Raw genomic sequence first — 72089 nt, forward strand, 5'->3', positions numbered from 1 at the left:
AAACTTTTGACTGGTAGTGTACGTATGTAAAACATTTTTTTTTTATTAACCTCTCCAATGCGAGAAATGGTAACAGCGATCCTAAGGAATCAAGGGCATTAAAAAAAAATCCTTGACATCTCCATTGGCCGATGGCCACTAATGGTTTTGGCTGACTATAGCACCTGTGTGTCACAGATTGGCATTTATTGTCATGAATCTTGACCTGGAGGCAGTTCTGCAGATAAAGAAAATAAAGAACAAAAAGCAAATTTTTGTTTTCATTCATTTTTACGACATAGGCAATTTTGGTTATGCAGCTGGCCCATCTAGTGCAGGTCTACCTCCAGGAAAGATTCATGACAATAAACGTCAACCTGCCTGTGGGTCTGGCCCTTGAGGATTAGGAAATTGTCAGTGACAACTTGTAACTTTTTTACTCTGGACAAGTCCCCCACTTTATCACCACAAAGGTAAAGATTTTTGTTCGGTGAGTGTTGCAGGTAAGCTGACTGATTAATTGAATTCGTGAGTGACTGAGCGATTGAGAAAACATCGCCCCTGGGCAAGCATATCAGTATGTTCCGGTCTGTACACCCCTGAGACAACATCAATATTATCAAGTTTTAATTATCTTTAAGCTCTGTCCTACAGGGAGAATAATTACAAATCTAAATCTATTAAATCAAGTGAACATGAACTCAGTTGGAATGACATCAGTTCAACCAGGCTGGTATTAGCTTTTAATCCTTAAAAAGTGAAGCTTTTGTGAAAAGATAAGAATCATGGCAAATGATACCTAATCAATTGCATTCAAAGTACAGAGAAATTGCGTCAACATCGATACGCATTTGAAATGCATCAACAAGTTTTTGGTTTTAATGACACTGAATAGTTTTTCACACTGGTTTGGAGGAAATATTTCCCTTTCAGCCACAATTGGTATCTGTTTTCTAGCAGAGGAGAAAATTAAGTTTCATTCCAAAACGCTATATATCCATTTTCAGAAATGTTGGTCAATTAGCTTTTATTGTTTAATGAAATTATGAAAGAAGTGTGTTTTTTCACTATCTAATCATGGCATGGGGATGTTCAATGGCAGACTTGATGGTTTAATTTCAGTCTGCTAGTTTTTACACAGTCAAATGTAACAAATAAATACATCTTTTATATGCTGGGCTCATATCTATGGCCAGATCCTACTTTTACGCGTGGCGGAGCAGGTGAACCCAAGTGCAGACTCAGACGAGGATAAGGTAACTAAGGTATTTATTGAAAAGCAGGGGGGAGATGGGGTGCAGGCCAGGGGAAGTTTGGGCTAGTAGTAGGGAACCAGGAACTGAGACTCAGGCAAGGACAGTAAGGGCAGGGTAATCAAGTCCAGAGCCGAATCCAAGGAAGCAGTAGTGGGCAGGGAACCAGGACTGACAAGACGAGGGACCAGAGACAGGGACCTGAGTCAGAGTGGACGGAACTGTAGCTGAGAGAAAAACAGGCACAAAAGGATAACAAGCTCTATGTCAGAACAAACAGCTTGAACCGCAGACTGACTGAGCAGAAGCTACGATCTGGCAGAGTGGAAGTGGCAGGGCTGAGTATTTGTAGAGGTCTTGATTATGGAACAGGTTGCAGCTGATGGGGGTCTGCTCTGCCTCTAGCACACCTGTCTCCACTCACACAATCACATACACCCACACAGAGAGAGAGAGGGAGAGAGCACTGGGGGAGTGGCGGCAGGTTAGGGAGACACAGGATGAGAAGTAGAGGGCGTGGCAGGAGCAGATGTAACACTTACAGTCAGTGCATTCATTTTACGATAGCTAGGTGAGACAAAGAATATTCCATTCCAGCTAAATAATAGATACAGTTGAAGTCGGAAGTTTACATACAGTGGGGGGAAAAAGTATTTGATCCCCTGCTGATTTTGTACGTTTGCCCACTTACAAAGAAATGATCAGTCTATAATTATAATGGTAGGTTTATTTGAACAGTGAGAGACAGAATAACAACAACAAAAAACAGAAAAACGCATGTCAAAAATGTTATAAAATGATTTGCATTTTAATGAGGGAAATAAGTATTTGACCCCTCTGCAAAACATGACTTAGTACTTGGTGGCAAAACCCTTGTTGGCAATCACAGAGGTCAGACTTTTCTTGTAGTTGGCCACCAGGTTTGCACATATCTCAGGAGGGATTTTGTCCCACTCCTCTTTGCAGATCTTCTCCAAGTCATTAAGGTTTCGAGGCTGACGTTTGACAACTCGAACCTTCAGCTCCCTCCACAGATTTTCTATGGGATTAAGGTCTGGAGACTGTCTAGTCCACTCCAGGACCTTAATGTGCTTCGTCTTGAGCCAGTCCTTTGTTGCCTTGGCCGTGTGTTTTGGGTTATTGTCATGCTGGAATACCCATCCACGACCCATTTTCAATGCCCTGGCTGAAGGAAGGAGGTTCTCACCCAAGATTTGACAGTACATGGCCCCGTCAAATGATGCAGTGAAGTTGTCCTGTCCCCTTAACAGAAAAACACCCCCAAAGCATAATGTTTCCACCTCCATGTTTGACGGTGGAGATGGTGTTCAACTGTACATAGCGTTTTACAAAAAAAAATCTGAAATGTATGAATACGAAATCTGAGAAAAGTAATATTTTACAAACACATGAAGGTCCCTTTAAGCAATAATTTCTGATAAGAAAACACGAATGTGAAAAATGTGTGGATATAGTGTTTAGGAAATAATAAACTCTGTAAATATACTACACTGTAAGTCCTACTGGTCCAGTGATAAATTACCTGTATCATGTATCAGCCATGCAAATAGATCTCCAGTGATCTGTAGTGGCCTTGTAAACAGTGCAGCAGATGCAGATGCGGGCCAGAGGACAGCGACAGCCCCAGGTATGTAAGCCACATGGACATGTAAATCCAAAATCCTCTAAATCCCTTTATAGGGAGTGACTTCCACAGCAGGGTGGGACTCAAGCACGATCTGTCTTATTCTGTTTCCAAGGATAATAAAAAAATACTAAGCCTTGCCGAGGTACAAGGATAAGCATACTATAAACATGCATAAGGCCGATCTGCAACAGATAAGACTACTACTGGGGTGAAAATGTTTTTTTCAGATTAAGCCTTTTTTTATATGCTTAATCTGGGTCTGGTAAACTCCTAACCAACATTGTTTTCCTGGTGTTTCTGGTACCATTGGAGCTGTTTTGAGAATGATGATAGCCCCTGACAGGAGAGCTACATTTATGTCATTATATTAATACCATAAAATCATGCATGTGGGTCAGGGTTGTCATCTGGGGACTATGAAGTCTAATCATCAAGTTATCGCTACATTTACTGTAAAGCACTTTTTTTATGACAATAAACCTTTGCTTAAAGGAGTCTTCATGGTTTCATGGTCATTATGTTGGCATGGCCAGATGACTCTTGGCTTCTGGAATAATCTACCTTTAACAACATTTTTGTAATGACATTTTGATGACATCTGCAGCAACATGGGTCATTGTTCTAGTTGTGGATCATTAAGATAATATCACTATCATGATGCCATTACAGGCATACACATCTACAGATCTTCGACTGGTTTTGTACAGGCGAGAGGTATCTGATAACATACTCAGATTGTATGTTATCCTTTAACAAATACCAATCTATAATCTGAGATCTTGAATTTGAAGTGCGCACTGGAACGCTTCCAAAGTCTGTGTTCAGCCCCACCAACACTTGCTTTAAAGTTAAAACTGTAGACACATAAACTAATGGCTTATGTCTGAGAGCACAGTTGTACCCTTGGTATTCTAACATTAACTACGTAGACGAACTAAGTAGACTTTCCCTTTACACAATGCAATCTGCTCAAATGTTCCTGTGAAGTTGCAGAGCAGGTGAGGTGGAATGTTGAGAGTTATGGGGATAGCTTGGCTTCTCTGTGACATTCGCTAATGTAACTGGCGTCCCCTGGGTTTTACATCCAATCTGCAGGTACCAGCCTGAGGCAATAAAGTCCATTTACTTGACTAAAAGTAGGCTAAAGTTATTTGGACTGAAATTTCAAATTAATAAAACATTAATGACAGTATGATTTATCCAAGGTTGGATGTTCAGACTTTAATCAGATAGCAGGTCTTTCAAAGGGTCATATTACATATTATTAATAGATTGTCAATTGAATGGCATGTGTAATGATGATATCGGGGATCTGACCTGCCATTATATGATATCCATACCTAGCATGGAATCAGGCTATTTGACCTCTATTATAAAGGTTTCTCTATATTTAAAATGAATAGAACGCTTGGGCAGTGAATGTCTTTGCCACACGTCCATCAACAGGTTCCCTGCACATCTCCAGTATTTGGAGAAACTGTTAAGAGGGCCTAGTTATTGGTTGTACCGTCTCATGTATAACCAACCCATTGGCACATCATGCCTGGCTGTGTTTAAACAAAGGCAACCAAACTGATTGATCAACCGTCCAAATGGGATAATACTGTCTGCTGCTGCTGCTGGGCAGGGTAGTGGGCAGCTGGGTACTGGAGCTGTCTCATGCCCAGAGCAGATGATCACTCATGGACAGCACCAGATAATTTCCCCCCTCGCATCAACAGACAGATTTTTAGGAACCCAGCCATATTTCACATTACAGCAATGAAATAGTGAAATAGAAATTGTAATCTGACATAGACATGTACGGGAAGCACACAAACACACACCTAAAGCTAATACCCCCACACACACATTTGTTTGAGGACACACTCTTGGTGTTGCTGGAAAGCTGTATCCTGCCCTCCCCTGGGCATCCCCTTCCATCATGCTCTCTCAGTCCTTGGATAAACAGACATCCCGCCAGGACCGCCTGAAATTGATTGTGCGTTTGCTGAGATTAAAGTGCTGTCTGGGAACAAGACTTGGGGAGGCTATTGAAAAATGGTAATGAAATTAAGTGAAGCATGAACATGCACTGTGAGAGAAAACTGTAGTTTAAGGTATTATCAACAGTAAAAAACTCTTAAATGTTTTTATACTACGGCATACTGTCAGTTATGTTGCATTGTGGGGAAATTGCTGTATTTCGAATGGTACTGTCATTCCACCCCACAGAATACAGTACGGTATATGTAAAGGGCCGAAAACCTTTTGACCACTAGTGAGTGCATGGTATTGTTGTTTCTGTCTCATTAACATATTTTGAGGTATACCTTGTAAGAGGCTATATTTGTTGCACCTGCGAGTGAGAATGCTGTAACAATTTAACTCATGTGGTTATAGTGCCCGATTGTCAAATAATAGTTCTGCAGGAACTATTATTCGAGGCCGGCGTCCCGCAGCGCGCCGACGCCGGCCTCGAGGACGACCTGGAGAGCGAGGCGCAGGGCGATCTGGATGGAGGCTGTGGAACTCCTGCAACATTGCAGGATCCAAGATGTCCTCCACCGGTACCCAGCACCTCTCCTCCGGACCGTACCCCTCCCAGTCCATGAGGTACTGCAGACCCCCTACCCGATGCCTGGAGTCCAAGATGGACCGGACTGTGTACGCCGGGCCCCCCCCCCCCCCCCCCCCCCCCCGATGTCCAGGGGGGGCGGAGGGATCTCCCGCACCTCAGCGTCCTGCATTGGACCAGCTACCACCGGCCTGAGGAGAGACACATGAAACGAGGGGTTAATACGGTAATACGAAGGAAGCTGCAACCTATAACACACCTCGTTTATTCTCCTCAGGACTTTGAACAGCCCCACAAATCGCGGACCCAACTTCCGGCAGGGCAGGCGGAGGGGCAGGTTCCGAGTCGAGAGCCAGACCCTGTCCCCCGGAGTAAACACGGGGGGCCTCACTGCGGCGGCGGTCAGCGCTCTCCTTGTGCTGCCCCCCAGCCCGTTTAAGGGATTCCTGGACGGCACTCCAGGTCTCCTTAGAGCGCTGTACCCAGTCTTCCACTGCAGGAGCTTCAGTCTGGCTCTGATGCCAGGGCACCAGGACCGGCTGGAAACCCAACACCACCTGAAAGGGCGACAGGTTAGTGGAGGAGTGGCGAAGAGAGTTCTGCGCCAACTCGGCCCACGGTACAAACATCGCCCACTCTCCCGGCCGGTCCTGGCAATAGGACCGCAGAAACCTGCCCACATCCTGGTTAATTCTCTCCACCTGCCCATTACTTTCGGGGTGAAAACCCGAGGTCAAACGAACCGAAACCCCCAGTCGCTCCATAAACGCCCTCCACACTCGGGACGTGAACTGGGGACCTCGATCAGAGACGATGTCCTCAGGCACCCCGTAGTGCAAAGGATTGGAAGACGGCTGGAGCATTCTTTAACCCATATGGCATGATGAGGTACTCATAATGGCCAGATGTAGTACTAAATGCGGTTTTCCACTCATCCCCATCTCGGATACGCACCAAATTGTACACGCTCCTGAGATCCAACTTTGTGAAGAAGCACGCCCCGTGAAATGACTCCACCGCCGTAGCGATGAGAGGTAATGGGTAACTGAAACCCACCGTGATGGCATTTAGACCTCTATAATCAATGCACGGACGCAAACCTCCATCCTTCTTCTTCACAAAAAAGAAGCTTGAGGAGACAGGTGATTTGGATGGCCGAATGTATCCCTGCCTCAAGGACTCAGTGACGTATGTCTCCATAGCCACTGTCTCCTCCTGAGACAGAGGATACCCGTGACTCCTGGGATATGCAGCGTTAACCTGGAGGTTTATCGCACAACCTCCTCGTCAATGAGGTGGTAATTGAGTCGCCTTCGTTTTAGTGAAGGCGATAGCCAAATCGGCATACTCTGTGGGAATGTGCACGGTAGAGACTTGGTCTGGACTCTCCACCGTAGTAGCACCTGCCCGAGCACTCCCTCGACCACCCCTTAAGAGCCCTCTGTCTCCACAACATTTTGGGATTGTGAGTGGCTAGCCAGGGAATACCCAGTACCATCGGAAATGTTGGGGAGTCAATGAGGAAGAGGCTGATACGCTCCTCATGACCCCCCCTGCATCACCATAACCAGTGGCGCAGTAACCTCCCTAACCAGGCCCGACCCAAGTGGTAGACTGTCTAGGGCGTGCACAGGGAAGGGTTGGTCCAACTGGATAAGGGGAATCCCTAAGTTATGGGCGACCCCACGGTCCACAAAACTCCCAGCTGCGCCTGAATCGACTAGCGCCTTATACTGGGAGTGCGGGGAAAACTCAGGAAAAGACACTAAGACATGCATGTGGCCAACAGGGGGCTCTGGGTGAGAATGGTGCTGACTCACCTGGGGTGTCGACGTGGTACTCTGCCTGCCCTCTGAACTCCCGGGTGAGCCTCTCCAGCACCTCGAGGGCAGTGTGCCCTCTGCGACGACAGTGGGCACAGGAGAGACCCCCCCCCCTCCGGTCCTCCTAGCTGCAGCCCCCCCTATCTCCATGGGCGTTGGATCAGGAAGACTGGAAGGTGGAACGAAAAGGGCCTGAGGAGAACGCCCACGGGCAGCCAGCAGGTTGTCCAGTCTGATGGACAGATCAATAAGCTGGTCCAGGGTGTTTGTAGTGTCCCGACATGCCAGCTCCCGGCGGATGTCCTCCCTCAGGCTACAACGATAATGGTCAATATGGGCCCTCTCGTTCCACCCCGCTCCAGCGGCTAGGGTCCGGAACTCCAACGCGAAGTCCTGTGCGCTCCTCGTCTCCTGTCTCAGGTGGAACAGTCGCACACCCGCCGCTTTGCCCTCAGGGGGATGATCGAATACAGTGAACTCCGGGTAGTCCCTGGCTGAATCTGGGCCCTCCCAGACGGCGTTGGCCCACTCCAGGGCTCTACCCGTGAGACAAGAGACGAGGACACTCACCCTCTCCTCTGGGGTGAACGGTCGCCAGGTACAGCTCCAGTTGGAGTAGGAACCCCTTACACCCAGCGGCCATCCCATCAAACTCCCTCGGGAGCGCGAGCTTAATCCCACTCGGGCTGGATTCCGTCGGTGCTGAGGGGGGAACAGGGTGGTGGACAGTAGCTGGGTCAGGTGGAAGAGCACATCTCTCCCAATTCTCCAGGCGTGCTAACACCTGATCCATCGCAGCCCCCAAGCGATGAAGGACGTTGGCGTGTTGGCTAACCTGTTCCTCCACAGACGGGGCTGGTGCTTCAGCTCCTGCTGACTCCATTGAGGTGCGGGATTCTGTCAAATAATAGTTCTGCAGGAGGGATGAAGTCAGGCGCAGGAGACTCAGGTACGTGAAACATGTAGTTACTTTAATGAAGAAAAACAAGTCCAAAATATAAAGTCTACAAGGCAAGGGAAAACATATTCCAACAAAGGAAGACTAACACAGTCTTGGGAATATATCGGGACGCAGCCCAGCAGCCCTAAAGCCAAAACGCTAAATATAAAAGGACCAGAAAATAAATCCCCCCAACCTACGATAACAGACACGAAACAATCCCGCACAACCCCAAACACAAAACAGACAGACTAAATACCCCACTAATTACTAAACACAAAACAGGTTCTACCCTAACCAGACATTACCAAACGAAACAGAAAAGGAAATCGGTGGCAGCTAGTAGGCCGGCGACGACGACCGCCGGGCGCCGCCCGAACGGGGAGAGGCGCCACCTGTGGACGTTGTGACACCCATCAATTTAAAATGTATAGTGGACAGATTGGAGTGGCAGCAAGTGATTAAATGGTTGAGCATTGTAATGTGTATGCTGGGAGTCAGGAAGCAAGTACAGGGAGTGCAAATTTAATAATAAATAGAACATAGTACAAAATGAGAAACACAAAAAGGGTACAGACATGAAAGAGAAACAGAGTCGATAGCACCTCAGGAAAGAACCAAGGGGAGTGACAGATATAGTGGAGGTAATCAGGAAGGTGATGGAGTCCAGGTGAGTGTCATGAGGTACAGGTGCGCGTACTGGTGGTGGTAGGTGTGTGTAATGATGAGACAACGGGCGACAACAAGTGCCGGAGAGGGGGAGCGGGAGTAAATGTGACAGTAGCCCCTCCCTGACTCGCGGCTCAAGCCGCCGGGCGACTGCGACCAGAGGGACGGTCCCGAGGACCAGGAGCGGGCCAGTCGCTTCTGCTGAGGCACAGGAACCTGTAGAGCCGGCTGAGGCGCGGGAGCCTGACGAGCCAGCTGAGGCAACCGCGGTAGCGTCGCCAGTGGCACTTGGACCTGACGTCACCAGTAAAAAAAAATGTTTATCGGTTTTGCTTCCCCTTGGTGAGGCGTTATTCTCTAACTTGTACGCTTGGAGTCGGGAAGCAAGTACAGGGAGTGCAGATGTAATAATAAATAGAACATAGTACAAAACAACAAACACAAAAAGGGTACAGACATGAAAGAGAAACAGTCAATAACACCTCAGAAAAGAACCAAGTGACAGATATGGTGGCGGTAATCAGGAAGGTGATGGAGTCCAGGTGTCATGAGGCGTAGATGTGGGTAACGATGGTGGCAGGTGTCGGGTAATGATGAGACAACTGGCAACGTTGAGTGCCGGAGAAGGCTTCCAAACTGGCAAACAGATCAAAAGGACATGGCAAAATGCTTGTCACGTTTAGACAAGCATTTTGCCATGACCTTTTGGTCTGTTTTGCCCAGTAGCCGCTGCCAGTTTGGAAGCCTTTTTTAAGGCCTCTAGAAGTGCAAGTGATTTAAAACACCAAATATGCATTAATATGCTGTAATGTGTAAACACTATACCTTGTAGCCATCTTGCTTGCACCAATCCCTTATAATTACAGTAAAATACTGTGAAATATTATGGCAGCATTTACTTTTTTACGGTATAATAAAGTCAATTTTACAGTTATGCAGAGTGTGTCATTACACAGTACTTTCTTTGGTACCATATTTATATTACTGTCACGACTTACGCCGAGGTCGGTCCCTCTCCTTGTTCGGGCGGCGTTCGGTGGTCGACGTCACCGGCTTTCTAGCCACCGCCGATCCACTTTTCATTTTCCATTTGTTCTGTCTTTGTCTTACACACCTGGCTTCACTCAACCAATTACTTGTTTATTATTTAAACCTCGGTTTCCCATGTTGTGTTTGTGAGTGATTGTTTATTGTAATTCGGTCCGTCTTTGTGGGCTCGTTATGTTACGTTGTATATTTGTCTTTTTGAGTAAAAAAACGTTGATTACTCATATCTGCTGTCCTGCGCCTGACTATCTACACCAGCTCCACACAGAACCCTTACAATTACAGAAGGTGTACTGTAATATGAAATACAGAATTTTACTTGCCACCAAGCTGCCTGTAAATTACATGTCAATCCCTTTACAGTGTGGGTTCAGCTTTTGTCACTAGAGAACATTAGAAATGAATGCTTTGGACTAAAGCAATTCTTAGTCAGAGAAACACATGGTCTGGCTCTACTGAGACTATGACGTCTAATATATCAGCAAGTGTCGACTCTAATTCACTCAGTAAAGTCATGTTATATCAGTAACAAAATAGATGTAGATTGGAAATGAAGATGTGGAGCTACGTGTTGATAAACTATTTCTGACAGACTCCCATGAAATACTTTTTATGGACAGACAAATAAATAGGCCAATAGTCAATGGTTTCATGTATTGATCCGTTGAACCATACATGGACCTCTATAGACGGTTATTGCTATAAGAATAACAATCATCCTTTTCGGGGAGTCTTTCTTTAGTAACCTGTAATGTTGGACCTGGGCTTGCAGTAAATGCTTCACATAGGTTTATTCTGCTCTCCTTGAGATCTGTGTAAGGAGAGAAGGAATGAGATGTAGCAGAAGGATTCATTTCTCCGATCATCATTTATACCGTATGAAGCATGGGTAGGATCCAGGGCCCTGAGGCAAGGGCAGAACACAGCTGATATGAGGAAGGAGGTGGGGAATTCAAGCTGACATTAGAGGCCTTGGGAGAATGGAGGAGTGGAGGATGGAGGCTCTCCTCTTGTTCAGCGGCTGAGCCGATTTACTGAATGACTATTGACTTCCACAGGACCAATGATATTTTGAAAGATAAAGCAAAGTCCTTTAAGCATTGGTTTTCATTTCAGTCTCCTCCAGCTCCTCTAACCGAAGCTAATTGTATAGATTTTTTTTCTATTAATAATGTAAAATTAACAGCCGTACAGAAAGACTAATGTGAAAAGGAAATTACAGAGAAGGAACTTCTTGATGCAGTTAAAGCCTTTAAGTTCGGGAAAACTCCAGGGTTGGATGGCATACCAGTTGAGGTTTACCAAACCTTTCTTGATATACTCAGAGGACTGTTATTAGCATGTTTTAACCACTCATATGTAAATGGTAGATTATCAGACAAGGTCTGATTCCATTATTACTTAAACCGGATACTAGTGGGAAATATAAAGATCCAGTCCATTTAAAAAAAAATGGAGGCCCCTTACACTTCAGTGTTGTGATGCAAAAATGATAGCAAAAATATATAGGGCATAGAATTAAAAAGGTATTGTCGGACATTATTCATTCTAATCAGACAGATTTTTTACATGGAAGATACGTTGGAGATAATATAAAGCAAGTACTGGAAACAATAGAACACTATGAAAAATCTGGGAAACCAGGCCTGCTATTCATAGCAGACTTTAGAAAAGGCTTTTGATAAAGTACGACTGGAGTTTATATATAAATGCCTGGAACATTTCAATTTAGGAGAATCTCTTGTAAAATGGGTTAAAATAATGAAAAGTAATCCTAGGTGTAAAATAGTATATAATGGCTACTTCTCAGAAAGTTTTTAAACTGTCAAGAAGAGTACATTTACATTTACATTTACGTCATTTAGCAGACGCTCTTATCCAGAGCGACTTACAAATTGGTGCATTCACCTTATGATATCCAGTGGAACAACCAGTTTACAATAGTACATCTATATCTTTTTTGGGGGGGGAGGGTAGGTAGAACAAGGTTGTCCACTACTATTTATTATGGCCATCTAAATTTTAGCTATTAAAATCAGATCCAACAATAATATCAAGGGATTAGAAATACAGGGTTTAAAAACAAAGGTGTCATTGTATGCTGATGATTGTTTTCTTTTAAATCCACAACTTGGATCCCTCCACAGCCTCATAGAGGAGCTAGATAATTTTTCTAGCCTCTCTGGATTACAACCAAATTATGATAACTGTACTATATTACGTATTGGATCACAAAAAAAGACTACTTTTACTTTACCATGTATCTTACCAATAAAATGGTCTGATGGTGATGTGGATATACTCGGTATACATATCCTGAAATCAATAAATAATCTCACTCCAATACATTTTAATAGAAAGTTAGCAAAAATAGAAAGATCTTGCTACCATGGAAAGGTAAATAATTTTCTATTAGTGGAAAAATCACCCAGATTAACTCTTTAGTCATATCCCACCTATTTGTTTATGGTCTTGCCTACACCTAGTGAACAGTTTTTTAAATTACATGAGAAAAAAAGTATCAATTTTATTTGGAAAGGCAAGCCAGACAAAATTAAATGGGACTATTTATTTAATGAATATGAATTCGGAGGGCAGAAATGATAAAATATTAAAGCATTAGACATCTCACTAAAGACTTCTGTCACATCTGCTCCTGCCACACCCCTAGTGGTCGTCCGATGTCTGCTTGACTTGCAGCCATTCCCCCAGTACACTCTCTCTCTCTCCCCCTCCCTTTCTATTTGTGTGTGTTTGTGTGGTTGGAGACAGGTGTGCTGGAGTCAGAGCAGATCCCTACCAGCTGCAACTCGTTCCATTATCAAGACCTCTACAAATACTCAGTTCTGCCACTTCCACTCTGCCAGATCGTAATCTCTGCTCATTTTGCCGCCTTGACTCTGGCTCCTGTTCCACATCTCACCACCCTGCTACCCTGTTCTGGACTCACCACATCACCACTCCCTTGGATTCCCCTCTGGACCTGTTTACCCTGTCCCAACCCAGCACACTCCAGCCTCCACATCTGGTTTCCTACAACTCATCCAAGCTTCCCCGGATCTGCACTCCGTATCTCCCTGTGTTAAAATAAATACCTTGGTCCATTCATCTCTGTTTCCTCGTCTAAGTCCGCTCTTGGGTTCCCCTGTGCCGCTCCGCGTAACAGTACAATCTGGCCAAGATATGAACCCAGCAGACTTGGATACTCTCCACCAAATGCTCATTGGTCAAGGCACCCTGCTCAATCAACATGTCCAAGCTCTTAAAACCCTTCTGGAGACTATCAATGAGTTTTCATGGAACCTGTCTGTCCAACAGAGTCAAACCTTCACCCAAAGCTCACACCCTGTCCCAAGTCCCTCCTCTCCGCCCCAGGAGCCATTTGTTCCTGTTCCAAAGCGCTACTCTGGTAATCTCAGAATCTGCAGAGCCTTTTTGGTACAATGTTCACTAGTATTTGAGCAACAGCCCTACTCTTATGCTAGTGAACGAGCCAAGATTTTGTTTTTGATTGGTTGCCTCTGTGGAGCAGCGCTTTCCTGGGCCACTGCTGTGTGGGAGAGACAGTCACGCATTTGCTTCTGCTATAGTAGATTCACGGAGGAGATGAGGAAGGTTTTCGACCACCCGGTTTGTGGAAAGGATGCTGCTAAACGACTCCTGTCCTCCGTCAAGGCTCCCAGAGTGTTGCTGAAATAGCATGGGAGTTCCGCACCCTCGCCGCAGAAAGCGGCTGGGATGAGGAGGCTCTTCAGGGAGCATTTCTGGAACTCACTCACTGAGACCCTAAAGGACGAGTTGGTGTCCAGGGAGGAGCCTGATGATCTTGATGAACTCATTTATCTCACTATTCGCATTGATAACCGTCTCTGGGAGCGGCAGAGGGAGAGGGTAGTTAAGGTTGCAAATTCCTTAACATCTGCTTCAGTGCCTTGTTATTTTCCTCTGACAACCCCAGGCATGTTCTGAACCTGAACCCATGCAGCTTGGCCGGACCTGTCTATCTCCAAAGGAGAGGCAGCGGAGTGTCGATACTAGGAGCTGTCTATACTGTGACCAGGTTGGTCACCTGGTTTCCACTTGTTCCCTGCGACCAGTAAGAAGAGGCTTGGGCGATATGGGGAAAATACTATTGGGTCAAATCGCCTGCCCATCTTCCCCCAGACCCCTGTTTGAGGCCAACCTTGTGTGGCAGAGTCAGGCTTTTCCTCTAGCTGCTCTTATAGATTCAGGTGCCGATGAGAGCTTTTTGGACCGAGGTGTTGTCATCCAGTTGGGCCTGGACACTGTTCCACTTAATACAGGATGCCTATGCTCTCAATGGTAAGCTTCTCTCCTGTGTCTGTGAGAAAACCATTCCAGTCATCCTGCGTCTCTCTGGTAATCACCAAGAAAAGATCAGTTTCCACATAATCGTCAGTCCCTATTCTCCTCTGGTTCTGTGCCATCCATGGTTAAAACTACACAACCCACAGATTGACTGGTCCACCGGGAGGGTTACTACTTGTAGTACATTTTGTCATTCCTATTGTCTACATTCTGTCCTTCCACCTGCCTTGTCTATACCCCAGTCCATTCCAGAACCCCCGGACCTGTCTTCTGTTCCTCCAGAGTATCACAGTTAGGTCCTGTGTTGAGTAAGCACCACATCCTGTCTCTGCTGCCTCATCGCTTGTACGACTGTGCTATTAACCTCCAGCCTGGAGCTCCCCTCCCCAGTAGCAGGTTGTATTACCTTTCTCGCCCCAGATCTAAGAATACCAAGCCTGACACCTTCTCCCGTCAGTTCACCGCAGACAACACAGGTACCGAGCCAGAAACCATTATGCCATCCTCCTGCATCATTGATGCGGTGTCCTGGGAGATTGAGTCCCGTGTTTGTCAGGCTCAGCTGAACCAGTCTGATCCAGGAAACGGTCCTTGTAAGGCTCTGTTTTTGTCAGATTCAGTTTGCTCTGAAGTTCTTCAGTGGGCCCATGCTACTCACCTCACCTCTCAACCTGGCATGAACCAGACTGTCGCCTTACTGCGGCAGCGATTTTCGTGGCCCACCATGGTGAGAGACGCTCGGGAATTCATCTCAGCCTGCTCAGTCTGTGCCCGGAACAAAACCTCCATCAAACCTACATCCGGTCGGCTTGTTCTGGACTCACCACACCACCAATCCCTTGGATTCCCCCCTGGACCTGTTTACCCTGTCCCAACCCAGCACACTCCAACCTCAGCCTCCACATCTGGTTTCCTACAACTCATCCAAGCTTCCCTGGATCTGCACTCCATATCTCCCTGTGTTAAAATAAATACCTTGGCTTCAGTCATACAGAAGTTATACTTAAATCCAAACTGGTTCTCTAACAAATTAGTAAGAATGTCTTACCCTATGTTCAAGAAAGGCCTTTTCCCCTTTATTCAGATTACATCCTCTCACTTTCAATTATTTGAAAGGGAAATAATCTCCCAAATATTGCTATTTTTAATAAAACATGCCATGGAAAGTTGGTTGCAATTTCAATTTAATCCACCAGAAAAGATGTAACAAATAATACAACAACTAGTGTGGTTAAACTCAAATATACTAATTGATAAAATTATATATTTTTTTATTTAAATGTTTATAAAAGGTATAGTCTTCATAAATACGACTAGTGGAGTTTTGTCATACATGCAGCTAATTAAAACTTATGGAAAGGTCTGTTCTACCCAAAATTCCAACCAACTAATTGCAGCCTTACTGCAAAAATGGAAGAGGAAAGTGGAAGGGGGAAAAAGTAAGGAACTTGTCTGTCGGCCCTGCATTAAAGACCATCATTGGTTAAAGAAAATTGTGATGAATAAAAAAGTATACCAGTTTCATTAAAGGACCAAAAATTTGACCGCCGTTCAATATAGATTGCAAAATAGTTGGGAAGATATTTTTGACGTACCGATTCCATGGCACATGGTTTATGAACTGATACGCAGAACTTAAAATTTTACAATTTAAATTATTATACAGAATTCTTGCAACCAACAGAATGTTATATACAGTTGAAGTCGGAAGTTTACATACACCTTAGACAAATACATTTAAACTCAGTTTTTCACAATTCTTGACATTTAATCCTAATAAAAATTCCCTGTTTTAGGTCGTTAGGATCACCAGTTTATTTAAAAAATGTGAAATGCCAGAATAATACTGATTTATTTCAGCTTTTATTTATTTCATCACATTCCCAGTGGGTCAGAAGTTTATATGCTACCAAATACTAATTGCGTGTATTGCCTTTAAATTGTTTAACTTGGGTCAAACGTTTCGGGTAGCCTTCCACAAGTTGGGTAAATTTTGGCCCATTTCTCCTGACAGAGCTGGTGTAACTGAGTCAGGTTTGTAGGCCTCCTTGCTCGCAAACGCTTTTTCAGTTCTGCCCACAACTTTTCTATTGGATTGAGGTCAAGGCGTTGTGAAGGTCACTCCAATACCTTGACTTTGTTGTCCTTAAGCCATTTTGCCACAACTTTGGAAATATGCTTGGGGTCATTGTCCATTCGGAAGACCCATTTGCGACCAAGCTTTAACTTCCTGACTAATGTCTTGAGATGTTGCTTCAACATATGCACTTAATTTTCCTTCCTCATGATGCCATCTGTTTTGTGAAGTGCACCAGTCCCTCCTGCAGCAAAGCACCCCCACAACATGATGCTGCCACCCTTGTGCGGTTGGGATGGTGTTCTTCGGCTTGCAAGCCTCCCCCTTTTTCCTCCAAACATAACGATGGTCATTATGGCCAAACAGTTCTATTTTTGTTTCATCAGACCCGAAGAAAATAGAACAATCTTTGTCCCCATGTGCAGTTGCAAACCGCAGTCTGGCTTTTTTATGGCGGTTTTGGAGCAGTGGTTCCTCCTTGCTGAGCGGCCTTTCAGGTTATGTTGATATAGGACTCGTTTTACAGTGGATATAGATACTTTTTTACCTGTTTCCTCCAGCATCTTCACAAGGTCCTTTGCTGTTGTTCTGGGATTGATTTGCACTTTTCGCACCAAAGTACGTTCATCTCTAGGAGACAGAAAGTGTCTCCTTCCTGAGGGGTATGATGGCTGCATGGTCCCATGGTGTTTATACTTGCGCACTATTGTTTGTACAGTGGAACGTGGTACCTTCAGGCGTTTGAAAATTGCTCCCAAGGTTGAATCAGACATGTGGAGGTCGACAATTATTTTTCTGAGGTCTTGGCTGATTTCTTTTGATTTTCCCATGATGTCAAGCAAAGAGGCACTGAGTTTGAAGGTTGGCCTTGAAATACATCCACAGGTACACCTCCAATTGACTCAAATTATGTCAATTAGCCTATCAGAAGCTTCTAAAGCCATGACCACATTTCTGGAATTTTCCAAGTTGGTTAAAGGCACAGTCAATTTAGTGTATGTAAACTTCTGACCTACAGGAATTGTGATACAGTGAATTATAAGTGAAATAATCTGTCTTGGGTCAAGCACAATGTAGATGTGTTTGTTGAGTTTTAATTACTCCAACCATAAGTATATGTAAACTTCTGACGTCACCTGTATATTCTGTATATTTTTTTGCAAAATAAATTATAGGGGATTGGAAGTGATGCAGACAATTACATTGATGGAAGCTACAATCTATCTGCAATATTAAAGTTGATCTACCCCCCAATTCTTTTTTTTAAAGTGACAAAAAAAATGAGCCTCTTGTCAGGCTCCAAGTAGTCTTTGGAACCCTGAATCAAACAGTCAGTCACGAGAGACTTGGCTCCCACAAACATGCATCTGTAACCTAACTGTACTGCCCTACTGTTGACACTACACTGATAAACCTTTAAAATATCCTGTTTATTTCAAGTTAAAGTCTACAGTACTGCAGGTTTAGAAGTTCGGAGAGTGTTCCTTCAGAGTGGCCAGATGGACATTACTGCTGCAGTAATTTTCGTTCTAGTGAGGGGGGTCACCACCCGAGATAGTTTCTGAACCTTGACTGAAAGGGAATGACACAATAGATTAATTCATTAATCTTTCCTGCCCTCTCCACCCTCCTTCCACTCTTCTGTCTTGCCTTCAGCTTTCCTGATACCCAGATGTCAACAGTGTTGGAGGCTCGACGGGAGGGGACAGGGGCCTGTCACAGTTGGGGCTGAGAGATGAGATGACACTGAGGGTGAGATCACAAAGATGGCAATTCATCACTCTTCCAAACCGATAGATACCTATCATGTTTCATGTAAGACCCAGATGCAGACAGTGTCGAAGTAACAAAAGTGTATTACTAGTACAGGTGGAGGCAAAACGACAGGTCAAGGGCAGAGGGTCAGAGCAGGCAGGGGGTCAATAATAAGTGTGGTGTGGCAAGTTACAGAACGGCAGGCAGGCTCAGGGTCAGGGCAGGCAGAATGTTCAAAACCGGAAAAAACAAAAAAAACAGGAACTAGAATACACAGGAGCCAGGGGAAAACCGCTGGCAGGTTTCACGAAACAAAACGAACTGGCAACCGACAAACAGAGAACACAGGTATAAATACCCTGGGGATAATGGGGAAGATTGGCGACACCTGGAGGGGGGTGGAGACAAGCACAAAGACAGGTGAAACAGATCAGGGTGTGACAGATACCTTCCCCCCCGGACACTGTCTGTCTGAGTGGAGGGAGACGGAGGCAGATATCTGTGCAGGGTCTAAGTACTCTCTGCCTTTCTTAATTAAGGAATTCCAGACCATTGCTGCACGAGGACGATATGCGCAAGTTGGTGGCAGAACAGTGGGGAGTTCTTATAGAACGCCAGCAAAAAAAGCCTCTATTTACATGTTGCTTATGAGTGCATTTCACACTACTTTTGGATTATAATTGGATATTAAGGCTCGTATGAATGTCCTGCTTAATATAATGTTTATGTCTTCATCGAAAATCAACTGCATTACACTTAATGGCTCTTTGGCTAGCTTTTGCTACAGTAAATGTTGTTACAGTACTGCTGAATCCAAAATAGTTATTTTGCAAACACCACACCAAAATATAATCTTAGCGACTGTTCAATCAATAATCCAAATGTTATTGTAAGCATATGAGAACCCCCAAAAGTTATTTTGTAATCAAAACATACGGGAGGAGATGTCGATGGCTTTCTTACTGCAACCAAATCGCCACTCTCATCTGAGCATGACTTCAATGTGCTGTGTACTGAAAAGGGACCTATAGGTCATTGTACCCCTTCTATGGGTTTAATTTACAAAATAGCCTGGAGATTGCGGAGACACTCAGAGTGTAGGACAATGTGCTAATCAGGAAGTGAGGTGCTTGATTTATCTTTAATCCCAAACCATTGTTTAAATGACAGCCAGAGACACATTGACACATTGATAAATGAGCACATCTAAATAGCAAATGAGGTGCAGGACACATATCTAAATGAACGTCATTTGTTGAGGCAGCATAAGACGTAAGCAATAATTGCTTCTGTGCACCAATGTTTAACATGAATATTAAGGTGGGACCTTACCTAACTTCAAGCATAGTCGTCCCTGGTTATATATAAGATTAAACTCTAAACTCTATGCAAATGGGGAATGTAACATTTTGATTAAAATAAACAATCTGATTGATAGGCATGAACCTTAAAACAATTACATTCCAATACTCTCAGTTCAGTCTTTTCTTTGAGCGAAAGGGTCAGCGAAAATTGTTTACAAGAATAATGTATTTGGTTTGAATATTTTGCACAGTATGGCAGTTTCCAAAAACAGTGAATTGCTGTTGGTGCTATTTAGTAGAGGCACTTATAAACATTCTTACTGTATATACTGTACAAATTGCTTTTTCATTTAAGAAGCCTGATCTACAGGAGGAACATGATCTTGTAATGGCTGGAGCACACTGAGACACAATGTCTGTCCTCAGAAAGGGATTTATTGGCCAGGGTCACAGTCCTACTGTCGCCATGTCCGCTCCACTGGTCTCTCACGACATCTGAAACTTATTTGTATCATCCTCAGAGATTTGGATGTACATGCACTATGGACCCTCTGGGACAAAATGCATTCTTCATAACAGAACTAACGAAGATGCATTACGGAACAGACCACCTTACTGGAAAATGGATTCATTCTTGGAGAGTCAAGTGTCAATGCTATCCTCCCATTTCTTGCAAGTGATTATTGACCACTGTTTCAGTAAATTCTTAAATAGGGCATCATGATTCATGATCAAAAATGATTAAATGATTAATCCAACAAAAACTAAGCTCAGGGAAGGTGATACAAGCTCTTAATCTTCACGTGCATAACAGTACAACAATAATCAATAATGAACGTTGGGGCCGCAGAGGTTTACTTTTCAGACATCCGATATCTTTTCAGATTGCAGCTGGACAACTCCCTCTGTCTCTTAGGTAGGTATGCTTTGATTTGTTAGAAGACACAGGTGAAAGGTTTGAAATGAGAAATGCCGTGGCCCTCAGACACGGGTGAATGGAAAAGTACGTTATCTTACCACGCTAAACTGGTTTTAAACAAGTGAGTTTAGTACTATTTTTATACAAGCTCACTAACAGTGTTAGTAATCACTTAGTAATCACCTCAATGGTGTGACTGTGTTGATTTGACTACGTTGCAAGGCATTCAAAGACAGTCCAGAGACAGAAACATCAGTTTATTCGCCTAATTCTAATATTTTTCCGGATCAGGTTCTTTTAGCCGGAATTATTGTCCATCATTTATCCAGCGCCGCCACAAAGTACAGTCTGACTGTGGCCTCTTTGTAAGGTTGTCTAATTGTTCAGATCTGATGACGTCTCGGCTTCATCGTCATATTGATGTATTGAATGCGACTCTATGTTTGGCTGCTGTGAAACCACAGACAGTATTTGCTCCCCATAGTTAGCCTGACCAACTTCATGTTCAATAAAGCAGCAGCACCTCAGACTCTAATTGTGCCGTGGCCTTACCAGAAGAATATCAAGAGAATATTGAGATCTAAAATGAGGCATTTACAGGATGCCTGAGCTCAGCACAAATTCTGTCCCGGCATTCTTGTGTTTCATGTTCCATTACTGGCTTACTGAATTTGAACAACATTTAAACCTAAAATGAAGTTTAAAAATGTAATGTTTGTCATTTTGAGAGTTATTTGTATTTTATACGGAGGGTTTAAAAATAAGGTTTTTGGGGTATGAACGAAAACGTGTTCATGGCATGTCTTATAATGCATAATAACTGCCTCACAATGCATTACATGCAGGAAATAAGTAATGTTACTACATGTTCATAATACATGATTTATGATAACCTTCCCCTTAATCCTTTAGCTGAACTGTTCAGATGCATCAAAGGATAACAGCCATAAAACCAGCTATAAGCTGACGTAACATGACCATATAGATAAGATGTAATGTGGAATGGCTTTCCGCTTCAGCCCAGTTCACATTTCTCCAAGCTATTACTGAGCAATGTTGTCTCTCAGTTGCCTCAATCTTGAGCAATCAGGCACCAGAAGGGTACAAGTCTAGCTGATGATGGCTAGCTACATTTCTAATGACAAAGAAAATGAACAGAGAGAGACAGAGGATGCGTGCCAAATGGCACCCTATTCCCTATATAGTGCACTACTTTTGATCATAGCCCTATTGGCCCTGGTCAAAAGCTTTTTTTCTGAACCATATACATAGTGTCCTGCGAAAGTATTCCCTTGGTATTTTTCCTATTTTGTTGCCTTACACACTGGAATTAAAATATATTTTTGGGGGGTTTGTATCATTTGATTTACACAACATGCCTACCACTTTGAAGATATTTTTTATTGTGAAAAAAACAAGAAATAAGACAAAAAAACTGAACTTGAGCATGCATAACTATTCACTCCCCCAAAGTCAATACTTTGTAGAGCCACCTTTTGCAGCAATTACGGCTGCTAGTCTCATGGGGTATGTCTCTATAATTTATAAATCTTCTTAGGGCTAGGCCCAATTTTTCTCAATTTCCACCTGAATGACGTGCCCAAAGTAAATTGCCTGTTGCTCAGGCCCTGAAGCCAGGATATGCATAAAATTCGTACCATTGGAAAGAAAACACTTTGTAGTTTGTAGAAATGTTAGAATAATGTAGGAGAATATAACACAATAGATATAGTAGGAGGAAATCCAAAGAAAAACCAACCAGGATTTTTTTTGGAGAGAGAGAGAGAGAGAGAGAGACCATCCTCTTACAATGGCAAGTATAAGGGCATACTGAAAATTCGCTCCCAGGATGCAATTCCTATGGCTTCCACAGGGTGTCAGCAGTATATGTTCAAGGTTTCAGACTTGTAACTTCCAAAACGAATAAGAAATATCCGTTTTAGTACAGGGACACAGTCTTGGAAATTCGTGTTTGCGCACGCCATGAAGACAGGACGCACCTGCTAAAATGTTCCTATTGAGCATACTTCCTTCCGTAAGAAATATTAGAATTTGATTACATTTTAGGGTATCTGAGAAGTAAATAGAAACGTATTTTGACTTGTTGAAACAAAGTTTAGGGGTAGATTGTTGGATTCCTTTCTCTGCATGTTGAACGAGTGGATTACTCAAATCGATGGCACCAAATAAACAGACCTTTTGGGATATAAAAAATGATTTTATCTAACAAAACAACACTACATGTTATCGTTGGGACCCTTTGGATGACAAATCAGAAGAATATTTAAAAAAAGTGAATATTTAATCACTGTTTGTGAATTTATGAAACCTGTACCGGTGGAAAAATGTTTTGATGTGGGGCGCCGTCTTCAAACAATCGCATGACATGTTTTCACTGTAATAGCTACTGTAAATCAGACAGTGCAGTTAGATTAACAATAATTTAAGCTTTCAACCGATATAAGACACTTATATGTACCTAAATGTTTAATATGGGCCACTGGGATTTTTGCCCATTCCTCAAGGCAAAACTGCTCCAACTCCTTCAAGTTGGATGGGTTCCGCTGGTGTACAGCAATCTTTAAGTCATACTACAGATTCTCAATTGGATTGAGGTCTGGGCTTTGACTAGGCCATTCCAAGACATTTAAATGTTTCCCCTTAAACCACTCAAGTGTTGCTTTAGCAGTATGCTTAGAGTCATTGTCCTGCTGGAAGGTGAACCTCCGTCCCAGTCTCAAATCTCTGGAAGACAGAAACAGGTTTCCCTCAAGAATTTCCCTGTATTTAGTGCCATCCATCATTCCTTCAAATCTGACCAGTTTTCCAGTCCCTGCCGATCAAAAACATCTCCACAGAAAATCATCCCCACCATCATGCTTCACTGTGGGGATGGTGTTCTTGGGGTGATGCGAGGTGTTGGGTTTGCGCCAGACATAGTGTTGTCCTTGATGGCCAAAAAGCTCAATTTTAGTCTCATCTGACCTGAGTACCTTCTTCCATGTGTTGGGAAGTCTCCCACATTCCTTTTGGCAAACACCAAACATGTTTGCTTATTTTTCTCTGGCCACTCTTCCGTAAAGCCCAGCTATGTGGAGTGTACGGCTTAAAGTGGTCCTATGGACAGATACTCCAATCTCCGTCAGGGTTATCTTTGGTCTATTTGTTGCCTCTCTGATTAATGCCCTCCTTGCCTGGTCTGTGAGTTTTGGTGGGCGGCCCTCTCTTTGCAGGTTTGTTGTGGTGCCATATTCTTTCCATTTTTTAATAATGGATTTAATGGTGCTCCCTGGGGTGTTCAAAGTTTGTGATATTTTTTTATAACCCAACCCTGACCTGTACTTCTCCACAACTTTGTCCCTGACCTGTTTGGAGAGCTCCTTGGACTTCATAGTGTCGCTTGCTTGGTGGTGCCTCTTGCTTAGTGGTGTTGCAGACTCTGGGGCCTTTCAGAACAGGTGTATATATATACACTGAGATCATGTGACAGATCATGTGACACTTAGATTGCACTCAGGTGGACTTTATTTAACTAATTATGTGACTTCTGAAGGTAAGTGGTTGCACCAGATCTTATTTAGGAGCTTCATAGCAAAGTGGGTGAATACATATGCTCGCACCACTTTTCTGAAGTTTTTTTAATTCATTTTTTTTCTTCATTTTACTTCACCAATTTGGACTATTTTGTGTATGTCCATTACATGAAATCCAAATAAAATCCCATTTAAAATACAGGTTGTAATGCATCAAAATAGGAAAAATGCCATGGGGGGTGAATACTTTTGCAAGGCACTGTAGGATGGATCATTGAGGGTATCACACTAATCTCTACAGTAAAGCAAAAATATAATGGATGGACATGTCACTTTATGACAGGTCTTCTGTCAAGTTTACAACTGTAATGGAGGTGGTTTGTCGATCTACACTAGCATTATGGGTAGTAGACTGAGTTGACTGAGTAGACTGAGACCTTGTAGACTTGTGTTAGCACCCTGAGGGTTTAGCTCCCTGACGGTTCCCAGTAAACCGTACAACTACATTATTGTAAAATAAGATGTTACTGCATTGATTAGCACTACACTCTTAGAACAATAGGGTTCCAAAAGGGTTATTCAGCTGTCTCCATAGTGGAACCCTATTGTGTTCCATGTAGAACCCTCTTTGGAAAAGGTTTTACTGGAAAGGGTTCTACTATGGGGACAGCCAAATAACCCTTTTAAGTTCTAGATAGCACCTTTTTTAGTAAGAGTGTACTTGTCTGTAAATCTTTCCAGAATCTAAACTAGAGCTTATCTATTCACACTATCTAGTACACATCTATAGAGCATCCTGGCACAAGGAATAGGATGTTTGTCAGCTAAATCATGGAGGCAATATCTTATGGCATAAAAATATGTGCTGGTGCACAAGCAGACAACCTGGTCCCAAGGTAATTCGTAGGATTTGGTACGGGAAAATAATTCCTCCATTTTGTACGATATATTACATTACATTAGGTTACAATAACAATGGAATAGCGGTCATACAATATCATAAATATTAGAGGACGTATACTATCATACGTCTTATCCGGCGGTACAATATCATACGAATTGGATAACGTTACCTATCATTCATCCATGTGGACATATACTAGTATATGACTTTCTCTGAGACCAGGCTGCTTTTTGAGTGGTAAAGACAAAGGTTAGGATAATTTAAGTAAAATCAAATCAAATTGTATTTGTCACATGCGCCGAATACAACAGGTTACAACCTTACAGTGAAATGCTTATTTAACCAGCCCTTAACCAACAATGCAGTTTTAATTAAAAAAATACCTAAAGATAAAATAAGAAATAAAAGTAACAAATAATTAAGGAGCAGCAGTAAAATAACAATAGCGAGGCTAAATACAAGGGGTACCGGTACAGAGTCAATGTGCGGGGGCGCTGGTTAGTCGAGGTAATTGAGGTAATATATACATGTGGGTAGAGTTATTAGAGTGACTTATGCATAGATAATAACAGAGAGTAGCAGCAGCGTAAAAGGCGGGAGCGCAATGTAAGTAGTCTGGGTTGCCATTTGATTAAATGTTCAGGAGTCTTATGGCTTTGGGGTAGAAGCTGTTTAGAAGTCTCTTGGACCTAGACTTGGCGCACCGGTACCACTTGCCATGCGGTAGCAGAGACAACAGTCTATGACTAGGGTGGCTGGTGTCTTTGACATTTTTTAGGGCCTTCCACTGACACCGCCTGGTATTTAGGTCCTGGATGGCAGGAAGCTTGGCCCCAGTGATGTACTGGGCCGTACGCACTACCCTCTGTAGTGCCTTGTGGTCGGAGGCCGAGCAGCCATACCAGGCAGTGATGCAACCAGTTAGGATGCTCTCGACGGTGCAGCTCTAGAACCTTTTGAGGATCTGAGGACACATGCCAAATCTTTTCAGTCTCCTGAGGGGGAATAAGTTTTGTCGTGCCCTCTTCACGACTGTCTTGGTGTGCTTGGACCATGTTAGTTTGTTGGTGATGTGGACACCAAGGAACTTGAAGCTCTCAACCTGCTCCACTACAGCCCCGTCAATGAGAATGGGGGTAAAGAGAATTAGGTTAAGGTTAGGAAGGGTTAGAAAGGGTTAGCATAAATTCTACAGTTGTCCCCGACACAACTTGAACACGCAACCTTTGGATTGCTAGATGGTTGCGGCATACACACACCCATCCTCCCCAACCAACCTCCCTACTTTGGTTTCTGTCTAAAGTAACCAGACCATTAGTACACATCATACATGTTGGAGGTGCACACAAATACGTATAATATCCTTCGTAAGGATCTGAGGCCAGCCTGAAGCAGGAGCAAGCAGGAATAGACTGTATGTAAGGACAGCAAAAGTCACGAATAGGCAGGAGAGGACATTTTCAGTTTTTCCTCCTTTGTGAGCTTCTTGTGACCTGGCCAACCTTTGGAGAGAATCACACAGCTGTGAGATTATCCTTGCCCAATTGCAGGCCATCAGGTGAAAGTGAATCTCACAAAAAAACATCTCTACAAGACTCTACAAAAAAATTTAATAATTGTTTGCTGTGGACAGACTGCCTCAAAGCAACTAAAAGCAATGCCACTGTGACCTTTATATAAAATGATACTTATTTTCTCCTTATATTCGCACCTGATCTGATTCAACCAGTGAGATATGTCAAGGGCAGAACAGGATAAAGTATGAATTTAACATACTGAATGCATTTATTGAATGCTCATTCACCAGCCTCAGATGAAGGATCATAATTTGATCACCCTGTTGCAGGAATTCAAACTTGTATTGGATTTGACATTTTAAAAAGGTTTCTGAAGTTTGTAATTTCCACTTTGAAATTTCAGACTTCATTTTCCCGAACAAAAAATGTATCATCCCTTACATAAATATCGATGAACTATAATCCACATAATAATTCACATTTCTTTGTTGCATGTTGCTTTTTAGAAAAGTTTGTTTTAATATCTATGTTTTTGCATGCATATTGATTGATTAATTGATCTTATACTATACAAAGATAAATAAAAACATTCTTAACTAATCCAATCTGTAATTGGTTGGATTTATTTCGCTCGTTACTGAGATTGTTGTCAGTTTAGATGGTTTAGGTAGTCCCATTTATCAATCTTCCCTACCTTGGCAGTCTTTCTAACTGTGATTAAAAGTTCAAATTATTTGGATTTCCTAACTCTAGTGATGGGAAACCGAGGCTTTCTGAAGGCTTCGGCGCTTTCACCAAAATGTGGCGTAAAATGGTTCGTTTCTCAGAGCTTCATTATCTGTTCACAATGCACATTAGTGACATCTGCTGGTCAGCAATAAATAGCAGCGTGTGATTATCAGATATATATTTTTTTTCTTCATTGTCTCCATTGTTTTCATTGTTTTCATTATCTCCACTGGGATTCTCTGCCTCTAACCCTATTACAGGGGCTGAGTCACTGGCTTACTGGTGCTCTTCCATGCCGTCCCTAGGATGGGGGCGTCACTTGAGTGGGTTGAGTCACTGACGTGGTCTTCTTGTCTGGGTTGGCACCCCCCCTTGGGTTGTGCCGTGGCGGAGATCTTTGTGGGCTATACTCGGCCTTGTCTCAGGATGGTAAGTTGGTGGTTGAAGAGATTCCTCTAGTGGTGTGGGGGCTGTGCTTTGGCAAAGTGGGTGGGGTTATATCCTGTCTGTTTGGCCCTGTCTGGGGGTATCATCGGATGGGGCCACAGTGTCTCCTGACCCCTCCTGTCTCAGCCTCCAGTAATTATGCTGCAGTAGTTTATGTGTCGGGGGGCTAGGGTCAGTCTGTTATATCTGGAGTATTTCTCCAGTCTTATCTGGTGTCCTGTGTGAATTTAAGTATGCTCTCTCTAATTCTCTCTTTCTCTCTTTCTTTCTCTCTCTCGGAGGACCTGAGCCTCAGGACTACCTGGCATGATGACTCCTTGCTGTCCCCAGTCCACCTGGCCGTGCTGCTGCTCCAGTTTCAACTCTTCTGCCTGCGGCTATGGAACCCTGACCTGTTCACCGGACGTGCTACCTGTCCCAGACCTGCTGTTTTCAACTCTCTAGAGACAGCAGGAGCGGTAGAGATACTCTCAATGATCGGCTATGAAAAGCCAACTGACATTTACTCTTGAGGTGCTGACTTGTTGCACCCTCGACAACTACTGTGATTATTATTATTTGACCATGCTGGTCATTTATGAACATTTGAACATCTTGGCCATGTTCTGTTATAATCTCCACCCGGCACAACCAGAAGAGGACTGGCCACCCCTCATAGCCTGGTTCCTCTCTAGGTTTCTTCCTAGGTTTTGGCCTTTCTAGGGAGTTTTTCCTAGCCACCGTGCTTCTACACCTGCATTGCTTGCTGTTTGGGGTTTTAGGCTGGGTTTCTGTACAGCACTTTGATATATCAGCTGATGTAAGAAGGGCTATATAACTACATTTGATTTGATTAAAACTTTGTGGTGCACCGGTAAGTTGTTGGCAGTAGTAGCCTATAATCAGTTGGAATTCCAAGTTTACTAAGCTACTAGTCAGGTGAAGCTTTTTGTCCAAAATCCTAACTATATTTGTAAGTAGTGGTCGGTGTTTGAAAGCAGAATTTAAAAAAGCACCGGAACCTCGGCAAAATCAGTGGGATCTCGCATTATTTGACACACAGTTTAAAAAGAACGTGATCAAATGAAGCTTCGGACGTCAGTGATGATGTACTTCTGATAAAGTGATTCATGCATCGGCACACTGCTTCAAAGTTAGCTGCTTAGCGATTTCGACACATGCCTCTGAGCTCCGTATCAAACATAACATCACTACCTAACTCTGGCTGGATTCCAATAGGAATTATATAACACTTTGCAAACCAGCATAATTTGATTTGCCGATGTGGCCTGCAAACCAGGAGTTTCAGACCACTGTTTTATGGTGTGGCTCAGTTGGTAGAGCATGGCATTTGCAATGCCATGGTTGTGGGTTCAATTCCCATGGGGGACCAGTACAGAGAAAAAAATGTATGAAATGTATGCATTCACTACTGTAAGTTGCTCTGGATAAGAGCGCCTGCTAAATGACTAAAATGTAGAACTAGGCTGTCAAAGTATGGTACTTTCAAAAAAAGTTACGTATTGTGAAATAATGTAATTTTTATAATAAAATATTAACCTGGTGAAGGCTATGGAACTGAAAGCTATTGATTGCAACAACCATGTCTTGGTCACTAGAAAACCCAGTCATGGGTGGTACTGGTACCTAAAAAAAAGTCACTCAAAAAGCACCCTGGGAAATAAATATGCAAATAAGGCTCTACATCACAGTGTTAAAGCAACATCCCTAAACTCATTACTTTAACACAATAGATGTTAACACTGAGAAAGTGTAATAGCATCAGCTCTAATAAAGTAATTAGAGTAATTTGTCTGAATTTGCAAAACCCATGGTGTTAGTGACGCAACAATCTTGGAGTGTTTCTTTATCAACACTTTAAAAAGTGTGAGTTTAACCCTATTTTGGTGGGTTCAGATATAATTACCAAGAAAGTGTTAAATGTGCTGTGTAGAAGAGTTTATTCAGACTGAATATATGATAGTATAAGCCTATGTATACTACTCATTCTACGCTGCACGCAGAATAAAATTAGTCCTGGATTTCTCTGACATCATGACGTCAGGGGATTAAATCTGCCATTGGTCTTTGAATATCTTAAAACTTGTCTTATTTGAAAGAAGACCATCTTCTGTTTGTGTATGCATTGTATATTTTCTGTACATTTACTCATCTACTCTACAGGATAGTGAATTTCTAGATGTTTATAGAAGTTTTAAAGATGCTACAATTTTTGCTGTCCCCCCCAAAAAATATCTTTTTCAGATCTGTGCACTTTTGATTGGAATTTGGGTAACAATAAGACCACTTATCTACTGTTGTGTAACAGACCAGGTAATGTCATTAAAAAGTTATTATGCACACTCTAGTAAGTCTAATAAGAATGGCACAGGATATGTACAGATACAATACAGCACAACAACATTTCATTATCAGATGTAAGTTTAGTTATCAAATTCCTAACAACTTCGTTGGCATGCCAATAAATGTTATATTTCACATAGAATCTATCTTTACCATGATTTAATCCAGTTATCTTTGTATTAAACCTGAAACTAGTCCTTCAAAAGTACATGAAAACACACGAACAACAAAACGTTGATTATTTGGATGGATGGCGTATTTCTCGTGTCCAACCTGAGTTGGTGAAAACAGAATAGGGCTTATTTAAAGCTGTTCTAAACCTTCCATCTGGCCTTCTAGGGTTATGGCTGCATGTGTACCCACAGAAAACAGATGTTGACTGGCCTTGCCAGTGTCTTGCCAGCCAACCCAACTGAGCACTGCATTATGTTACCTATGGAACAATGCTCTTATATGATCCAGAATGCACTTAAGTGTGTGTGTGTGTGTGTGTGTGTGTGTGTGTGTGTGTGTGTGTGTGTGTGTGTGTGTGTGTGTGTGTGTGTTTAAAAATAAAAATGTAGGACAAAACACACATCACGACAAGAGAAACAACACTACATAAAGAGAGATCTAAGACAACAACACAGCATGGCAGCAAGACATGACAACACAGCATGGTAGCAACACAACATGGCAATAACAAGGTAGAAACACAACAGGGCAGCAGCACAACATGGTAGCTGCACAAAACATGGTACCAACATTATTGGACACAAAAATGTATTTAATTAGACATTTAATGAGAGAAGAAACCAAAAGTATAAAAGTACAGAGAGAGCAGCCAGATCTGAAATATTATCGCAAATAAGTGATTAATAAATAGAATGACATGATTTATTAATGATTTTAGAGCATCTGACCGTCCAATTCCAAATGGATACTGTTATAACATGGATAACATCACTTTCAGTCCGAATGACCTTCCTGGATTAATGGTGCAGAGATGATATGAGATTAGGATTAGGTTTAGTATATGATGACTAACACGTTACAATGCAATAATCTGTGATAGGCAATCACAATCAAATGCCAAGCAGCGTCTAATTAAATATAGGGCTGATGAGTTTATTATGGCAACTGAACTGAACAATCTATATGCGTCAAAATTGTTGGTCTCATGTGTTGATGCTATAGTGTGAAAGCACAGCGGGATATGCAAGTCCTGGCAAATGCTTGGACGTCAGCGGAGCTGTCTGTGGGGCTGAATCTCGCTCTCTTTCTCTTTCTGTCTATTTGACTCTTACTTTCTCTCTCTCTCTCTCTCTCTCTCTCTCTCACACACACACACACACACACGCTTGCAAATGAAGCAGGTGAGATGCTCACTGCGTGCTCAAATTTCTGATTGATTTCCCATTGGAGTCGCGACGATGCTTGTGCGTCGGAACGCACCAGAAGTAACCACCAATCCTTGATGAAGAACGTAAAGCTATTGTCCTTATAAATAGCGACTTTTGTTGCTTTGGAAACAACGTCTTTAAGATTATATTTGTGAGAGGGTCTCTACGATTTAATCACATGGCTTTTACAAAAATATTTCGAGGTTAGAGCTGGAAAGCCACAGGAACATTCAGAGCAGTGGGGCGCACACGTTTGGATCTATATTCTGGAGACCACGGGCAGATGCTGTAACGCAACTTGGATACAATGCCTGCTGTGTTGGCGAACATGAGCTCGAGAAGCGCCTCGTGGTTCTATGTATTCAGTTACTTTGTTTTGAGTATTTGTGGATCCATACATGCAGCAAGTAAGTCAATTGCAAGTCTGTTTACAGCATACTAGCCTATTCGATATCGTTGTTTAACGTTGGCAAATATATCTGTCACGTTCCGACACTCATCCAACTCAAGTTTCGTTATGATTTTTGAGAGGTATATCTAAAATGTTCCCGTAATAACTCTGGTAGGCTATTGTTTTAACACATTAGGACACTTATGTTAGGCTAAGAAAATGCATTTGCTGGGCTTTGGATGAATATTCAATTGTCTTATATACACTTGCATGGAGTCTATGTTGACTTCAAGTTGACAGGTGTTACATGCTTATTAGGCTACTCAATGTAACTGTTTTGGAGGAGTCCGATGAAGTAGGATACTGTTTCAGGTGGTTTGCTGGGACACTCCCTCTTTCCCTCCTGGTGGCAGTGTTTCACACTATTGTTCACTGTAAGGTATAAAATAACCAAGATCCTCTTTCAGATAATTGCAATGGACCATTGCTATCAGTTTTGCCTGAGTCATCTTTCAAAAGCTCTTCAACATCCTCCAAAAGTCAGCTGCCTCACTCTGCTAAGCTAAACAGAAGAGAGGGTAAGTATTGCCCCATTCACTGTAAGCAAAATATTGTCAGTTCTAGTGAGGGATTTGGCTGTATTGGCCGGCATCATTAGAATAAGAAGATTCAGAGTGTTTAATAGTCACATGTACAGGGTTGCAGGTGTGATTGCAGGGTAAAGTGATAATCGTAGGCTCCGAGCTCCGACATACAGGACTAAGTGAAATAAAATAATGAAAATTGTAATAAAAAACAACAACAAAAGAAATAGCACTATATACATCATAACTCTAGCAGTGCTGAATAAATAAATGTCCATTGGGGTGGAGGCAGAGTAAAGACTGTTGAGAGGGTGGGGGGAAATGACCATAAGGGGAGCAGCATGACCATTGAGTGGGTGTGAGGACCCAAGTGAAATAAAAACAATAACAATTTTGCTAAAATAAAATACATAAATAATATACATATTAACAACTGCAACAGTGATGAATGTCGTTGTTAATTGGCACAGAGACAGAGACACAGACACACACACACACACACACACACACACACACACACACACACACACACACACACACACACACACACACACACACACAAACACGGAGAGACACACACCCATTGTACCCTTTCCTGCTCCAGGAGAGGGTGGCTGGGCCCCGGAGCGGTCAGACAGACAGCCGTGGCTCCAGCTGGACCTCAGGCAGAAGATGGAGGTCACGGCCATCGCTACACAGGGCCGTTCAGGGAGCTCTGACTGGGTGACCAGCTTTATGCTGCTGTTCAGTGACTGTGGCCTGGCTTGGAAGCAGTACGGACAGAGCGAAGACATTGGGGTGAGGCTCTGCCTGTCTGGCAGGTTGATGTTTATTGTCATGAGTCTTGCCCTGGAGGCAGAGGTAAGCTGCTTTTCCCGCTAGATGGGCCAGCTGCAAAGTCAAAATTGGCTATATCGTATAAATTCATGAAAACTTAAATGTCACCATGTCACTGGATTTAGGTTAAAAGTTGTGTGAAAAAAAAATGAAATTCCTTATTTGAATTAGTTTCTCAGAAAATACGCGCCTGTTCATCAGTGATTGAGTGAACAGCGTATCTTACATCTTTAGAGGGCATTTTAAGTTGACATGTCCCTTCAAAAAGCATAATGAGAAAAATACGATTTCTGTAAGAAGTAGGGATTCATTTCAGGTTTTAACGGGAATCCTTCCGTGCCAGATATTATAAGACGTTTTAAAGCTGTAAATTAGAGATTTTGGTTAAGTACATCAGAGAAAAGTAGAATGCGAAAATGGAATGTTTTGCTGTAATTAATGGAAGAAAATAGGAAGAAAATCAGAAAGAAAATCAGAAAGAATGAAAGTGTCACACTTCTGAAAATACTAAATGTTAACTTTTGTTTACCTCATCAACCCCCAGCTATTTTCTGCTCTCTGTACTCTCCCCCCCAGAAGCTTCGGGTGGCCGCTTGAGAGTTACACAGAGCATAAAACACAGTCAACACAGTGTTCTGCCCTCTAGGGTCCAAGCTCTGCTGCCTTCCTTTTTGCTTGACTTGAATTACTTTATTTTTGGGGTTTTGTTTTATTTGAACATCTTCTGAATTGATTTGTGGCCACTGGGCCCACCAGAGACAGAGGTCGCTATTGCTTCTCCTCATGCTGAAAGGCGAAACAAATGGGCTCAGATGGGCTTAGGCCTCCACAGAAGAACCAATACAAGTCATAAAAGAGCTTCATCATCCCCTTAAATGTCATGTTCCTCCTCATTCTTCTCAAAAGTTTTGGGGAAGAAATAGAAAAACTGCATCTTGACGCAAAAGCAAAGCCCTCATTTTCCCTCGTTAGGTCTGGTTACTATTCGTGGCTTTTTTCACATTATCTTTAAATGAATGATGACTTTTCATGATCTGTTACCAATTGTTAAAAACTTTGATTTGAATGTGTTTGACCAATCTAGTAAATATCTATTCTCCCGCTCCTCTTCCCAGCAGACATACACAGGGAACACTAACTCAGAGGGTGTGGTCCAACACAAGCTGGTCCATTCCATCACAGCTAGGTTCCTACGTTTCGTCCCACTGGACTGGAGCACTACAGGATGGATCGGCCTCAGAGTGGAGGTCTATGGCTGTGTATACAGTGAGTGGGTCAGCTGTCTCTAGTCAGGATATTGTTTGTATCAGCTGTTTGATCACCCGCAACCGCCGACTATATGTGATAGTGAAAATCGGAGGCCCGCAAATATAGAACATGTGCAAAAACATTTTTGACATGCCTAAACATTTTTGACAGGCCTATTTAGATAGGTCTACGTTTCTGCTTATAATTTCTGATTATTTTGTATGTTATTTGTTACTCAACTTGTCTATAATTAGGTACATGCAGCTTCTCTTCTGTCATCACTTGTTGCTCAAGAAGACTAAATAAACCCTTGCTCACCAGAATGTCATAAAATTATTGAATTAATACTTCAATCTAGTTGACATCACGAAAGTTTGTTTTCGCTTTCCTCTTTAATCTCTGCTTCTCTCGCGCTGCAAAGATGTTTAGGGACCGGGGAGAAAATGCAATAATAAAAAAGAACTGAAATGTCCAAATTACATCGGTTTGACTGGTTTTAATGAAAATGGTGTGTATTTGGCACACTACAATTAGGCTCTAAAGCTTAGGTTTAGGCTACGCACTAACGCCAGATAAAAATAATGAAAGAAAAACCTTAATGTAGCCCAAAGATAAGAATTGCACATGGATTTTTAATGCATTATTTCTCATTATTTAACCTGCCTGCCGCACACAGTTAAATTGAAGTGCTTCGTAAAGACCAAACTAGTGGCAACTGAGCTGCCACCAACTTGAAGGAGACAAAACTTTAACTTTGCTGGAGTATTGAAACTCATCATCCTGAGATGTTTTGAAACATTACACGGTGTGTTGTAACACCACTTAATCAAGTGTTGTCCAACACCTTGCCAGGGTCTGGGAGCATTAACAGAAAAGATTGAAAATACTATTTTGGTGTTTTGAATCCTGTTTAGTGCAGAATTAGATACCTTCTCTTTCGGTGCCGTTTCCTCCCTCTAAAGCAGGGCTGCCCAACCCTCTTCCTGGAGATCTACTGTCCTGTAGGTTTTCCGTCCAACCCTAATTTAGCATATCTGATTCAGCTAGTTAAGGTCTTGTTGAGCAGCTAATTCGTAGAATCAGGTGTGTTAATTAGGGTTGGACTGAAAACCCACAGGACGGGAGCCCTCCAGGAAGAGGGTTGGGCAGCCCTGCTCTAAAGCTTCTTAACACCATTATAATGTTTTGAATCCTGTCTAGTGCAGAATTAAATCCCTATTTCTGAAGTCCCTTAATGTTTCACGTTGTGTTATATATTTGCCATTTTATACCATTTTGGCAGACATTCTCAGGCATAGTGTTCAAATCACCAGCAGTAGCTGTAGATTGACTTGAAAGAATTGAGGATTCTGCACCTGCCTCTTTTGTTGACAACCACATTCTTATTATTATTCTTTGGTATTATGGCAGTCCACAGAGAAATGTTAAATGTGCCTGGCGCCACCTACAGTATTGGCTGTGTATCAGCCTACTATTTTGGTAGTATAAATTCATTACACTTTGTGAAAAAAATTGCCCTACCAGCTAACCCTACACCCATTAAAACCGAAAACTATTCCACTACTTGGTCCTATCTGATCCTACACCAGGCCAGCAGCCTGGGAGGACGGGACACTATTGTTCAACACACCTTGTAACTCTTCTGCAGTAAGTACACCCAAGTACTTCTCTGCAACTGCCACCACAACATCTATCCTCTGTGATTTACGTTCCAGTCCTGCGGTACAGTTGACAACATTGAATGTGGGAATGAGTGCTGTCCTCAATGAATGTCAATTTTCCTGATGGTTTTGATATCCATTCATCGTGACCTATTACATCTCATGGCACAACAAGCTGTTTTAATACTAATATAGAAATATTTTTGAATGACCCACAATCTTCTAAAAACAGAGTCGTGTGGCAAGATCGAAAATGTAAGGTGATTCAAACTAAGCACTTCCAATGAGGGGAGGTAGGTAGCCTAGTGGTTAGAGCGTTGTGCCAGTAAACCGAAAGGTTGCTAAATCAAATCCCCGAACTGACAAGGTACCCCTGAACAAGTCAGTTAAGCCACTGTTCCTAGGCTGTCATTGTAAATAAGAATTTGTTCTTAACTGACTTGCCTAGATAAATGAGTTCAGTCACTTCATTTTCTCTCTGGTTATCCTCATGAAAGATTCTGTACTTAAATTGTGAGCAACATATTAAATTGGATCTATTCTGACATGATTTTTGGTAAAATGAAATGAACAAATCATTGAAATGACTTTGACAATTTATTGAGAGGGGATACAGATATGTGGGAGAAACAGATTGAAGGGAGCGTGGAATTTAACCCCGGTCTTCGGTGGGGTGAGGAGTGACGTGTCAGCTGCGTTAGGCATACCGCTATACCACGGTCTCTGCACGACTTGCATTCATTTTTATTAAGTACTGTGTATATAGTGCATTCGGGAAGTATTCAGACTGCTTCCACATTTTGTTACGTTACAGCCTTATTCTAAAATGGAATATATAGATTTTTTTCCTCATCAATCTACACACAATACCCCATAATGACAAAGCAAAATAGATTTTTATACATTTTGGCAAATGTATAAAAATGAAAAACGGAAATATCACATTTACAGAAGTATTCAGACCCTTTACTCAGTACTTTGTTGAAGCACCTTTGGAAGCAATTACACCACCATGCTTCACCATAGGGATGGAGCCAGGTTTCCTCCAGACGTGACAGAGCATGGTATTTAGGCCAAAGAGTTCAATCTTGGTTTCATCAGACCAGAGAATTTAGTTTCTCATGGTCTGAGAGTCCTTTAGGTGCCTTTTGGCAAACTCCAAGTGGGCTGTCATGTGCCTTTTACTGAAGAATGGCTTCCATCTGGCCACTCCTCTGGAGCTCTTTCAGAGTGACCATCGGGTTCTTGGTCACCTCCCTGACCAAAGTCCTTCTCCCCCGATTTTTTGGCAGGGCGGTCAGCTCTAGGAAGAGTCTTGGTGGTTCTAAACTTCTTCCATTTAAGAATGATGAAGGCCAATGTGTTCTTGGGGACCTACAACGCTGGATACATTTTTTGGTACGTTTCCCCAGATCTCTGCCTCGACACAATCCTGTCTTGGAGCGCTACAGACAATTCCTTCTACCTCATTGCTTGGTTTTTGCTCTGACATGCACTGTCAACTGTGGGACCTTATATAGACAGGTGTGTGTCTTTCCAAATCATGTTCATTCAATTAAATTTACAACAGGTGGACTCCAATCAAGTTGTAGAAAAGTCTCAAGGATGATCAATGGAAACAAGATGCACCTGAGCTCAATTTCGAGTCTCATAGCTAAGGGTCTGAATACTTATGTAAATAGGGTATTTCTGTTTTTTACTTGTAATCCATTTGCAAACATTTCTAAAAAGCTGTTTTCACTTTGTCATTATGGGGTATTGTGTTTAGATTGATCATAATAATAATATTTTTTTTAAATCAATTTTAGAATAAGGCTGTAACGTAACAAAATGTGGAAAAGGGGAAGGGATCTGAATACTTTCTGAATGCACTGTATATTTTTTTTTAGTCAATTTCTATTGACCCCAGAATCATTTCTTACAGTGTTGCTGTGTGGTTGAGCAGGTAAAATTCCAACAAAATGTGCTATGTTATTACCCCTCCCCTAGTTTCTAATCTGTCCAAATAAAGCGTTGAAAAGATGGAGGTGGAATTCCACCCCCAAAAATTATCCATAGGCCCTTATCGTCAATCAATAAACCATTCATTGTATGAGAAACACAGTTTTTCTGTTTTGATGCTGCTGCCTTTTACATGAACTAAACCCCCCCCCCCCAATTTTTTTTCACAACACTCTCTTAAAAATACCATTATTCAAGTTGAAGAACCACTTTGGGGGGTGTTTCAGACAATTTTGCTTCTGTTTTATAACACATTCTGTGTATTAAAACACTCACATTGGGTTTACATTCAAACACCCCCTAAACACCAGATCTCAGATTAGGTGTACTACTTTTCATGGTTATTTTTACAGTGCACCTGCCCTTCATCCACACAATATTGTGTGTGTGTGTGTGTGTGTGTGTCTGATTATACACTAATGTATTATAAAGCATTAGCACAAATTTTAACGTTATGCTAATATTCAGTAGATGGGTAATCTGACCGTGCTTTCTTCATGTTTATCTTCATCCACTATTGGTTGACAGAGTCAGATGTGGCAGACTTCAACGGCAGGAGTGCTCTGTTGTACCGGTTTAACCAGAAGTCCCAGAGAACGGTGAAGGATGTGATCTCCCTCAGGTTTAAGAGCTACGGGGCAGATGGGGTGCTGGTGCACGGGGAGGGACACAGAGGAGACTACCTAACATTGGAGCTGCACCACGGGACCCTGGCTCTGCACCTCAACCTGGGTAAACACAGTCCAATGGTCCCATCGCACTATTCCCTTATAGTAGTTCTATCATTATGACAAAATCAAATGCACAGTATGAGATGCTGATTCTGAAGACTCCTCATTTAACCTCTGTGTGTTGTACTCTTCTTCTTCCCTCCTGCTCCTCCTCCTCTTCCGCTTCCTCTTCCTCCTCCTCCTCCCTCTCTCTAGACGACGCTAAGCTCTACCCCAGCAGTGCGAATGTGTCAGTGTTCCTGGGCTGTCTCCTGGATGACCAGCTCTGGCACTACGTCCTAGTTAAACGCTCCAACAAGCAGGTCAACCTCACCGTGGACGGGCACACACGTCACCTCAGCACCACAGGTGTGGAAGACTCACTGGAGGTGGACTATGAGGTGCGTAATCACTCATTAACATACTGTATTTCATTAGAGCCATTGCAAACTATGCACCATAAATCATTAATTCATTCATTCATCCATACATTACTGAATTAAATATATTTAGATGTTCTTTTAGGGGCGTGATCAATCGGTAATATTTTGTTTTGAACCCACTCTCTTTGTGTCTCAAAGCTCAGCTTTGGAGGAATTCCTATACCCGGTAAACCAGGAAGCTTCCTTAGGAAGAACTTCCATGGCTGCATAGAGAACCTCTACTATAATGGAGTCAACATTATCAACCTGGCCAAGCGACGCAAGCTCCAGATCCACAGTGTGGTAGGTATACTATACATAAAGCATACTGTATGCACATACTGCACTCCAACGGTATAAACTCCAATAAGAATGACCATTAATTAAAATAATTCAATACATTACGCCTAAATGAACCAGTGTGGATGAATGTGGGGTGTTTTGCATTAAAAACCAGGTGGTTCGAGCCCTGAATGCTGATAGTCTGAAAGCCGTGGTATATCAGACCATATACCATTGGAATGACAAAAACATATTTTTTACTGGTTTAATTACGTTGGTAACCAGTTTATAATAGCAATAAGGCACCTCGGGGGTTTGTGGTATATAGCCAATATATCATGGCTAAGGGCTGTATCAAGACACCCCCAGCTTTGCGTCGTGCATGAAAACAGCCCTTAGCCGTGGAATATTGGCTATACCACATCTCCTCGGGCCTTATTGCTTAATTATAAATTAGTTTTGTGTCATGAAGGTTCACACCTCTCAAAATACATTTAGAAAACTACAATGCTGGAAGCGATGCATATATACAATTAAATGGTGGTTAGGAGGAGGCAAAGTAGATGCAGTTTTCTCAGTCCATTACAGAACGCCTCTGCTCAGTCTATTTTAATATAATAATGTACAACTATCTCTAGAACCCTTTGGTGACCAATTACAGGCGCGCACTGAGCCATGGACACCCACTCCCTCCCAGCCTACGGTGAGCTCTGTCTGTGGAGGTAATGTGTGCGTCCCAAATGGCACCCTATTCCCTATACAGTGGTCGACAAAAGTAGTGCACTATATAGGGAATAGGGTGTCATTTGAGACGCAACCTATGTGAATATGTGGTAGATAGACATGTTGAGGAGGCGGCAGTAATGAGAAATGAAAGGAGGCCAATGTAATCATTCTTTTCAGCCCACCTGGGTAACTGTGCAGAAGGCGTACCTGGCACATTGCATAGAAGCCACTTTTGTTTTTTGGACAATACTTGCCCATTATTGGCCCACTTTATCATTCAGCTTATCATTCTTATCATTTATCATTTATTTATTCTTCTAATTTATCATTCTTGCTGCTGGTGATTCTCTGATCCACATCTACGCAGACGACACCATTCTGTATACTTCTGGCCCTTCTTTGGACACTGTGTTAACTAACCTCCAGATGAGCTTCAATGCCATACAACTCTCCTTCCGTGGCCTCCAACTGCTCTTAAATGCAAGTTAAACTAAATGCATGCTCAACCGATCACTGCCCGGACCTGCCCGCCCGTCTAGCATCACTACTCTGGACAGTTCTGACTTAGAATATGTGGACAACTACAAATACCTAGGTGTCTGGTTAGACTGTAAACTCTCCTTCCAGACTACATTTTTCTACATTTTAGTCATTTAGCAGACACTCTTATCCAGAGCGACTTACAGTAGTGAATGCATAGATTTCATACATTTTTTTTTCTCTCCCCGTACTGGTCCCCCATGGGAATCAAACCCACAACCCTGGTGTTGCAAACACCATGCTCTACCAACTGAGCCACATTAAGCATCTCCAAGCATCGCCAATCCAAAATTAAATCTAGAATTGGCTTCCTATTTCGCAAAACAAAGCATCCTTCACTCATGCTGCCAAACATACCCTCGTAAAACTGACCATCCTACCGATCCTCGATTTCGGCAATGTAATTTACGAAATAGCCTCCAACACTCTACTCAACAAATTGGAAGCAGTCTATCACAGTGCCATCCTTTTTGTCACCAAAGCCCCATATACTACCCACCATTGCGGCCTGTACACTCTCGTTGGCTGGCCCTCGCTTCATACTCGTTGCCAAACCCACTGGCTCCAGGTCCTCTACAAGTCTTTGCTAGGTAAAGCCCCACCTTATCACAGCTCACTGGTCACCATAGCAGCACCCATCCGTAGTACGCGCTCCAGCAGGTATATTTCACTGGTCACCCCCAAAGCCAATTCCTACTTTGGCCGACTTTCCCTCCAGTTCTCTGCTGCCAATACTGGAACGAACTGCAAAAATCACTGAAGCTGGAGACTCATATCTCCCTCACTAACTTTAAGCACCAGCTGTCAGAGTAGCTCACAGATCACTGCACCTGTACATAGCCCATCTGTAAATAGCCCATCCAACTACCTCATCCCCAAACTGTATTTATTGATTTATTTATATTGCTCCTTTGCACCCCAGTATCTCTACTTTCACATTCATCTTCTGCACATCTATCACTCCAGTGTTTAATTGCTATATTGTAATTACTTTGCCACCATGGCCTATTTATTGCCTTACCTCCCTTATCTTACCTCATTTGCACACACTGTATATAGACTTTTTCTACTGTATTATTGACTGTATGTTTGTTTATTCCATGTGAAACTCTGTGTTGTTGTATGTGTTGAACTGCTTTGCTTTATCTTGGCCAGGTCGCTGTTGTAAATGAGAACTTGTTCTCAACTAGCCTACCTGGTTAAATAAAGGGGAAATAAAATGTAAAAAATTAAAAACACATTACCATCCATGTGAACTGTGGAAGCCAATGAAAGAGACAGTAAAGGTATTTGAGATGCTGCCTGGCAGAGAGTTTGTTATCTGTTAGGGGACAGTTTCATTATTTGTATTTGTATTTATTATGGTTCCCCATTAGCTTCTGCCAAGGAAAGTAGTGATGAAGTCAATCTCTCCTCTACTTTGAGCCAGGAGAGATTGACATGCATATTATTAATGTTGGCTCTTTGTGTACATCCAAGGGCCAGCCGTGCTGCCCTGTTCTGAGCCAATTGCAATTTTCCTAAGTCCATCTTCTTGGCACCTGACCACACGACTGAACAATAGTCCAGGTGCGACAAAACTAGGACTGTAGGACCTGCCTTGTTGATAGTGCTGTTAAGAAGGTAGAGAAGCGCTTTATTATGGACAGACTTCTCCCCATCCTAGCTACTGTTGTATCAACATGTTTTGACCAAGATTTAGTTGAGGTTTAGGGTTTAGTGAATGATTTGTCCCAAATACAATGCTTTTAGTTTTTTTTAAATATTTATCACTATCTTATTCCTAGCCACCCCTTCTGAAACTAACTGAAGCTCTTTGCTAAGTGTTACAGTCATTTCAGTTGGTGTAGTAGCTGACGTGTATGGTGTTGAGTCATCCGCGCACATAGATTCACTGGCTTTACTCAAAGGCATGTCGTTAGTAAAGATTGAAAAAAGTAAGAGGCTTAGAAAGCTGCCCTGGGGAATTCCTGATTCTACCTGGATTATGTTGGCGAGGCTTCCATTAAAGAACACCATATTTGTTCTGTTAGACAGGTAACTCTTTATCCACAATATAGCAGGGGGTGTAAAGCCATAACACATACATTTTTCCAGCAGCAGACAATGATTGAAATGTCAAAAGCCGCACTGAAGCCTTACAAAACAGCCCCCACAATCTTTTTATCATCAATTTCTCTCCGCCAATCATCAAGTTATTTGTGGAAGTGCTGTGCTTGTTGAATGTCCTTTCCTATAAGCGTGTTGCAAGTCCATTGTCAATTTGTTTACTGTAAAATAGCATTGTATCTGGTCAAACACATATTTCTCAAAACTTTACTAAGGGTTGGTAACAGGCTGATTGGTTGGCTATTTGAGCCAGTAAAGGGGGCTTTACTATTCTTAGTAGCGGAATGACTTTTGCTTCCCTCCAGGCCTGAGGGCACACCGTTTCTAGTAGGTTTAAATGGAAGATATGGCAAATAGGAGTGGCAATATCGTCCGCTATTATCCTCAGTCATTTTTCATCCAATTTGTCAGACCCCGGTGGCTTGTCATTGCTGATAGACAACAATACTTTTTTCACCTGTTCCACACTCACTTTAGGAAATTCAAAAGTACAATTCTTGTCTTTCATAATTTGGTCAGATGTACTTGGATGTGTCGTGTCAGAGTTTGTTGCTGGCATGTCATGCCTAAGTTTGCTAATCTTGCCAGTGAAAAAAACGGTTGTGCAACCAGACTTATTTGTCATTCCTTTTGCCTCATCCTTCTCAACTATACCATTTTTCCATTCCTCATCAATCCACAGGTATTTAACTGTTTTTACAGTTGTTTTCTTAATGGGTGCATGCTCATTAGTAACTGGGATAAGAAATTTCATTAACAAATGTGTCAAGTGCAGATAGACAGCCAGCGCCTGAGTTCTGTTCTCCTCTGTGGCAGGCAGCAGGATCGAGGATGTCTTCACAGCTAAGCTGAGCATTTGTATTGGACAAATACTGAACTCTGCATTCACTCTCACTGCTCCTTCATTCTCCCTGGGACATAAAAGCTGAATAAGTGATAACATTTGACATTTCCATGGCCTTTCCACTCAGATGACCATGAATAACATTGTATCTGCTAGTGCGTGTATGTGACGTACAGTATTGTCAGTGACGCATGCACATTCCTTTTGTATATGTCACAGGAAAGGACTCCAGAACAGACACACAAAAGGAATGACTTTCCATACTGTATAAAATGTCCATCTCTTTGAACAGTTGCTATTTAGCACATCTCAATAAAAGACAGTAGTAGTGGGTATAGTATTGATCCCTACTTATCCTTTCCTCTGTTCCCCAGGGCAACGTGACCTTCTCGTGCTCTGAGCCCCAGCCCCAGATGGTGTCCACCACCTTCCTTTCCTCCAGCAGTAGCTACCTGTCTCTACCCCTGGAGCCTCTTGGGGTGTGGGGGCTGGACATACACTTCCACTTCAGGACCTGGAACCAGGAAGGACTTCTGTTCTCCACCGGCCTGGCACAGGAATCACAGCACCTGGTTTTGCAAATCAGCAGAGGCCAACTGCACCTAATGGTCCATGGAGCTGCTGAGCAGAAAACAAACATTTCCATAGGTTAGCAGCTAGCTAGCTAGAAAAAGCCACCTAATGGCATGTCACAGTGACTTTATGGTGGCTAATGTTTGCTAAGTTTGCTAATAACAATGAACTGGCAGCATTATGGTACTGCAGTAAATGTAGCCTAACCCATGCTGTGTTTTTCTGTGTTCTGTTTTACTAGAAGGCAGTGTAACTGATGGACTGTGGCATTCTGTTAGTCTGAGCTACAGAGATCTGATTGTTTCCCTGGTCTTGGACAATGAGCCAACATCTACCATGGACGTACAAAGTCATGCAGACTCAGGCAATAGTGTATTTTTTGGAGGTAAGATGGCAGTCTTTTAACTATTGCTTATTATTGGTGGAAAATTGGTAACGACTGTGTCTTAAATTATGCTTGAATTTTTTAAGTGTGTGTTTTAATTAGATCAGTGCTTCATCAAAATGTGTTTAATTACTATTTCTGGAATGATTTAGCAATGCAAATATTGTCATGATTTCCAACAGGTTGTCCCCAATACAGTGGTGGCTGTAAGAACCCTACTGTGGCCTTCCAGGGGTGCATGCGTCAGATCCTCCTAAACAACCAACTTATGGATCTACCCCGTGTGCAGCAAGGGCTTTTGGGTAATTACAGCAAGCTTCAGTTCGACATCTGTGGGATCCGCAACAGGTATGCTCACAAAATCTCAACAATTCATGTTTTTATATCTTGTATATATCTTTAGTTACTGTAGGTCATTTGTGACACTGTTCTATTCAATATAAGGGAAAGTATCTCTGTTTCTGTCTCTTCAATCTATCAGTATGACATGTGTATGACCTGAGATCAGATGGAAGGACTCCCATTACAACAGACAGTATGACATGTGTATGACCTGAGATCAGATGGAAGGATTCCCATTACAACAGACAGTATGACATGTGTATGACCTGAGATCAGATGGAAGGACTATCATTACAACAGACAGTATGACATGTGTATGACCTGAGATCAGATGGAAGGACTATCATTACAACAGACAGTATGACATGTGTATGACCTGAGATCAGATGGAAGGACTATCATTACAACAGACAGTATGACATGTGTATGACCTGAGATGAGATGGAAGGATTCCCATTACAACAGACAGTATGACATGTGTATGACCTGAGATCAGATGGAAGGACTCCCATTACAACAGACAGTATGACATGTGTATGACCTGAGATCAGATGGAAGGACTCCCATTACAACAGAGAGCTTTTTCCTGGGGTGGATCCTAAATGCCCCCATAGTGCTCTACTTTTTACCAAAAGTTGTGTACTATTTATCAAATCAAACCAAAGTTTATTTGTCACGTACGTCGAATACAACAGGTGTAGACCTTACAGTGAAATGCTTACTTACCAATAGTGTTTAAAAAAAAAGGTATGTGTGTGTGTGTGTGTGTGTGTGTGTGTGTGTGTGTGTGTGTGTGTGTGTGTGTGTGTGTGTGTGTGTGTGTGTGTGTGTGTGTGTGTGTGTGTGTGTGTGTGTGTGTGTGTGTGTGTGTATGAAAATAAGAGTAGCAAGGATACATACAGACATCGGTTAGTCAGGCTTATTGAGGTAGTATGTACATGTGGGTATGGTTAAAGTGACTATCAAATCAAATCAAATGTATTTATATAGCCCTTCTTACATCAGCTGATATCTCAAAGTGCAGTACAGAAACCGAGCCTAAAACCCCAAACAGCAAGCAATGCAGGTGTAGAAGCACGGTGGCTAGGAAAAACTCCCTAGAAAGGCCAAAACCTAGGAAGAAACCTAGAGAGGAACCAGGCTTTGAGGGGTGGCCAGTCCTCTTCTGGCTGTTCCGGGTGGAGATTATAACAGAACATGGCCAAGATGTTCAAATGTTCATAAATGACCAGCATGGTCAAATAATAATAATCATAGTAGTTGTCGAGGGTGCAACAAGTCAGCAACACAAGAGTAAGTGTCAGTTGGCTTTTTCATAGCCGATCTTTGAGAGTATCTCTACTGCTCCTGCTGTCTCTAGAGAGTTGAAAACAGCAGGTCTGGGACAGGTAGCACGTCCGGTGAACAGGTCAGGGTTCCAGCAGGTCTGGGACAGCAGGTCTGGGACAGGTAGCTCGTCCGGTGAACAAGTTAGGGTTCCATAGCCGCAGGCAGAACAGTTGGACCTGGAGCAGCAGCACGGCCAGGTGGACTGGGGACAGCAAGGAGTCATAATGCCAGGTAGTCCTGAGGCATGGTCCTAGGGCTCAGGTCCTCCGAGAGCGAGAGAAAGAGAGAATTAGAGAGAGCATATTTAAATTCACAAAGGACACCGGATAAGACAAGAGAAATACTCCAGATGTGACAGACTGACCCTAGCCCCCCGACACATAAACTACTGCAGCATAAATACTGGAGGCTGAGACAGGAGGGGTCAGGAGACACTGTGGCCCCATCCGATGAAACCCCCGGACAGGGCCAAACAGGTAGGATATAACCCACTTTGCCAAAGCACAGCCCCCACACCACTGGAGGGATATCTCCAACCACCAACTTACCATCCCGAGACAAGGCCGAGTATAGCCCACAAAGATCTCCGCCACGGCACAACCCAAGGGGGGGCGCAAACCCAGACAGGAAGACCACGTCAGTGACTCAACCCACTCAAGTGACGCACCCCTCCCAGGGACGGCATGGAAGAACACCAGTAAGCCAGTGACTCAGCCCCTGTAATAGGGTTAGAGGCAGAGAATCCCAGTGGAGAGAGGGGAACCGGCCAGGCAGAGACAGCAAGGGCAGTTCGTGCTCCAGCCTTTCCGTTCACCTTCACACCCCTGGGCCAGACTACACTTAATCATAGGACCTACTGAAGAGATGAGTCTTCAGTAAAGACTTAAAGGTTGAGACTGAGTCTGCGACTCTCACATGGGTAGGCAGACCATTCCATAAAAATGGAGCTCTATAGGAGAAAATCCTGCCTCCAGCTGTTTGCTTAGAAATTCATAGGGACAATTAGGAGGCCCGCGTCTTGTGACCGTAGCGTACGTGTAGGTATGTGCGGCAGGACCAAATCGGAAAGATAGGTAGATGCAAGCCCATGTAAGCCCATGTAATGCTTTGTAGGTTAGCAGTAAAACCTTGAAATGAGCCCTTGCCTTAACAGGAAGACAGTGTAGGGGGGCTAGCACTGGAGTAATATGATCAAGTTTTTTGGTTCTAGTCAGGATTCTAGCAGCCGTATTTAGCACTAACTGAAGTTTATTTAGTGCTTTATACGGGTAGCCGGATACGGGCAAATCACACACACACTATGCATATATGATGAACAGAGAATAGCAGTAGCTACTGGCTCCCTAGGGAGTAGGGAGCCATTTGGGACGCATGCCCCTGGACTGTATGCCTGTACTGTCACACTGCCAAAGCCAGAAACATCCTCTGAATAATTAATTCCGTGTGTGTGTGTGTGTGTGTGTGTGTGTGTGTGTGTGTGTGTGTGTGTGTGTGTGTGTGTGTGTGTGTGTGTGTGTGTGTGTGTGTGTGTGTGTGTGTGTGTGTGTGTGTGTGTGTGTGTGTGTGTGTGTGTGTGTCTCCCATCCCTCCCTGGGCATCTATCCCTGCCAATATTGATTTGCCCGTGTGCCAGCTCTGACCATTAGGCTGAGTGAGAAATATGTTGTGGCTGTGCCAGAGCAGGCAGCAGTGATTAGGTTGACGCGCTCCAGGAGTCACACTCTGTTTCCTCCCTAAGCCTGCTCTATGGAGGAATGGAGAGATGGAGGGGTGGAGGGAACAGGCAGAGGAGACAGCACAGACAGTGGCTATATCGAGGGTTATAGACAGTGGATATGCAATGACACAGCACTATGATAGAGGAACTGCCTTATATATCTCTTTGATCTTCTGTTAATGGCTTTTCATGCTACTGTATGCAGCTCTGCTGTCTTGAGTTATGTTCGGAGTTTGAACATGTCTCTCTCTCTCTCTCCGTAGATGTCTGCCTAATTTTTGTGAGCATGACGGACGATGCACCCAATCATGGGATACTTTCTACTGTGACTGCTCAGGGACAGGCTACACTGGAGAAACCTGTCACAACTGTAAGTCAACCTGTCACAACTGTGGCCCAATTGTAATGCCCGTGATAAATTTGGGCTGACTTTGGATATCCCTATGGGGCTAGTTAGAGACCATCGGTAAATTACAAAAGGTACATGGGACAAAGTGTTCAAATTCCAATAGCTCCAAATTTCAAATGCTTAAAAACCTCAAACCAACTATACATTTTAGAAATTCCTATACAAATATTGAAAGAATTTCATGAGAAAACTAAAAGGTGTGTAATATGAAAATATTGTCTCATTTACATTGTGTAATTTATTGATGGTCCCTAACTAGCCACAGGGATAGGCTATCCAAAGTCAAACCAATTTTGCCATGGTCGCACACCAGCTGGCTGAAGTTAATTGGCAAAATTATTTGGTTAACTCTTCCCACCGGCGAAGACACACAAGAGACACCGACATCAAACTACACCCCAAAACCAATTCAGTCGCCCTTTAAACTGGCTCCTTCATGATAATGAAAATATTCACCTGTGAAAAGATACAGTACAAATATACTCAGTGCACAGTTTATTAGGTTTACAACCCTGTTAGAGAAAAGGGTTTGCTCCTACAGACAGTGAGTCACGTTGCCGTGGCTTGCTATATAAAGCAAGCAGACAGGCATGGAGGGATTCAGATACTGTTGGATTGAACTTTAGAATGGGCAAAACGAGTGACCTAAGCGATTTTGAGCATGGTATGAGCGTCGGTGCCAGGCGCGCCGGTTCCAGTATCTCAGAAACGGCCGCCCTCCTGGGCTTGTCACGCACACCAATGTCTAGGGTTTACCGAGAATGGTGGGATGAATAAAAAACATCCAGTCAGCGGCAGTCCTGTGGGCAAAAACAGCTCCTTGATGAGAGGTTGAAGGAAAATGGCAAGAATCATGCAAGCTAACAGGCGGACCCACAAACAGGCAAATAACTGCACAGTACAACAGTGGTGTGCAGAACGGCATCTCAGAACGCACAACTCGTCGGTCCTTGTCACGGATGGGATATTGCAGCAGACGACCACACCCAGTTCCACTCTTATCAGCTAAAAACAGAAAGAAGAGCCTCCAGTGGTCACGTGATCACCAACACTGGACAATTGAGGAGTGGAAAAACATTGCCTTGTCTGACGAATCCCAGTTTCTATTGCATCATGCTGATGGCAGAGTCCGAATTTGGTGTAAGCAGCATGAGTCCATGGCCCATCCTACCTGGTGTCCACCCGTTACAGGCTGGTGGCGTAATGGTGTGGGAAATGTTTTCCTGTCACACATTAGGCCCCTTGATACCAATTGAGCAATGTTTCCATGCCCAAAGAATTCAGTCTGTTCTGGAGGCAAAGGGGGTCCGACCCGGTACTAGACGGGTGTAACTAATAAACTGGCCACTTGGTGTATATTTTGTTTAATATACTGTATAGCGTGACTAAAGTTACATTAGTGTTTACACTATTTCCCATCACTGAACTCTCATTGACATTCCCATCAGGGTGTCATAAATTGTGAAGTGGAGGGCACTTTACTGACTGCTGAATTATAATGTACCTCAACCCCCGGTTAAAAGCTGCCATGGCTTTCTACTTCTAACTATTACCATTCACACATTTTGCGTGTGACAAGAAAATGTAATTGAGCTAGTGCTCTTGGCATATGTTCATACATTCACTGCAACACGCGTATGGGCTATTGATATAAGTATTGATCTTGCTTCCCACAGCTATTTATGAAGCGTCGTGTGAGGCACACCGACAAATGGGGAGTACGTCTGGCTACTTTTACATTGATCCAGATGGGAGTGGTCCTCTAAAGGCAACACTGGTCTACTGCAACATGACTGGTGAGCTCATGGCTTGGCATAGCCTGGTTAAACCAGAATTCTAGTGAAACGATGGTGAGCACAGCATTTGGTAACCAGGCTAGGCCAGGGAAGCTACTGGTGCAGTTTTTGGATATTCTCAATTAGATAATATGAGGCTAACGCGATTAAAGTCTCTCTTGGAAAAGAGATGTTATCTCAATGAGAAAAACCTGTATAAATAAAGGTTTAAAAAAAAATTAAAAAATTGTGTCCACCACTTTACACATCTTTGTTTATCTCTGGTGTACGTTCCATACAGTTGACTAACCTGAATTAAATTAATAATTAGAAATGTGAAGGACACCTATCTTGGAAAACAAAATTACATTCTAGAAGTCTTTCTCATGCTAATATGATAATCTGGATTATCCACAGTGCTGTTAACCTGATTAACCTGTATATAAAGTAAAATGCCTGCTCTGTCTTCCCTATAGAGGACAAGGTATGGACAGTGGTGGGCCACAACAACAGTGGGTTTGTGAACGTGACTGGAGCCACAACAAAGAAGCCGTATGTGATGCGGTTCAACTACACAGCCTCCCTGGAGCAGCTACGCACTCTGATTGGACGGTCTGAGCACTGTCAACAGGAAGTGGTCTACAGCTGCAGGAAGTCCCGTCTCTTCAATACTTGGGGTGAGTCTTATTGGAAGCCTGATAAGGGCAAACAGTATACAGAGAGCTCAAGTTTAATTCAAATGACATAATGGATTTCTGCAACAAAAAAAGTTGGCCAAAAATATTCAGAGTGAGTATTGCTGAACCCTCTGCTCCCTTTGATTCCAACTCCCACTGTGAAAAAAGCCTCGCTGAGTTCTTGTGCTGTCTCGCCTGGGGATTTTTTGTTTCTCATATGAAATATTGATGCAGACGGTCTTGTTTTAGATACAAGCAAGACAATATGTCAAGACAAGGTATTTCACCAGCTTGCAGTGGAATTGCCTACGAAATCTATTAGTCTCCCTAGGCAGACGTTTGCCTCCTACGACGTGCGTAGGGTCAGGTTTACAAGACTAAAAGACTACAAATCAGTCATGTGTTTTCTATGATAGCAGAAGATGAACCTCTGTGTGTAGCAAGTGAACATGTCCTATGTTCCAAGCAGACCACATTGGCCAGACAAAGAGTAGAGTTGATGATGTAGTACATTGTTTTCTTTTCATAGAGATTGCATGATAGAAATAAATGTGCCTTGGTTGTAGATGGGAGGCCCCTGTCATGGTGGCTGGACCGGAGTGGAGAGAAACAGACCTACTGGGGAGGCTCTGTACCTGGGATCCAACAGTGCTCCTGCAGCCTGGCGGAAAACTGCATCGACATGAACTACTTCTGCAACTGTGATGCAGACACACACTTATGGTACAGTGGATGCCAATGCGTTTATATGTTTTATGACCTGCATTAACAACATTTATGTGTTTTACCAATCAGTCTTTCCTTCTATAAATGTATCATTTCTCAGAGCTTTGAGTACATCTTTAAATTTAGTAAACTGAGGTCGAGTTTAAATTTATCTAGACTTTTTCCAACAGGGTAAACGACACAGGATTGCTGTCCTACAAAGATCACCTCCCACTGACTGAGATTGTAATTGGAGACACCAACAGGACAGGCTCAGCAGCTGTATACAGAGTCAGCTCCCTTCACTGCAACGGTGACAGTAAGTTTAGTTCAGTTCATATAATTATCCCAAAAGCGAGTGTGCCAATAATAATTATATTTTTTGTTCATACAGACTATGCCAACAAAAAAGTTCTGTATTTTTGTAACAGTAGGGGGAAGTCGGGTAAATTGTCAGTTATTACATATTCAGTCACTATATTTTTTAACTGTACTTTCCTGTATTTGCAGGGTTCATGTGGAATTCAGCCTCTTTCTATCCTGGGTCGTCGTCCCTCCACTTCCCTAAGTTCCAGGCTGAGCTCAGTGCGGACATCTCCCTGTATTTCAAGACAACAGCTTCCTCTGGTGTTCTCCTGGAGAACCTGGGGACCGCTGACTTCATCACCCTGAAGTTGACCAGTGAGTCTGTCTCTCCCTGAATCCCAAATCAACCAAACCGTAACTCCTCTCTAGTCACTTGTGTAAATGATCACCGCAAGTTAAAACCTTTTCTGTTTCTAGATGACAGATGACTTGGATTTGATTAGATAGTTCTGATAACATTATGGAAAACTGTGGTTCAGTTTAGGAGAATACATTGGCCCAGGAGCCAAAGACTACAAGCCAAAGACAAATCCATCTTAAACAAAAGTGGGCCACATTTTGAACTTGAATTTGTCCTCCTCAGCTCCCTCAGCTATAACATTCATCTTTGACGTGGGGAATGGCCCGGTGGACTTGACGGTGACGTCCCCTGTCCCCTTGAATGATAAGCAGTGGCACTACGTTAGGGCTGAACGCAACCTGAAGGAGGCTTCCCTGCAAGTGGACCAGCTGCCCCTACACACTCTGGAGGCCCCCTCTGAAGGGCACTACCGCCTGCAGCTCAAAAGCCTACTGTTCATAGGTAGGCACTAGACTCAGATCAAACCATAACAACACTTTCTTTGCATATTAGATACTGTTTAGTTCCATGTTGGAAGTAGTATTCTTCTATTTCAAGAGCAGTTTAAACGTACTGTTTATACTTCCTGTGTTTCCTACTGCCTACTTCCTGCCAGGAGGATCCACCTTCAAAGAGAGCAGTTTCCTGGGCTGCATCCGTGCATTGACCCTGAACGGCGTGACCCTTGACCTGGAGGAGCAGGCCAAGTTGACCCCAGGAGTGACCCCAGGCTGCCCTGGCCACTGCAGCGGCTCTGCTAGTGTCTGTCATAACAGAGGGCGGTGTATGGAGAAAAACAGTGGATATGTCTGTGACTGTACACACTCTGCCTACAATGGACCACACTGCAAGAAAGGTAAGTAACCCCAACAAACAGCAATAAGCTAAAAAGATTGCGAAAAGCTGAGTTAATGACTGTCTTTGTGGTTAGGAAAATGTAGCTACAGTATTTGAAAGTATGAAATTAGATTTATAAATGTATTATTTCAAAAGATTTGGGAAGTGTATGTGATCAAAGCATATGTATTAAAAAGATCAGAGATTCTTTCTTTTCAATCCCTTTGGCTCATTCATTTCCATAAATCTGAAACTAATATGACGGGCCAGGACATATTTTCTGTTGGATTGAATTCCATTCAAAAGCTGTGTTCATGTTGGCCTGACACACAACAGGACTCCTGCTGAGACTACGCCACCCATTATGGATGAATCCTGTATTAATCCACTGGCATCAAAGCAGGTTTTATCACTTAAGCTATTCAGATATCACCTATTCACAGCGTTTTGAATGAGGTTTCTGGACAGGGTCGTGCTTTAGGGGTAGGGGCACTTGGTAACTCAGAGAATGTGCGACTTCTGTTTGATCCATTGATGATCTAGCCGTGTTTCTTTGAGTTTCACTCTTTCAAGCATCCCTTTTGTTCTGACCCATTCACCATTCAGATAAGCCACTTCTTGCAAATGCTGTCTGAATCAGTGTCTGAGATCAACAGCACAATACAGGACTACTGAATAGGAACCTTCTACACTAATAACGGCATCCATGTTTGTATCCCTGTAACAGAAGTGTCAATGTCCTTTGAGAGTGGCTCCTCGGTGACCCTTACCTTCCAGATGCCTTTTCCAGTCATCCACAACAGAGACAGAGGTAGCCAGTCATCTAGCAGTCAGCCAGTCCATAGCCAGTCCTCAGCCATCTATGCCCACAACGGCGAGTCCAGAGAAAACATTGCCTTCAGCTTTCTGACGACTCACACCCCTGCCATGTTACTCTGTGTCAGCACCTACCATCAACAGTACCTGGCTATCGTCCTCGCTAACAACGGTAGCTATCTTTTGCTATCTCAATCCATTGTTCTCTCTGTCTTTATCGCTTAACAACATTGTAAGATGAGAAGCTTTTTATGATTTTCTTAACTTTTGTAGGGAGTCTGCAGATCTGGTTCCATCTGAACAGAGAGAAGAGAGCAGAGATCTTTACTCCCAAAGCCTCCAGCTTAGCCGATGGGCAGCTCCACCGTGTCCAAGTACACCGGGAAGGCAAAGACCTTTATGTCCAGGTCAGTGATATCTATCTGTATCAATTTCAACATAGCAAAGCATTATGCTTATAGCATAGACAGTCATCCCACCTTGATGGCATGTTCAAGTGTATTTGGAAATGTTTGCTTTTTTTCTTAAACCAGATTGACAAAGACATCGACCAAAAATACAACCTTTCTTCTGACATGAAGATGAACACACTACGATCTCTGACTTTGGGTAAAGTCACAGGTACATCAGCAGGACATGCTGGTTTGTCTGAGGAGGTGCTTAGGGCAGGATCCAAGGGTTTCATTGGCTGCCTGTCGTCTGTCCAGTTCAATCATTTGACACCGCTGAAGACAGCCATTCTGAATCATGGAAGCTCATTAGTCCATGTTCTTGGCAATCTAGTTGAATCGAACTGTGGAGCCTTGGCTGATAGTACAACTTCACAATCAGCATCTGGTGAGTTTAATAGCATTGATGTGAATCATGCTTGGCTTCACAATATGGATTTTATTTATGTTTCTATTAGCACACAGTGCATTCGGAAATTATTGAGTTTTCCTACATTTTGTTACATTACAGCCTTATTCTAAAATTGATTCAACCATTTTTCCCCCTCATCAGTCTACACACAATACCCCATAATGACAAAGCAAAAACCGTTTTTTGTTTTTTTTAACTCAGTACTTTGTTGAATCACCTTTGGCAGCGATTACAGCCTCGAGTCTTCTTGGGTATGACGCTACAAGCTTGGCACACCTGTATTTGGGAGTTTCTCCCATTCTTTTCTGCAGATCCTCTCAAGCTCTCACCGGTAGGATGAGGAGCGTCACCACACAGCTATTTTCAGGTCTCTCAAGAGATGTTTGATCGGGTTCAAGTCCTGGCTCTGGCTGGGCCACTCAAGGACATTCAGAGACTTGTACCGAAGCCACTCCTGCATTGTCTTTGCTGTGTGCTTAGGGTCGTTGTCCTGTTGGAAGGTGAACCTTCACCCCACTGAGGTCCTGAGCACTCTGGAGCAGGTTCTCATCAAGGATCTCTCTGTACTTTCCCCCGTTCATCTTTCCCTCGATCCTGACTAGTCTCTCAGTCCCTGCCCCTGTAAAACATCCCCACAGCATGATGCTGCCACCACCATGCTTCATCGTAGGGATGCTGCCAGGTTTCCTCCAGACGTGACGTTTGGCCTTCAGGCTAAAGTGTTCCATCTTGGTTTCATCAGACCAAAGAATCTTGTTTCTCATGGTCTGAGAGTCCTTTAGGTGCCTTTTGGCAAACTCTAAGTGGGCTGTCATGTGCCTTTTACTGAGGAGTGGCTTCCGTCTGGCCACGCTACCATAAAGGCCTGATTGGTGGAGTGCTGCAGAGATGTTTGTCCTTCTGGAAGGTTATCCCATGTCCACAGAGGAACTCTGGAAATCTGTCAGAGTGACCATCGGTACTTGGTCACCTCTCTGGCCTAGGCCCTTCTCCCCCGATTGCTCAGTTTGGCTGGGCGTCCAGCTCTAGGAAGAGTCTTGGTGGTTCCAAACTTATTCCATTTAAGACTGTGTTCTTGGGGGCAGAATTGTGTTGGCACCCATCTTCAGATCTGTGAATGGACACAATCCTGTCTCGGAGCTCTACGGAGAATTCCTGGTTTTTGCTCTGGCATTCACTGTCAACTGTGGGACCTTATATAGACAGATGTGTGCCTTTCCAAATCATGTCCAATCAACTGAATTTACTACAGGTGGACTCCAATCAAGTTGTCGAAAGATCTCAAGGATGATCAATGGAAGCAGGATGCACCTGAGCTCAATTTCGGGTCTGATAGCAAAGGGTCTGAATACTTATGTAAATAAGGTATTTCTGTTTTTTATTTGTAATACATTTGCCAAAAATTCTAAACCTGTTTTTGCTTTGTCATTATGGGGTATTGTGTTAAGATTGATGAGGGAAAACATTTATTTAATCAATTTTAGAATGAAGCTGTAACGTAACAAAATGTGGAAAAAGGGAAGGGGTCTGCATACTTTCCAAATGCACTGTAAATCCAAATTATGCAAAAGGTTATAACGGCTGTAAGTACCACAGAGTGGGTCTTTAATGACTCATTAACTTGACCTATCTCTTTTAGGTTTTGACATGAGCAGGCATAATTACTAAATTAAATGACTCATTGATTGAAATGCCTTTATAAATTCCACGCAGCCTTTCATCGTCCACCGAATATAATTGAAGGTCATGTCTGACATCTTCTTTGTTTGCTTGCTTCCTTTCTTCTGGAATAAATCATTCAGAGGGCGTCGATAGGGGCATAGATCGACTGAAGAAGACAAGAAGTGATTCAGCAGTAATTGGAGGTTAACCAGAACATCATCCCCAGTTATCTGTTTCTTCATAATTGAAATTATGTAGCAAATTATTTAATTTCTGTCGGTGTACAGCCATTCTCCCTGAAACAAATACTCTTGACTTTAGGGATATTCATATTTACCAAGTAACCCCCAGAATTATTAACTTTAAAGTAAAAGCAATGTTCTCTCTCTCTTCCCAGGTCTCATCACAGCTGTGCTCCTCATCACCCTCTGTGCCGTGTCCGTGACGTCATGCTTCCTGTACCGCCGCTGCAGCCACACCCACCCCCAGGAGAAGTCCTCCATCTCACAGAAGAAGGATCCCAGACGCAGCCCGGAACACAGCTACCCTGCAGGCCTGGAGAACAGCTATCCTGTAGACTTGGTCTTGGATCTAAACCTGGACCTGCTCAGCTCTGTGAGTCACAGCAGAATGGAGTACTACATCTGATGCCACCATAGCCTTCTTTGCCCAATTACCTGCCTCCTGTTCTGCGCACTGTTCTGCCTGGCCTCAAATACAGAACAGGCCCCTCTGGGTAGGTTAGTCACCTGCCTGTCCCTGGGCTTTCTAGGAGCAGTGATCATTGGTGATCCATTCCCTGTCTGGCTCCAAGAATGACCCAATGGAGGATGGTCATTCCGCAGTTTTATATCTCAAAGGCTGTTTATTGGGGCATGGGAGCTGTACCACTTTTTATGTGCAATGACAATTGGAGAACATTTATTATATATCTACTTTATATTATACTGCCCTAAAGTCAGGAGACAAAAAGCCTCAAAGAATCAGATCCACCCCAGTGACTTTATAAGCGCGCTTTATATAGCCTTCCATTCTGAATGTACAATTAAAGGGATTTATCCGTTTGGGGTTGGTTGGGCACCAGTACTCTAACTCACTTACTTGTATTCACTTGTGGATTGTGAATGTGATAACGACTGATTAATGATGTTCGACCATCTGCCAAAGCAAGGTCTGGGCAAGCAATGCACCTGTTCTTGGTCCCTGGCTAAACCACTGATCAAATCTCACTGAAAAGCATTGTGACTGTGTGCCAAGGACTTTGTGGCTGGCTCTTTTGTTCTCTGAACACATTGGTTTTCTGTTCCCAGTGTGTTTGTTGTGCCCTCACTGCCAATAACCGTTTTATTCTTTCTGCATCCACCATCACCGACATGTTATGCTTTTATGAATCACCAAAGAGTGGTACAGTAAACGGATACTAGATGTCTGAAAGTCAAAATGTAGTACAGTACAATGTTATGTGATTGTGCTAGTAACTTTTGAAATGAATTATCTCTAGACCTTAAGAAGATAATCAGAGGGAGTTTAGGGTATAAAGGTAGTTTCATTCTCAGGAGAGCTCTTGTCCTGGTTGTTGTTGTTGTGAGTTTTGTTGAACGGAGAAGTACAGTATTGTACACATTTGCTAGTCTCCTCCAGAAACCATGTTACTTGCTCTTACATTGGTAAAACGTCAAGACTTCATATTTTGCACAATTAGCAAACCAACAGAACAACTAAATTGTACGACAAATCTGTGTGGCAAGCTTGCTATACAAATAAAACATGTATTCAGGGGATGACTTTCTGTCATGAAAGACCCACGATAAAGGATTGTTATTGCCTGGTTATATTATTTAAAGTGCATTAGGCAATTTATCTACAGAATGTTATTATAAAAGATGTACCTCACTGTACCTCACTGATACAATTATTGAATACGATTCATTTAAATATCCTATTTATTTTGAATTTGTTTTATAGAATTATTCAGGTATATTGTAAACAAATGTATATTTAATAAATACATTTTTACAGCTTTGCGTGAATAACAGTATATGCTGTGATTTGATATGAAATGGCTTATTCTTATCTCGCTTTCCCAAATCTCTTTTGCCTCTTCCATCTGAGCTTGGGTCAGTACAAAGTACACACTGTTATCTGTCATATTATCTTAAAAACATCTATTATCAAAGTCTGGCATTGTGATTTATCCACAATATAATTTACCCCACACTATCACAAACCAGAAAAAGAAAACTCCTAAAAAGTGCGGGAAGAACATATTTATGAGTAATGTTCTTATGCGGCCATTTGTTTCTTTTTTTTTTTGCCTTCAAGGCAAGCTTTAGTTTTAGGAGACTAAGGAAAAGCGGGGTGGTTGGATGATTGAGATGACTTGTGATATCATATATCACTTGGGAAGAAGCGGTTCTAGAGGCCCAAAGTGATGAAGTAGACCATTACCCTCTCCTCTGCCCTCAGCTAGTTAATAATACAATTACAAGCTGTGGGCTGATCCTAAAATCAAAACCGTGCTGTTATACTCTGGTCCACACCACTGCTGTTGTTCTCCTCTCCTTCCTCCTATCAAAATAAAATGGCATGCAGTGGAAGAAAAAGGCTAGTTCAATATTCAAAAAGTGGTACAAAGCATTTGCACATAAGCAAAGTTTGCACCTCATACTAGTTCAACTTATTATCAAGCAAAAGGAAAACATTCAAAGAAATCTAGTCTGGATGTTGAGAAACAACAAAGCCAGCAACATTAGCCTAAGGTTGGTTACAGAGGGAGAAAATAATAGAACAGATAAATGAGTCCTTTTGGGACATGCCAGTAATGAGACTATATGTCTTCCTCTAGCTGTTGTGACAGCTACAGAGATATACATGGTGAGGATGATGATGCCACATTACCTGAGAGCTTTGTCTTCCCTAGTTCTTCACCTGTGTATGATTATCAAATCAAATTGTATTTGTCACATGCGCCGAATACAACAGGTGTAGTAGACCTTACAGTGAAATGCGTTCTTACAAGCCCTTAACCAACAATGCAGTTTTAAGAAAAATGTGTTAAATAAAAAATAGATAAGTAAAAAAGAAAATTAACAAATAATTAAAGAGCAGCAGTAAAATAACAGTAGCGAGGCTACAGTGGCAAGAAAAAGTATGAGAACCCTTTGGAATTACCTGGATTTCTGCATAAATTGGTCATGAAATTTGATCTGATCTTCATCTAAGTCACAACAATAGACAAACAGTGTGCTTAAACTAATAACACACAAAGTATTGTATTTTTCTTGTCTGTAGTGAATACATCATTTAAACATTTATACATCATTTAAACAGGTTGGGGAAAGTATGCTAATGACTTCTCCAAAAGCTAATTGGAGTCAGGAATCAGCTAACCTGGAGTCCAATCAATGAGACGAGATTGGAGATATTGGTTAGAGCTGCCTTGCCCTATAAAAAACACTCACAAAATTTGAGTTCGCTATTCACAAGAAGCATTGCCTGATGTGAACCATGCCTCGAACAAAAGAGATCTCAGAAGACCTAAGATTAAGAATTGTTGACTTGCATAAAGGTGGAAAGGGTTACAAAAGTATCTCTAAAAGCCTTGATGTTCATCAGTCCACAGTAAGATAAATTGTCAATAAATGGAGAAAGTTCAGCACTGTTGCTACTCTCCCTAGGTGTGGCCATCCTGCAAAGATGACTGCAAGAGCAAAGCGCAGAATGCTCAATGAGGTTTAAGAAGAATCCTAGAGTGTCAGCTAAAGACTTACAGAAATCTCTGGAACATGCTAACAGCTCTGTTGACAAGTCTACAATACGTAAAAGACGAAACAAGAATGGTGTTCATAGGAGGAAAACAAGGAAGAAGCCACTGCTGTCCAAAAAATACCATTGCTGCACATCTAAAGTTTGCAAAAGTGCACCTGGATGTTCCATAGCCTACCGGCAAAATATTATGTGGACAGATGAAACTACAGTTGAGTTGTTTGGAAGGAACACACAACACTATGTGTGAAGAAAAGAAATGCACAGCACACCAACATCAAAACCTCATCCCAACTGTAAAGTATGGTGGAGGGAGCATCATGGTTTGGGGCTGCTTTACTGCCTCAGGGCCTGGACAGCTTGCTATCTTCAACGGAAAAATGAATTTCCAAGTTTATCAAGACATTTTGCAAGAGAATGTTAGGCTATCTGTACTTCAATTGAAGCTCAACCGAAGTTGGATGATGCAACAGGACAATGACCCAAAACACAGAAGTAAATTAACAACAGAATGACTTCAACGGAAGAAAATACCCCTTCTGGAGTGAACCAGTCAGAGTCCTGACCTCAACCCGATTTGAGATGCTGTGGCGTGACCTTAAGAGAGCAGTTCACACCAGACATCCCAAGAATATTGCTGAACTGAAACATTTTTGTAAAGAGGAATGGTCCAAAATTCCTCCTGATCGTTGTGCATGTCTGATCCGCAACTACAGAAAACATTTGGTTGAGGTTATTGCTGCCAAATGAGGGTCAACCAGTTATTAAATCCAAGGGTTCACATACTTTTTCCACCGTGCACTGTGAATATTTACACGGTGTGTTCAATAAAGACATGAAAACGTATAATTGTTTGTGTGTTATTAGTTTAAGCAGACTGTGTTTGTCTATTGTTCCGACCTAGATGAAGATCAGATCAAATTTTATGACCAATTTATGCAGAAATCCAGGTATTTCCAAATGGTTCACATACTTTTTCTTGCCACTGTATATACAGGGCGTACCGGTACAGAGTCAATGTGCTGGGGCACCGGTTAGTCGAGGTAATGGAGGTAATATGTACATGTAGGTAGAGTTAAAGCGACTATGCATAGATAATAAACAGAGAGTAGCAGCAGCTTAAAAGAGGGGTGGGGCAATGCAAATAATCTGGGTAGCCATTTTATTAGCTGTTCAGGAGTCTTATGGCTTGGGGTAGAAGCTGTTTAGAAGCCTTTTGGACCTAGACTTGGCGCTCCGGTACTGCTTGCCATGCGGTAGCAGAGAGTGTAATAATGCAGCAACCAGCATCCATTATGCAGAGAGAGAGATAGTGAAATAGAGAAAGAGAGAGAGAGACAGATTGAGAGCACCGCTCCGACAGTGTCACCCTGACCTTTCCCAGCATCCCGCCATCTCTGTCCTGCTTTCCTCCGCTCCCTCATTACACCAGGTTAACCTTTCCCATAAGCTTCCAATCTATCCATCTACCTTTCCTCAGACTGATGAGGGTAAGTGCAAATGTGACTACTTCAATTCTACTTCCATTTGCAAACTAACGGAATACATTGGCCTCTTTGAGTTATTTTAGGGAATGAGGAAATGTCTAACGTGGAACGTAATGGGTATAAAAAAACTGACACAAAATAGGAGAGAAAAAATGGGCATTGGTGAATGTGCCAACCTTGTAGATAGGATATGAAACCTAAAAATAACCGGAAAACAAATAAGACATGTCTAAAGCGTTTAAGTCAAGGTGAGGGCAGTGGACAGTCGTGTCTGAGGAATAAACAACTTGGCCAACAAAATTACCAGCTGTCCCTCACAGCCTATAGTGAAACATGGACCCTCAGATCTTTGTCCAGGGACACTCGTGAAACATATCCCTAAGACTCATCTACTGTAGCAGTGCCACTAACACTCCTTTAACACCAGAGCCACATGACAGCAATTTCCTAGCGAGTGGCTAATTTATTTGAGACTTGTCAAATAAAAATGACAGTAACAGTGATCAGTGGGACCTTTCAGGCTCCTGGGTGAGGGTTTGAGAGTCCTTCCTAGGACTGAAGGGCTAACTCTAAACTGAAATAGCTCATGGAGAACAGAGATTGATAAGGAAGTACTTTGAGCTTCAATGGCTGTAGCTGTTTGAACCAAAGACTACTTGCTACAGGGAAACACAAGAAAACCTTTATTTGTAAGGAAGTTGAGTCTTTGTGTGGGAGGATAATAATATTCTGTTCTGTCTCTCACCACTTCCATACAGTAAATTGCTTGTCATGGCATATTTGCACTTCCAGCCAGCCACAACATTAGGAGAGGCAAGTGTATCTCAACCTAGAGTGTGGCTGTGCATGGGTGTGAAGATCCAGGAGAGATCATGAATATACCTCTTAATTATAGCTGTATAGTGTTTGTGACAACATCTAAGTAAATCTAGCAAAAATAATGACCTCATAATAAGACTCTTTTGAAGGTGGTAATCAAGAGAAATTGACTGTGAAGAGGCACATCTCGTACAGCATGTTGATTACCAGTCTTGAAATTGCTCAGGTACAAAGGGGGCTGAAGTCGGAAGTTTACATAAACTAGTTTTAATGACTCCAACCTACGTGTTTCAACCTCTCCACAAATTTCTTGTTAGCAAACTATAGTTTTGGCAAGTCGGTTAGGACGTCTACTTTGTGCATGACACAAGTAATTTTTCCAACAATTGTTTACAGACAGATTATTTCACTTATAATTCACTGTATCAAAATTACAGTGGGTCAGAAGATTACATACACTAAGTTGACTGTGCCTTTCAACAGCTTGGAAAATTCCAGAAAATTATGTTATGGCTTTAGAAGCTTCTGATAGGGTAAGTGACGTCATTTGCCAAGACCTCAGAATTAAAATTGTAGACCTCCACATGTCTGGTTCATCCTTGGTAGCAATTTCCAAACGCCTGAAGGTACCACGTTCATCTGGACAAACAATAGTACGCAAGTATAAACACCATGGGACCACGTAGCCATCATAACACTCAGGAAGGAGACATATTCTGTCTCCTAGAGATGAATGTACTTTGTTGCGAAAAGTGCCAAGCAATCCCAGAACAATAGCAAAGGGCCTTGTGAAGAAGCTGGAGGAAACAGTTACAGAAGTATCTATATCCACAGTAAAACAAGTCCAATATCGACATAACCTGAAAGGCCGCTGAGCAAGGAAGAAGCCACTGCTCCAAAGCCGCCATTAAAAAAGCCAGACTACGGTTGGCAACTGCACATGGGGACAAAGATCGTACTGTTTGGAGAAATGTCCTCTGGTCTGATGAAACAAAAATAGAACTGTTTGGCCATAATGACCATCATTATGTTTGGAGGAAAAAGAGGGAGGCTTGCAAGCCGAAGAACACCATCCCAACCGTGAAGCACGGGGGTTGCAGCATCATGTTGTGGGGGTGCTTTGCTGCAGGAGGGACTGGTGCACTTCACAAAATAGATGGCATCATGGGGGAGGAAAATTATGTGGATATATTGAAGCAACATCTCAAGACATCAGTCAGGAAGTTAAAGCTTGGTCACAAATGAGTCTTCCAAATGGACAATGACCCCAAGCATACTTCCAAAGTTGTGGCAAAATGGCTTAAGGACAACAAAGTCAAGGTATTGGAGTGGCCATCACAAAGCCCTGACCTCAATCCTATAGAAAACCTGTGGGCAGACCTGAAAAAGCGTACAAACCTACAAACCTACAAACCTGACTCAGTTACACCAGTTCTGTCAGGAGGAATGGGCCAAAATTCACCCAACTTATTGTGGGAAGCTTGTGGAAGGCTACCCAAAATGTTTGACCAAAGTTAAACAATTTAAAGGCAATGCTACCAAATACTAATTGAGTGTATGCAAACCTCTGACCCCCTGGGAATGTGATTAAATAAATAAAAGCTGAAATAAATCATTCTCTCTACTGTTATTCTGACATTTCACATTCTTAAAATAAACTGGTGATCCTAACTGACCTAAAAAAAATGACTAGGATTAAATGTCAGGAATTGTGAAAAACTGAGTTTAAATGTATTTGGCTAAGGTGTATGTAAACTTCCGACTTCAACTGTATCTACCACATCACAGCCTCTTCTCTGTGCCGTCATCAGTAATCAGAACATCTTGTAATTTTCAGCATGATAACAGATGCTCTTCAAAGGAGGTAATACTTACTGTATAATCAATTCTGGTGAAGACCGTAGTAAGCCACTCTCCCATGGAGGGAGCGATCCTCCTCGGTATTTTCTCAGCTGTGACGTTTACCCTCAAGACCTCAATGCTCTGGTAGCCTAGCGGTGGGCAGGCTCTCATCAAGCACAGGTCATATGAAATGACAGGCTGAGTGTTGTGGTTGAATGTCAGAAAGGCAAGAAACAACAAGGGGAACTCCACAACACAAACATCCATGCACGCACACATGTATGCACACACACAACACAACGCAACACAACCCACAACACTGTCCCATCAAGCCTGAACTGCATAGTCAGCCAATCAATACGTTGATGTGATTATGCCACCTATTTTCTGCCTGTCAAATATGGAACAGGATTTTAATTCTAGTCCGTAGGCTACTTATTATGCAGGTAATTGACTTAGTTTAAAATTACAATTTAAATGACTTAACAAACTTATGATTAAACCTGCCAAGTGGGCATTTTCATATTTGTTAAGTCTGTAGGCCTATTCCACAGGTAAATGTTTGGCTTTGTAATTTGTGTAATTGCCTATTCAACTGAGCACCATCTGGCCCTGCTTAGAAACTGTTTAGCATCTGCAGACATGACAACAAACATTAGTTTAAGTTTCACTGAAAAAAGGGTGGCGATTAAAAAGTCATTCTGTTTACAGATCACCTACCCTGACTGCTAGAACAACACTCAACTAGCAGTCACAGAGGGAGACAATGTGTAATAACCCTTAGTTGTTATATCTCGTTTAGAGGGAGAGATTCCGCTTGGTTCAAAGAGTCTGTCTGTAACTCTTTTCTGCCTTAACACTGCCTAGCTGTCCAGACTAGGACTGGTTCCATTTTTTACATTTGAGGCATTTAGCAGATGCTCCTATCTAGAACAACTAGGGTTAAGTGCCTTGCGCAAGGGCACGTTGACCAATTTTTCACCTAGTTGGATCTGGGATTTAAACCAGCCACGTTTTGGTTACTGCCCCAACTCTCTTAACTGCTAGGCTACCTGTCGCCTAGGCTAACTTCCACCAGTCCACCCTATAGGTTTCAGTCTTCCTGTGTATGTCTCTCTCTCTCCCTCCCCTCCATAACCCTAGCCCTCACTCTGTCCCAGGACCCTATCCGTGTGACACTATCACTCTACACTACAGTAGTTCACAGGCTTCCTGTGTTTTCCTCTACTCCTCCCTATCCCCTAGCCCTATCCATAACCCTATCCCAGCCAGTTCTATTGTGTGAGACAATCACCCAGCAGCTGTGGCCCATTTGTAAAAGGGAGGGGCCTGCATGCTTAACACGTGCCTACGTAAGAGACCTTGTCTACCAGGGGAATTAGCAGATCAGCTCACAGAGCAACAAATGTGGCCCACACCCAATCAAGGGAGAGAGAAAAAAAAACACATTGTGCATGGGTTTCCAACAGTTTCACAAATTCATCACGGAAAGGGAGTTAAAGGAAAACTCATTGCTTGACTTGGACTTGGTGAGTTCTGCATGTCTTGGCTGTTACCGTTTCTATTAAGGAGTTTGTATTGTCGTTCTATGATAGACTTTGTAGACAAGTTGCACTGTGAAGACAGAGAGAAGAAGTGTAGAGAGCTTCAAGACAGCGTCCTTAATAGCTGGATTAATTCTGTCATATCAGTGATTTTCAGATTGAGGAATAATCCTGATAATGCATGTAGCCATTGGTGTAATTTGTGTGGTTCTGAATAGCGACATGCCCCACTTTGACTGTATGAAAATATCCACTCTTAACTGTTATGAAATTCTGTATATGTAAAAGGGGAAAGGGCTATGTTTCATTTATGAAATAAATCTCTCCCAATAATCCATTCACTATTTCTCTGCATTCTGCATGTCCAGTATTGACTGTTCATCATGGAGACATCAACCACAGCAGTTACGACAATCCCCTCGACATGGATAGGGGCCCTCAACGACCCGGTCACAGAACTCTTCACACAATCCTCCGTAGCTGGTGAGTGTACCACATTCTCCACACGATACAACCATAGACCTACAAGGTACTACTCTAGTGGTATTTAGGGAAGTGGTGGACAAGACAAGAGAGGACAAACTTTGCTTCGACCTGCTGTGAAGACAAAGCTAATCCAAAGGATTTGTATCCTGTTGGACAAAACCTAAAACAAATCTTTATGTAGGGGGAAATATTTAGACTATTAGATATTCTTAGGCCAAAAGGATCGCCCACAATCCCACTACTATCCTCCTAAATCATGTTTTATTCATGTTCTATGCAAACTCATTAGGAAATACAAGTATATTAATTAAATCCCACACTGTTCTAAAGCAAGCTCTCAGACAATGGCCTCATTCCAAATGGCACCCTATTCCCTATATGGAGCAAAGGGAATAAGGTACCATTTGGGATGCACCCAGAATCTACGCCAACATTCCAAGAGTGTCAGAGCCCAGAGCAGGTGACTGAGGAGGTTGAAGGTTGCCTTAGAGATGGTCCAGAGAAGAGAGCGTTAGACAACAGAATGAACAGAGAGGAAAGGACCTCTTAGTTGTTAGTTCCTCCTCAGGAAGAAAAGATGGCTTTGAAAGAGTGAAGAAGGTACGAGAGAGAGAGACAGAGCCTCCAGAGAGGGTTAGAAGGGTGTATCACACTATGGACCTGCAGATTATGGGGAGTGTCTGTTTATCAGCCAGCCAAGTCTGGGTAGGAAAGCCTCCAGCACCACAAGTTCTGCTCTAGTGATAAGGACAGACTGACTGGTAGCAGCTCAAATTCACCCTCTATCTCTCTCGCTCACACACACACACACACACACACACACACACACACACACACACACACACACACACACACACACACACACACACACACACACACACACACACACACACACACACACACACACACACACACACACACACACACACACGGGAGCTCTCTCAAATGCTCTGAAAATAATAAAATTAGCATCTGAAAACCGTATGGATGAATACAGATGTAGGACCTTAATTTGATCACCCTTTTGCAGGAGCACTTTCTTGCAATGCAGGAAATGTGAAATTTGTACTGTTAATTATACTTAACTTGTAGTGTTAAGTATACAGGCCAATTCTTGTGGGAATTGGCCTATATGGATAGGGCTACATTTTTATGTTTCTTACAGAATGTTTAAAAAGTCTTCTGAAGTTTGCAATTTCCACTGAAATTTCAGACTTCATTTTCCCTTACGAAAAATGTATCAACCCCTACAAAATGTCCATTAATTAATTATGTTTTTTAAATGATAGCAGGCGCTCTTTAAAGGTTACTACTAAATAGTGTTGGTTCCAGGTGCGTATGAGTCCAAATAAGAATACTGGAGGAAATGGAGATCCAAAACTGAGGCTTGAATGCAATAAAGATGCTAATTTGAACATCATGGTGCCCAAAAAAATCTAAACAAAAGTTTCGGCCTCAGGCCAACCTCAGTATAAATGGTCGGCACACACACCTGTTTCTATTTCAAGGATAATTGCATGTCACATGATCAAGCAAGAAAATACATCAGAAAATCTATAATTGGTACCTAGTACAATAGAATGCATGATCTGCATTATACAGTATAAAAAAGCGGACAGAGAAATATCATAAATGATTGGTACTATGATTTTTTTGGCCACCGTGATGTTCAAATAAACAACAGCTTTCTGTGTGGCATGTAGCCTAGCGGTTAAGAGCATTGGGCCAGTAATTGAAAGTTTGATGGTTTGAATCCCTGAGCCGACTAGGTGAACAATCTGACAATGTCCCCTTGAGCAAGGCACTTAGCCATAATTGCTCCTGGAAATCTAAATTACATCAAATCTTTATTTTGCATTCAAGCTTCAGTTTTTGGATATTATTTCATTTTTCAGGCAGTGTGCGGGTCTCCATCTCCTCCATTAATTATAATCCACATTTCATGTAGGATTATTTTCCTGCTGTAGCAAACTGCTTCAAATTAAGATCCTACATGTGTATTGGCGCAAAACTTGCATGATATACTTTTTTCCCCCTCCATTTATTCAAGTTACTGTCCCAATGCTCTTAACCGCTAGGCTATCTGCCACCCTACCAATTCAAATGTGGTCTAATACTGTTCCAAAGATGTAACAAGAGAGTAACAGTCTCCCAATTAAACCAGTGTTTCCCAACTCCGGTCCTCGAGTACCCCCAACAGCACAGATTTTTGTTGTAGCCCCGGATTCAACTTGTCATGGGCTTGATGATTAGTTGACAAGTAGAATCAGGTGTGCTTGTCCAGGGGCCATAACAAAAATATGTACTGGTGGGGGTACTTAAGGAACAGAGTTAATTGTGCTCCCATTGCTTTTATAAAGGGTAGGGGAAAATATTGTGAGGCAGTTTTGAAGAGAAACAAATGTGTCTTTCTGTTTCTCTCTTGTTAAATCCTAGGAACAATATTAGACCACATTTGAACTGAATTCAAACTGTTAACTAACGAACCTTCATCATTGTTAAACACGGTGTTATGAAGAGGTTATCTTACAACAAAGAGAGAGAGTCACTTTCTCTCACTGACATACATCACGTCGGCTATCTACATGAAAACATTCCTGTGAGAATCTTCTCCGCTCATATTCCCCTCGGTTTGTTTGACAAAGAACAGCTACCACAGTGCCATCCAACACAGCGTGTCTCACCAGTCAAAGTGACCGAATTAAACCCTTAGCTCATCCCCCTCTTCAGTGACGGGATCCGTGTATGTCTGCATCAAAGTGACTCCGCACTGTAGTTGTACGACAGGCTCAACGTGATGCTGTCTGAGAGGAAGGCAATGCTACATGAATAACAAAGGGACACAGCAGGCTTTGGACTGTCAGAACAGCCTTGGGAGACAGTGAAGAAGCAAAGAGATCATTCTCGAATGCACTCACCGGTTAGAGTAGAATTGTAAGGCAGTAATTTTGTATTTTTTGTGGGGAGAGTTCATTGAGGTGAGACAATCAGATGTTGATTAGCAGGTGTGTGACTATCTGCTATTCCTTTATGCGTATGTTTCCTGTTGATTTAGATGCTACAAATCTGTCTAAAACGAAATAATGTTGTTCCCAAGAGAGCAGTACTGAACATCAACTATTAAAACATAGTTTACATTGATCAAGCTTGTGGACTGAAGACAAATATAACTTTTTGCTACCAACTGTGTTCTAACTAAAGTAAAAAGAAAGAAGCACAACAGGTTTAAAATAATATATACAGTAGTAGCAGTTCCTCAACTTAAAATACATGATCAATTCCAAATCCACTACCACACTGCTATGTGGATCTTAACTTGCCTTCCTGTCAAAAATCGCACTATTTTATGTTACCATTCTGCGTTAATTATCCCTTTACACTCATAGGAATTGGCCTGTATGGATTGGTCTAATTTGAAATGTTTCTTACAGAAGAAAGCATATGCATAAGCATGGTAACAATTGAAAGGGAGCAGTTTGGAGACTATGGGGAAATAATTAGACCAAAAAATGAGGACACAACAGTTCACCTGACAAGAGTGAATCCAAACATTACAGTGCATTTTACATTTACTGTACTTTTCACTGCATTTGTTGATAACGAAATCTGACAATACTCTGGATACATTCACTAACAGGATAAGAATATTCCTTGAAAATGTGAGGTAGGTGCAACATAAGACCAAAAAAATGACAAGAGTTTGAGTGAGAGAACTAACTGGTGTCTCCAAGTGGCCTAGAGCATGCAAATGTTTGTTTTGTTTGGAACAGCCCTGCATCCCCACAATCACACAATTACTGTTGTTGTTTACGCAATCCAAGAAAGGCCCATTATAAATCGCAATCTGGGTCAGGTGGGAATCATTTGAAAGCTTGTTCGATTGTCAAGTTATAAAATATGATAGTACAGTGTTACTCTATTCACAGGGCAAGTCAGAGAAATCGTAATTTTGGTGAGCATAGAAAGGAGTCATGAATGCATTCAGGTCCGTGTTCAACTGCAATTTTTCATCACAATAGACAAACAGACTCATTCTGTTCACAATAACCCAGGCTATGACACCATGTCATCTTGTAACTGTACATCAAACATAGTGATCATAAACGTTGACACTGTATATGACATGAGTTTTATGTTATGGAAATGTGAAGCGCACATTTGGACTCACAGGTGTTTGGCTTGCTTGTATGACATCAAAGCGGTATTTCTTTCAAAATACATCGAGTCATCTTCATTTACATAATTTCTCTCACTCAGACAACAAAAAATTAGCAGGAGGGATGGGGGCAACTTCTTGTCGCGTGCGGTGCTCAAGTTCAAAACGGCTGTCAGTCAAAACCCATACAGCGTTGTGAAGAACTGAGCACTGACGTCATGTTTAGAATGTTATTGTACAGACAGTGTTCCAATTTATGAGCTTATCAGTGCCCAAATCTGCCATTTTCCACCTGTACACATGTACAAGTGTAAAGGGCTACTCAAACATCTCAGTATGATCATTCAGTCTCATTAGTGTCTTTCCTGCCTGTATTCTTGCTCCAGCTCAATGATCTGAGGAGTCAAGTCTGGGTCCACTGCCTCAAATTAGACCTTTTTCCTTTCTCTCCCTCTCCCCCTCTCTCCCTCCCCTTCCCCCCTTCCCCCTCTCTCCCTCTCCCCCCTCCCCTTTCTGTCTCTACTCTCTCTCTAGCCTCGTTTATACCTGGTTCTAACATGCGTCCTTTGTCCTGATCTCATCCACATTCTGACTATGCCCACACTGTATCCGTTGCATCTACAGATGGTAGTAAGATGTGTCTCTTATCCATGTTCACTGTGTCTGCATTGTGACCAGATATCCTGGCCCCTCGCTGTATGCAAATTATTTGACAGTTATTCTTTCAATATTTATTTATTTTAAGACATGTATTGATGCAATAAGTCAATGGCGTTACCTGCCAACGATTCTAGAGGGCGGGATGATGATGAATGAATTGGTTTCACTATCCAGATCGGCCTACACAGGTAAGATATTCAGACATAATGCGTGTCTGACTACCTCCGGATGTGGTCAGGACATCCGATCACCTTCAGATCCCAATGCATCTTTAAATCATCTACACCGGTCTAAAAATCTGGGCACAATAAGAATGCTGACAATATCAGGACAACGGACGCAAGTTAGAACCAGGTATAAACGGGGCTTCTCTCTCTCCCCCACCTCTCTTTCTCTCTTCACACCTCTCACAAGTTAATGAGAGGAAAGAAAGCATCTGTCAGGCATGTCAAACGGCCTGTGCCCAGTAGACCAGGCAGGGAACTCAAGGTCACCTCATTGGCTCAGAGCAGCACCGTAGTCAGGTCCTGGGAGAGTGCCTGCGCCACGGCCTTCACCTCAAACTGCTGCTTTGACAGCTGGGAAATCAGAGTAGAAATACATTTAAAAAGCAAGAGGAGAAGGAGGAGATGCAGCAGCTCCTTCTATCTTAATCAGGACATGGATTGCTGTAAGTGTTGTAGTCTTGTTAAAGGAACAGCCACACACCTATAGGTAGCTCCTTCACAAAAGTATTATGTTGATCCAAATTCAATAGCCAGATCGAAATGATATGGTACAGCATCCATTCACTGGAAAATACCATTGTGATGCTTTAAATTATTTAACGTTTGAACAACCTTCTCTCATGAGAAGGCCAGATACTACTGATGTTGCTGCTTTTGGGGCAATCACTATAGGGATAGTCACCCTTGGGGGAGTCACTATAGGGACAGTCACCATTGGGGGAGTCACTATAGGGACAGTCACCGTAGCAGAAGGGCAGATACTATTGACGTTGCTGCCCTTGGGTCAGTCACTATATGG

At 42.6% G+C, this 72089-nt stretch overlaps 2 protein-coding genes across 15 annotated transcripts in view; both read left to right on the plus strand.

The window, feature by feature from the left end:
• The first annotated feature begins 30994 nt into the window (after nucleotides 1–30994).
• Nucleotides 30995–58337, plus strand: LOC106575221 (contactin-associated protein-like 5). The gene is made up of 23 exons (XM_014151591.3): nucleotides 30995–31562; nucleotides 32014–32124; nucleotides 32735–32928; nucleotides 34083–34233; nucleotides 38406–38609; nucleotides 38804–38988; nucleotides 39169–39312; nucleotides 43885–44158; nucleotides 44325–44468; nucleotides 44651–44816; nucleotides 48120–48226; nucleotides 49942–50061; nucleotides 50517–50717; nucleotides 51284–51440; nucleotides 51614–51741; nucleotides 51933–52103; nucleotides 52372–52590; nucleotides 52745–52984; nucleotides 53693–53953; nucleotides 54055–54188; nucleotides 54315–54618; nucleotides 56445–56507; nucleotides 56702–58337. The coding sequence occupies exons 1-23, from the start codon at nucleotides 31463–31465 to the stop codon at nucleotides 56950–56952; spliced, it is 4029 nt and encodes a 1342-aa protein (XP_014007066.1). The 5' UTR covers nucleotides 30995–31462; the 3' UTR covers nucleotides 56953–58337.
• A 7231-nt stretch (nucleotides 58338–65568) lies between these two features.
• Nucleotides 65569–72089, plus strand: part of LOC106575220 (uncharacterized) — an 18222-nt gene continuing 11701 nt past the window's right edge. For 10 of the 14 annotated variants that reach the window (XM_082963381.1, XM_082963386.1, XM_082963384.1 and 7 more), the window contains exons 1-2: nucleotides 65580–65746; nucleotides 66130–66244. In XM_082963381.1, coding sequence (XP_082819507.1) covers nucleotides 66145–66244 — 100 coding nt within the window. In that variant the 5' untranslated portion in view covers nucleotides 65580–65746; nucleotides 66130–66144. Of the gene's footprint in view, nucleotides 65747–66129; nucleotides 66245–72089 lie in introns of all 14 variants that reach the window. The other 4 variants (XM_082963388.1, XM_082963387.1, XM_045698797.2 and 1 more) reach the window with 3 other exon arrangements.

This window comes from Salmo salar, chromosome 17 (genome assembly GCF_965601325.2).
Source record: "Salmo salar chromosome 17, fSalSal1, whole genome shotgun sequence".
NCBI classification, from domain to species: domain Eukaryota; kingdom Metazoa; phylum Chordata; class Actinopteri; order Salmoniformes; family Salmonidae; genus Salmo; species Salmo salar.

Bases quoted from the DNA above. Each gene is read 5' to 3' on its own strand.
- LOC106575221 (XM_014151591.3), top strand. From the start codon at position 31,463: ATGCCTGCTGTGTTGGCGAACATGAGCTCGAGAAGCGCCTCGTGGTTC. The intron at 34,234-38,405 runs GTGAGTGGGTCA...ATTGGTTGACAG, and splicing joins GGTCTATGGCTGTGTATACA to AGTCAGATGTGGCAGACTTC. The intron at 50,062-50,516 runs GTGAGCTCATGG...TCTTCCCTATAG, and splicing joins GGTCTACTGCAACATGACTG to AGGACAAGGTATGGACAGTG.